At 46.1% G+C, this 63,871-nt stretch overlaps 1 protein-coding gene across 1 annotated transcript; it reads right to left on the bottom strand.

Annotated features, from left to right (window-relative positions):
* Positions 1-16,664: 16,664 nt before the first annotated feature.
* Positions 16,665-45,252, bottom strand: LAPTM5 (lysosomal protein transmembrane 5). Its single transcript, XM_006862195.1, has 8 exons — positions 45,143-45,252; positions 26,580-26,673; positions 25,860-25,936; positions 24,340-24,468; positions 22,409-22,531; positions 21,226-21,321; positions 18,777-18,869; positions 16,665-16,754 (listed from the first exon to the last, which is right to left on the bottom strand). Exons 1-8 carry the CDS (start codon positions 45,227-45,229, stop codon positions 16,665-16,667), a joined length of 789 nt encoding a protein of 262 aa, XP_006862257.1. The 5' UTR covers positions 45,230-45,252.
* Positions 45,253-63,871: the final 18,619 nt, after the last annotated feature.

Here is a 63,871-nt window from a genome sequence, read left to right as displayed (position 1 = left end):
CCCCCCGCCGCTGTTTCCTCTGTTTTCACACGGAACTTAAAGCCATCAGTGTTTCTTCCAAGAGAGGGCGCTTATGACAGACAGAGAGGCTTTTCCCCGGGCGCAGTGTGCCTCCGTGGTAAAAGGGCACACGACCCCTGTGCCTGACTCTTCCACAAGAGCCACTTAGTTGTTTCTCCCTTGATAAAAGGCACACGTGACGTAGGACAGCATGTCCCCTTCTTTGTCCTATACCTCCATCGTCAGGATTTTTGCCACATCCACACCCGCCTTTCCTGTCGTTTATGAAACCTTTCATTAACTCAGAACTAAATCACTGTTATTAAAAATGTACTGTGATTCTGCAGTAGAATTTCTTACTTTGCCTGTCTTGACACTGAAATAGTCCATAGCTGAGCACAATAGCCATTTAAAAAAGCAGGGAAGACAAACTTGTGAATTGTGGTTCTGATGATGTCTCTTTAGGCTAACCTGATCATTATTTTATGGATAGCTACAGGAAATATTTTTTATTAATTAAAAGTAACACTTCCAAACACTGTTTCTGTAATTTAAAATTTTGGTGAATATAAATTGGGTTTGATTTTCATCCTGAACATTGAAAAGTCCAATCAAGGAAGAACTTTGTGTTTTCTATTAAGTGTTAAGAAAACCACAATTCATTGATTCGCTTACTCTTATCACTAGTTGTGAGTTTTAGTGATAAATACACCTAAACCTCCTGAGAAAAGTATCTTCAAATGTCACATATGCAAAGTAGACTAGTAGAGTCGGTTTCAAAATAATTTTGTATTCAACATTTCTGGCTTTAAGTATTCAATGATGCAGATCTTAGAGTTTGTAAGAACAAAATTTGTTTAACAAAACAAAACTTGCTCTTTTTTTGTGACCTTTGTATATTTTTGAAATAAAGTCAAGAAAGCAGTTTTCTGCCAATTCAAAAAAAAACAAACACACAAAGCACTGTAATAGGATGTTGTTGCTAACTACCATTAGGTTAGCTCATGGTTACCTTAGACTCTACAGAAGGGAACATTGCCCGATCCTAGGTCACTTTGAAGATGACCAGCATAGCTGAGTCCATTGTGGCAACCTCTGGGCTGGTCTGTAGCACAGAGCCCCTCCCTCATCCTCACTGGTCCTCACCAAACAGGATTCTTCAGCAACTGATCCCTCCCGACAATGTGTCCAAAGCAAGAGAGCTGGGCCATGGTCTCTTGTGATCCAGGTAGTTTTCATTGGCTCATTTTCGGAAATCTGTTACAGTCTAGAAGCTCCACTGAACCTGTCCGCCTTGGATGACCCTGCTGGTATTTGAAATACAGCATCACAGCACACAGCCAGTACCACCAGCATCACCGCAACATGCCAGGCACCATCGTATCACAAACCCACCACTAGTGGTGGTTGCTAAGATATATACAACATAAAATTTGTCATTCGAACCAAGTTTCAGTGTGTGATTCAGTGACATTGATTGGATTCACCATGGTGTGTGACCATCGCCACCATCTATTGCCAAAACATATTTATCACCACAAAGAGGAACTCGATGCCCTGTAAGCAGTAACTCCCCGTTCACCACCACCTCCCCTCAGTCCTTGATAGCCAGGAATCTACTTTAGTCTCTTTGCACTTGCCTATCCCAAATAGGGACTCCTAGTGTGGTGCTGGAGGACAAGTACCGGATGGTTAACCACAAGGTCGGTAGTTCAAACCCACCAGCTGCTCCTTGGAAACCCTAAACAGGGTTGCTATGAGTCGGAACCAACTCAAGGGCACTTGACAGCAACAATAAAATCCTAGATTGTTCATGGATTATACAATATGTGTCCTTTTGTGTCTGGCTCCTTTCACTCTGCATGTTTTCCAGGTTCATCCAGTCCCTAATGTGTATCAGAACTTCATTTCTCTTTATGACTGAACACCGTTTCATCGTATGATGAATGTACCCCATTATTATTTGTCCATTCATCTGTTGTCTCCACCTTTTGCCTATTGTGGGCAATGCTGCTATGAATATCAGTGCACTTTGTTTTTTCTTTTTTAAACTTCTCCTCCTAAGAATTAACAGCCATGGAATCACTTGTCTGATGTGCAGTTTATGTATGTATTCCAATACACATTTCAATATATTTAAAACGAATTCATTGAGCTTTTCCATCCACACAGCACCAGAATGTATCTTGTGTTTGGCCACTAGCCTGAATGTCAGCCTCTAAGGAATTCTATCAAGGAGACTTTGGAGTCAGTGCTGGGTTTGAGTCCCTGTTCAAATGCACTGGCCAGCTATGGGGGCTGCCAGTAAATCTCTCCATTGCTCTGCTTTTCCATGTCACAGCTGTAAAGCTGGGGTCCTAATGCAGTGTCACAGGATGGTGGTGAGAATGAAATGCGATGAACATAGAACTTCTGCACAGAGTAAGCATGTGACATCCATGATGGTGATTTTCACAGTTTTCAGGATGGGACAGGCAAAAGTACAGTAACAAATAAGTTTCCAAATCACAATGGCTGAACACAAGGGTTTATTTCTGTCTCTTGCATGGTCCCTCCCCAAAGCTGCCTCCATCTTTCTATCCTTCCACCTCCAAGTCCTTTGTTTCCAGTCACATGGACAAGCCAGAGAGACCAAGTGTGGAAAGGTGCACTCCTTGTGTGGATTGTATGGGAAGGGGCACATCCTCAGAGAAGGAGTACAGATGCCCAGGGGAGCTAGGAAATAGAGGGCACGTGGGGATCTAGGGAACCCTGAGAGTCCACCACCTTCCCAAGTGAAAAGAGCTTCCCTTGGCCCAACACCACCTCTAGATCAAAATGCGAACTAACTGGGTGTTCAGACTCTTCACAGTCTGTCCTACCACCTTCCCCAATCCACTGCCAGTCTCTGTCTTTCTCTCTCTCTCCCACTGTTTCTCTCTCTCATTCACACACACATTCACACTTCAGTCACATCAAACCTCTCACCTCTGAACTTTGCATATCTGCTTGCACCTCCTGGATGACCTCCCCCTGTTGTGACCAACAGATACCTGTTCATCCTTCAAGAATCAATTCAGAGTGGTTAGCAGAGACAGAAGAGAGAGGAAGAGGGGAAGTCAGTGTTTGGGAAGCAGTGTCTGTTTATGGTGATGGGAAATTTGGGATCAATTATGGGTAATGGCTGCACACATGATTAAAGCAATTGATGTCAGTGAATTGTGTTCCTGAAAAAAAATGTTGAATTGGTAAACATTTTATATACCTTTTTTACAATTAAAAAAAAAAAGAATTTTGAAAACATCAACAACAAACAAATATTAAAAAAAGAAGAGAAAACCCATCTCAGAAGTCAGCGTCCACTACAGAATGGGTCATGTCCTCCTTGGTCTTCTCACAGTGGATTTTCTTTCCTTTGATGAAGCAGGTTTCATGGATTTTACTCAGAGGGTTCACTGACTCTCACCCCACAGACAATGAAGATCTCAAAGGCAGAGACTTTATCTATCCTTTGCACTAACGCATTATCAGAGTAGAGGTTGTCAGTTCCCATTGAGCTGGCTCCAACTCACGGTGACTTTGTGTCTTACAGAACAAAACATTGTCTAGTCCTATACCAACTTCATGATTTTGATATGTTTGAGTCCATTGCACTGTGAAAATCTATCTCACTAAGAGTTTCCTTCCTTTGCACTAAGTTTCTACATTGCCATGCATGATGTCTTTCTTCCATTTTTGGTCTTTCCCAGTGACTTGTCCAAAGTAAGTGAGTGGAAATCTCACCATCCTCACTGCTATGGAGCATTCTCATTGCAGTTCCTCTAAGACTGATTGGTTTGTTCACAGCCTGTTCATTATTTTTCACCAGCATCACATTTTGAAAGCATCAATTCTTCTATCTTCTCTTTTCATTGTCCAACTTTCACATGAGCATAGTAGCTCCATAGGATAAGCAATGGATGGTGCTTTGAGCTCACCATTTCATTCTTCAGTTTCAAACCCCTTGACCTACTCTGACCAACCGAGACTTTAAGCATTCAGGATTGTTATGGCTGCCAGTTAGAAGTATAAGGAGAGATCATGAAAACTTCCTCCAAATTGGGAGGTATATTTCTTTCTATAAATTAACACAAACCTAGCCACTTCACAAAGCAATCTGTGTTGGAAGAAGAACAGCCAGAATGCTCCTTGGCATGATGACCAGACTTCATCTCTCATATTTTGGACATATTGTCAGGAGGGACCAGTCACTGGAGAAGAATATCATGTTTGATAAGGTGGAGGGTTAAAGAAAAAGAGGAAGACCCCCAGTGAGATGGATTGGCCAAGTGGCAGCATCGATGCACTCAAGCATGGCAACAATTGTGAGGTTGGCCCTGGACCAGGCAGTATTTTGTTCTATTGTTCATAGGGTTGCTATGAGTCAGTACCAATTCCATGGCACCTAACAACAACAAGCCACTTGAAATAGCAAATATGTATTAACTCACTCTTTCTGTAGGTCAGAAATCTGGGCACAATTGAGCTGGATTCTGTGATCATGGTCTCTCAAGACTGAACTCAAGGTGTCATCTGGCCAGCCTTCCTTTCTGAACTCAGGATCCTCTTTCAAGCTCATGTAGTGATTGGCAGAATTCAATGTGAATATAATAATAAGGCCCCATTCTTTTCTTATCTACCAGCCAGGCGTACTGCCAACTCACAGAGTCTGACCACATTTCTTTGCCGTGGGATCTCCTTTCTAGACCCTCTCATGCTTAAAATCTTTTTTATTCCAAATCTTCCTTCTTCAGAAATAGCCAAGTCTGTTTGAAGGGCTCTCCTGATTAGGTCAGACTCGCCTGGAATCATCCTCCATCTGTAAAGTCAACCATACCATGAAACATAACCTCATCACGGGAATAGCTATCCTTTAGGACTCACAGACTCTATCCAGACACCATCACCATTAATAATAGCCACTGAGTCAATTCCACCTCATGGAGACCTCATGTGTGTCCGAGTAGAACTGTTTTCCACAGCGTTCTCAATGGCTAATTTTTTTTTTTTAAATAGACCATCAGACTTTCCTTCCAAGGGGTCTCTGAGTAGTTTCAAACCTTCAAACTTCTCATTAGTAGCCAAGCACAGCAACTGTTGTGCCACTCAGCTTCCTATCCATTCATAACAAGGGGGCAGAAGTCACTTACAGTTCTGTCTCCCACAGATGGTATGTACAGGTCTAGGGTGAAGGATGGTAGCAAAGAGCAAGGGATAGACTAAAAAATAGAGCACGTTCCAATTTGGGAAAGTTGCTTCAGGATCAGGAGCTTCCCAGACTACTAACAAGATAGCTCGACTCCAACCCATTGAGTGACTCTGGGAACCTGAGGAAGGTTCCATAGTCGAGGTTGTCTTCATCAAGACAGCTTGCACCAGGAAAATTTAGTCCTACCCTGCCCCGCCTCCCCACAAGAGTCCCCATGTAGTCTCCCCCCGGCAGAGGAGCTAAGATAACTGTCTGGCCTTTGTCCTTGTTCTTTCCCACCTGAGGAGTTTTGGAAAGCCTCCCATTCTTAAAGCCTGATGGTAGGAATGCAGCTCCACTGACGTACACAGTTTAGCGGTGTGGCCATCATGGTCAAGGCTGGTTATGGCTGTGTTGTGCGTTGTGAGTCCTCAAAGGTGGGATCATGGGTGTGCCTAGACTAGCAGTCAGCCTCCTCAGCCCCACTCTAACATGGGGACACATCTCCAGTCTTTACCTGGTGGCTTCCCTGCCTCACATGCCCTCCCTCGCATGTGGAGCTGAGGAAGCTGCGAGACAAGGGTCCTGTCAGACCAGCTGGGTCATGGGGGCTGTAGTGCAACAGCCCCAGATGGACACAGTTGATTCAGACAGGAGCCAATCCTCACTGTGGCTCCCTGGGGATGCTCCTTTTCGTGTCTGCTGCCCATTGCAAAGTTCTTGGTGGCCAGTTAGGGAAGCTTCCTCCTGCACTTGTGTGTGTGTGTGTGTGTGTGTGTGTGTGTGTGTGTGTGTGTGTGTGTGGTGGGAGGTGGGGAGAAGCTGGAATGTGAGTGTGGGCTCCTGGGACCCCATCTGGTGGCCACAGAGACACACAGGAGCTGCCTCTTACATCACCACAGACCCTCTGAAGCCGCTCAGAGCCCCAAGTTCAGCCCATGGTGGGAGTCCCCCTGACTTCCTCCACCCCCAAGAACTGGCTTTCTTAACACTTAGAGAAACTTCCTTGCAAGCTGGGGGCCATCCCAGGGTGCTGAGTGAATAGGAATCGCTGGCCTCCTTGAGAGTCAGGTGCTGACAACTATGAAGGTAGAAGTTGTATAACAAAATTCTGGCGGTAGTTAATGTTACAGTCCAGGAACAGGGGACCCTAGGATCATCAACGGAGAAGAGCAGGAGCAGAACTTGGGATCCTAACCAGAGAAGCAGTGACCCCAGAGATGGAGGCACAGGTGATGGCATGGAGAGATAGAGCAGCTGAGGACTCCAGACTCATGGAAAGAGAAAGGCTGTGTGCTGGCGGCCAGAAGACTTGCTTGTAGAATGTGCCCTTTGGTTGTTTAAACGATTATATGTTCCTGCATGTTTTTGTGTACGTTAAAAAAAAAAAAAAAGAGGAAATAGAATTAAATGCTGTTAACCGATGATGCTGGAAGGGATTGTAATCATTGCAGTGAAACAAAATACAATGGATTGAGTGCAAAACCGATGTTCTCCCATGTAAATTATCACTCAATTCACAATAAAAGCCTTAAAATATACATATATTTTAAAAATTGCTATTGCCAGTATTTTTACACGTGCATTGAATTTTTTCACGAACTTTTTTTGAAGCCTTTCAAAATTGATAAACGAAAAGAAAACTATGTGTTTGTATATGTATGTGCACCTGAATGAAGAGTAAAAAGAGTTTCATTTTACCTTTTTACATACAGAAAAAAATCAAAAGAAAGAAAACAATAAGGATAAAAATGTTCTTAAAAAAAAGAAGAAAGTCGGGTACTGAGACCCAGCAAAGAGGAGTGGCATGCCAAGGTCACAGGGTGGGGTCTGCTCACCACCGTTCAGGCCTCCATGGTGTGAGATGACCCACGTGGTTTATGACACCTCACACATGGTGTCTTGCTCTCAGGCCCTCAGAGGGGTCAGACTGGGACAGGACAAAAGACATGTGCTTTCTGTCATCTGAGGGCATGTCCATCGTCTTAGCTTCCAAGGCTGTTGACACAAAAATATCACAAGAGGGTGACTTTAATGAACAGAAATTTATTTTCTCACAGTTTATGAGGTTAGAGGCTTGAATTCAGAGCGTAAGTTCTAGCGCCCTCTTTCTATCCACCCTGGAGGAAGATCCTTCTGTCAGCTACTCTAGCCCCAGTGTCCCTTGAGTCCTTGGCATCTGTCTCTTGCCCGTTGTGCTCACTTCTCTCTGTGCCTATAGTTGTTTCTCGACGGCACTTAACAACAACAACAACATAGTTGTTTCTGGGTGGGTACCATGGAGATGATTCTAACTAGACAAATGTATCAGAAAGCATCCACACACAACCTCATAGGGTTTTCTGGGCTGTAAATGTTTTATGAGAGCTGATCACTGGATCTGTTTTCCCTTGGAGCCACTGGTGGGATTGAATCACCAACTTTTCAGTTAGCAGCCAAATGCTTGAGCATTGAGCCACCAGGGCTCCTTTTTTAGTTAATCTGCTCTTTTTTATATCTCAAAAGTCATTACATTTAAGACGCACACCCTACACTGATACGGTTTCATTAAAAAGTCCTATTCCATCCAGCTGATTCAGACTCATCTCAACCTTACAGTGACCTGATAGGACATAATAGAGCTGTCCCATAGGATTTCCAAGGCTATAAATTAACCCCAAGATCAGTGGTTCAAACCCACCAGCTGATCCTCAGGCAAAAGATGACATGTGAAATGAACAGGGTTGCTAAGAATAGGCATTCACTCAGTGGTGAAGAGTCTGGTTTGGGGCTATTTCTCAGTAGTTATATGTATGCGTGTGTGCGGTTTCTGTGGTTTTGTGTGTGTTGTGTGCTATGTGTGTAGTGTCTTGTGGTGTGTGTGTGTGTGTGTCCATGTTCTGGGAGTGGGCAAGATGTTTTGTGTCTGTGTGTGTGCATGTGTGTGCTGTGCCTGTTGTGTTGTGTTGTGTGTAGAGTCTTGTGTTGGGTACATGCCTTTGTGTGCAGTGTGTGGTTTTGTGTGTGCTGTGGCACACTACCACCATCACCACATGTGATTAAAGTGCTTGACTACTAACCAAATGATTGTTGATTGAAACACACCAGCTGCTCCATGGAAGAAAGATGTGGCAGTCATTGATAGATTACTCTGTCAGAATCATCTGGGTGTAACAGGTTTGGTGTTGTTTGGCTTTGGAGTCTTTATCCTGCCTCATGGACCTGATGATACCAGCTTCCTTTCCCTTATCATTTACCAGGTTTGTGAAAGACACTGGTGGTGATGGCTATGTGCCGTGGAGTTGTTCCCAACTCACCGCAACCCTGTATAGAGTTTTCGACGCTGTAAATCTTTATGGGAGCCGAAAGCCTCATGTTTCTCCCATGGAACCGCTGGTAGTTTCAAACTGCGGTTCGTGAGATTAGCAGCCCGACTCATAACCACTACGCTCCAGGGAAAGGCACTGCTGAGGCTTAATTTCCAGGCTTTCTTCCAGGCTGGAAAAGCAGTCATGTGACCAGTTCTGACTAATGAAACGTAAGTGAATGTCTGTGGAGGGAAAAATTTTTACTTCTGAGAAAACTTTGGTCTTCCTGCCTTAAAGACTGTTGTGGGAATTGTGGCAGCCATTCTATGAAAAGGGGGCAGAGATAAAGTGAGAGTAAGAGTTGTCAGTCTTGATTCTGTTAATCTGCTGAAGTAATACCAGCAACTGCATCATATATCTGAATTCTGGTTATATATATAGCAGGGGGGGAGGGGAGTCCCAATTGTCTAAGCCACTGAATTGATTTTTTTTGTATCTTATAACCAAACTCTACAAGGAAGACCAGTTCTGGTAGCATAGTGGTTACGAGTCGGGCTGCTAACCTCAAGATCAGCAGTTCAAAACTACCAGCTGTTTCACGAGAGAAAGATGAGGCTTTCTGCTCCCATAAAGATTTATAGCCTCGGAAACCCTGTACAGGGTCGCTATGAGTCAGAACCTACTCCACAGCACACTAACACCACCATCACCATAACCAAACTCTACAAGGAAGACCAGTTAATATCCCTTTTATTCAAATGTACTCACCAACCACTAAAGCCAGTGATGATGAAATTGAAGAATTCTACCAACTTCTTCAGTCTGAAATTGATCAAATATGCAATCAAGATGTATTGATTGTATTACTGGTGATTGGAATGCAAAGGTTGGAAACAAAGGAAGAATCAGTGCTTGGAAAATATGGTCTTGGTGATAGAAATTATGCTAGAGATCACATGATAGAATCTTGCAAAACGAACGGCTTCTTTATTGCAAATACTTTTTAAAAATAGCATAAAAGATGACTATACACATGAACCTCACCAGGTGGAATATGCAGATATCAAATTGATTACATCTGTGGAAAGAGGTGGTGTAAAAGCTCCATATTACCAGTCAAAACAAGGCCAAGGGCAGACTGTGAAACAGACAATCAGTTGGTCATATGCAAGTTCAGGTTGAAGCTGAAGAAAATGAAAACAAGTACAGGAGGAGTCCTGGTATGGCACTGTGGGTTAATGCACTGGACTGCATGGTTAGTCTGAATGGCAAGATGAGCAGTTCAAGCTTACCAGCCACTTCTTGGAAACCTTATACAGAGTCGCTATATGTCAGAACTGACTCGACAACACTTAACAACAATAAGAAAAGACAAAATTTGGCCTTAAACATATGCCACTTGGATTTAGAGACCGTCTCAAAACATATTTGACTCATTAGACACCAAACAACAGAAGAGGTGTGGGATGACATCAAGAACATCATACAGGAAGAAAGAAAAAGGTCATTAAGAAGACAAGAAAGAAGGAAAAGACCAAAATGGGTGTCAGAAGACACTCTGAAACGTGCTCTCCAACATAAAGATGATAACGCAAATGGAAGAAATGAGGAAGTAAAAGAGCTGAATAGAAAATTTCAGAGGGCAACACGAGAAGGCAAAGTCAAATACTATAATGAAATGTGCAAAGACCTGGAATTAGAAAACAAAAAGGAAAGAATACACCCAGCATTTCTCAAGCTGAGGGAACTGAAAAAAAAAATTCAAATCTCAACTTGAAACACTGAAGAATTCTATGGGCAAAATATTGAATGATTCAGAACACATCAAAAGAAGATGGAAGGAATACACAGAGCCACTGTACCACAAGGAAATGGTCGATGATCAAGAGCCAATGATACTGAATAGAAAGGCCAAGTTGCGTTGAAAGCATTGGCAAAGAACCAGGCTCCTGGAATAGATGGAATACAAATTAAAATCTTTCAACAAACTGATGAGGCACTGGAAGCACTCACTCATCTATGCCAAGAAATTTGGAAGATAACTACCTGGCCAACTGACTAAAAGAGATCCATATTTGTGCCCATTCCAAAGAGAGGTCACCCAACAGAATGCAGAAATCATCTAACAATATCATTAGTCTTGCATGCAAGTCAAACTTTGCTAAAGATAATACAAAAACAATTGCAACTGTACATTGACAGAGAACTGCCAGATGTTCAAGCCAGCTTTAGACGAGGATGTGGAACAAGGACTATCATTGCTGATGTCAGTTGGCTCTTGGCTGAGAGCAGGAAACACCAATAAGATCTTTGCTTGTGCTTTATTAATTACACAAAGGCTTTCGATTGTGTGGATCATGCCAAGCTATGGACAACATTGCAAACAATGAGATTCCAGAACACTTAATTGTGTTCATGAGCAACCTGTACATAGACCATAAGGCAGTTCAACATAACAAAGGAACACTGAATGGTTTAAAATTAGGGAAAATGTGCACCAAGTTCTTTCCCCATGTTTATTCAATCTGAATTCTGAGCACATAATCCGAGAAGCTGGATTATATGAAGAAAAATTCATATCAGGATTAGAGGAAGACTCAGTAACAACCTTCGATATGCAAATGATAAAACCTTGTTTGCTGAAAGTCAAGAGGACTTAAACTATTTACTAATAAAGATCAACGACCACAGCCTTCAGTACGGGTTGCACCTCAGTGTAAAGAAAACAAAAATCCTCACCACTGGACCAATAAACAGCATCAAGATAAATGGAGAAAAGATTGAAGTTGTCAAAGACTTCATTTTGCTTGGATCCACCTTCAACACTCATGGAAGCAGCAGCCAAGAAATCAAATACTGTATTACATTAGGCACATCTGCTGCACAAGACCTCTTTAAAGTGCTCAAGAGCAAAGATGTCAGGACCCAAGCCATGGCATTTTCAATAACCTCTTATGCATGTAACAGTTGGATAGTGAATAAGGAAGACTATAGAAGAATTGATGCATTTGAGTTATGGTGCTAGAGGAGAATATCAAAAGTGCCATGGACTGCCAAAAGAACAAACCAATCTGTGCTGGCAGAAGTACAGCCAGAATGCTTCTTGGAAGCCAGAATGACCAGGCTTCATCTCTCTACCTTAGACATATTATCAGGAGGAGCCAGTCCCTGGAGAAGGACATCATGTTTAGTAAAGTGGAGGGTGGGAGAAAAAGAGAAAGACCACCAAGGATATGGATTTTCACAGTGGCAGCAGCAATGGGCTCATTGTGAGGTTGGCACAGAGCCACGATTGTGAGGTTGGCGCAGAGCCAGGTAGTGTTTTGTTCAGTACCAACTAGATGGAGCAGCTGGTGAGTTTGAACCACCGACCTTGTAGTTCAAATGGCTTTGCAGTCTGGCGCATTAACCCACAGCGCCACACCAGGACCAGGCCACTTTAGGGATGAGCAAACTGAGTTTCAGAGGTGAAGCCACTCACCAAGGTCACATGGCCTGTAACTGGTGGAGCTGGGATTCAAACCTATACTGCCCCATTCTACTCCTCTCCAAATGCTTTCAAACCTCCATTCCTCTTCTGAGGCAGGTCCTTACAGCTAGTGTGTCTTCACCTCTTTCACTAGCTGACTCCTACTTCAGCTCAGGAATCACCTCCTCCAGGAAGTCTGCCCTGATCCTGCCACTTGGGATCAGCGATCCTCCCTGGGGATCCCCCATCTCAGGACTGGTCACACAATGCCCCAGTTGCTTTTGTGGTCCTCTTGCTAGACTAGGATCCCCATGAGGACAGGACAGACAGAGCCTTGTTTTTTTCCATGTCCCCAGCCACTCAGACTCAGGGCCTGGTACAGAGACGTTGTTGTGTATAGAGTTTCCAAGGCTGTAAATCTTTGTGGGATCAGAAAGCCTCATCTTTCTCCCACAGAGAAGCTGGTGGGCTCAAACCACCAACTTTGTGGTTCCCAGTCCAGTGCTTATCTTACAGTCCCAGCATGTTCCCTGGTACGGAGTTGTTGTTGTTGTTATTAAGTGCCACTGAGTCGGTTTCAACTCAGAGACCCTGTACAGAGTTTCTGAAGGAAACTTTGCAGGAGCAGAAAGCCTCATCTTTCTCCCGAGGAGCTGCTGGCGGCCTCGAACTGTGGACCTTGTGGTTCACAGTCCAGAGTTTATCATATAAAGTTACTGTGCTCCCGACACAGTGTAGGCCTCTGGAATATTCTGGAATAAACAAATGAACATATGAAGGAATGAGTATTCCATCAGAGGTCCAAAATCCAGGTCATATAAATAAATAACTAAAAGTTGAAAAACTTGGCGGGGCACTGGCAAATGGGCATACAGTGAAGGGTAGTCTATGTCAGAGCAGACCTGAGTTCAGGAAGGCACCTTTTACCTCTTCAGGAGACCACCATGAGGTATGTAGTGTCGATTTGTAGCTCTCAAAGCCAGAGATTAAAATTCATTAAGAAAAATCAGGAGGAAATGCTTGCTGGCCATCAGGGTTATCCTAGGGTGGAAGGGACACTCTTGGCAGGAGGAGCTATAGGACGAGATGACCTACATCAAGAGATTACACCAAAAAGGGCTGGAACCGGCAGCCTCTAAGGTCCTTTCTGTCTCAAGTCCTACTGCTTTGTGACCAAGTCCAGGGACCTGTAACTCCTCAGAGCTCCCTGCTGTCCCAAGACCTCCCCAATGCACCAACCCAAAGATGGTGACAGAAAAGTAAGATGAAGGTTTAGTGAAGTGGAGGGTCCCAGAGCAAGGGTGAGATTGGTCAGGAAGGACAGAGGCACGAGCTGAAGCTCAGGTCTGGCCTAGAGCCACTCGATGGCTGAGTGACCTCAGCAGTGCCTTCCCCTCCCAGACCTCAGGAATGACCACACAACCCTGAAGATGCTACACTGAAGGCGCATTCACTCACAGGGCTGGTCCTGGTGCCACCACAGGCCCCAGAAGGGTGAGGTTCTCAGTTCAGCCACTCCAGGTTTGATTTTACCTTCCCTTCCCTCCCAGCCAGCCCAGCCAGCCAGCGCCCCCAGCCCTGCCCTGAGCAACCCCCTTTTCCTGGGGCCAACTTCTTTCCGGCACCCAGCTCAAACAGGCCCCTCAGTGGGTCCCAATTGCCCGTCCCCTGTCAAAGGACCCCTGTCTGAGCCTCAAACGAGGCATTGATAGGGCTGGACAAGGCTGCCCAGCCGATCTCAGCCGCTTGGTTTGGCTGAGCCATGCGGACTTCCCCAAACCCAACTATTTCCTGCTCTTCGGCAGCCCCCTCCCAGCCCGCCTGGCCACAGGGCACAATCCCCCTACACATCCCAGCCTACTGCTGGGCCCCAGGCCAGGGGACGGGGGAGAAGAGAGGACTAGGTGTCTCATCAGTGTGCTCAGAGACTCCTTAGTCCCCTTTGGTGAGGATGAGATGACCCCCTCCTTCCATGGGCCTTACTACTAATCCTCACTTGGTGGGGGCTCTCTCAATGGGGTGGGGATGGGCTTCTTACATGCATCTTCACAAGACTCAAGGGCTCATCCAGCCTGGAGACCACGTGGAGTAGACAAAATAGGCATTTGATTTAATACTCAATCACTGCGTGACCTCAAGAAAGTAGCTTAATGTCTCTGGGCCTCACTTCACTCTGATGTAAATGCAGAAGAAGGAGCATCTCTTTCCATTTCTGTTACATTCAGGTTTAATCAACTGCTTGGGGATTCAATGAGGAGCAAATAAAATCTGTGAGGAAACCTGCCATTCCCAAAACACCAGAAGGTTGGCAACATTTCTCAAATCACTCCCCTTCTTCTCTTTCCCATGGGATGACTGCAGCAGTCTTCCGGCTCATCATTCTCCTGTCCAAAACCCTTCCCAGGCTCCCCTGCCCTAGGATAGAGTCCATGCACCTTGGCCTGGCATTCAAGGCCCTGCTAGGTATCTGCTGGTGCTGATGACAGAGCTCAGCACACACTACCCTCAACTGACTGCTGGCTGCACTCTCAAACAGGCCCCCAGCAGCTTATGGACCCCAGGAAAGAAGGTGAGAAGTGGAGAGAGAGATTACTGATAGCATTTGAGTCCTGGGTCCCACCATGCCTAAAGCCAAAAACCTCTGGACTTTTCATTCACCTGAGCAAAGAAACATCACAACCACCTCTTCACCCCACTCTTTATAAACTTGATTCTCTAAGGTTTCTGTTTCTTGCAACTATCCCCTTATCACCCCTCCTAACAGGAGTTAGCCAGGTGGGGGGCTTGCAGCCCAAACTTCCAATGTATGCAAAAGCCCTTTATGATCCAGCTGGAGACTGACCAACCTCTTCCCCACCTGCAGCCTCCCTGAGCTGCTCACCCAGCTCTGCCCTCCCGACTCTCTGGAGGCCTTATATACCCTCCTCCTTTGAGCTAGAACATTCTTCCGCACTTTTCTTACTGCTGCTGATTCGCATTTCAGACTTCACTTTGTGAAACCTCCTTCAGGAAGTCGTGGCTGGCCCCTCTCTTCTCTGGGCTCAGCCCCCAGACTTTCCATGCATGGGGTTAGGCATGGGCTATTATTCCTGTATCCCCTATCCTAGACCATGGTAACCAGAGGTGGGTCTGACCCATGCATGAGGTTACCCCAGTAGGCAAACTCCAGGTGAGATTTGGGAGGCAGTAGGTGAATGAATGGGAAGCATAGGATTCTGGTTCAGAAATGGAGTCAGATCGGGATGCTGACTGTCTGGATGTGTACATGTGTGTGTGTGTGTGTGCTTTGGGGTGATGGAAATAGAAGGCAACCCCCAACCCCACCCCTGCTACACCATATTACATGAACCACTCCAGCCAGAGAGAAGCTTGCTGCTGCTTTATTGAAAATTCTTCCCTGTCCCACACAAGAGGGCATTGGCAGGGAGCCCCTTGGCCAGCTCTCTTCCTCTGCATCTCTTGAACACCCCCGGAGCATCTGATTTCATGGTCCTCTCTCCACCTCTGGGTCAGCTCCCCCAGGAGTTCTGACCCATCAGAAAACAGGCAAGAGAGAGGAAGCTGGGGCGTAAACTTTCCTAATCCCACCGCCAAGCACAAGATCTCATGGCAGGGCCTGTGTCCACAAAGGGCTTGCCTGTTTTGACTGAACTAACCAGTAGATTTAGTCCAACAAACAGATTTGACTGATATCCAAGCACAATGTCGATTTGGTCACAGGTGTTACTGGGCAGAACTGATGTACCTATGACTGAATCAGTGTCACCGACGGCCTGATCAGTGAATTTGCTTGTGATTAATTTGCCTCTTTTCACAGAGCCACTGCCATTTGGCGCACTGAACAAAGGGTGACTCAACAGGCAATCGTTTTGTTAGTAATGGTGACAACTCTTTAGCAAAACAGTTGGTGTCTGAAGTAACTGTTTTATGATGGAAACAACTGTTATTTCCTGGAACTAGCTGTTGTATGTTACACTGGCAACTGTTTGACCAAATTTTCATTTGAATTGACAATTATTCAGTGACTCAGAAGTACTGAATTAAGTAGAAAGGGCCATCAGTTGTTGGACTCGATTGAGTAGCTTGGGAGTTCATTTGATTTTTCTAACAGAATTTTATCATTATTCTTAATAAATTGATGGTTAGATGAATTGGTCATTGTCTAAGTAAGCTAGTTGAAGAAATTGTTTCTGTGTATGTGTATGTATTTATATACACATATGTACTATACGTATATTTAATGGGAGAACAAGCTACAATTTCTCAACTCCATTGCTCTGTGTGAACTGACAACTATTTACAAAGTTCTGCAATGTCTCTATGATGGAATTACTTTGCTGAATTGACAAGTGTGATTCCGTTTCATCAACTGTTTGGCTAAATTGGTCAAGATGACAATTGTTTTACTAAGCTCACTGAGTTTAAAACGATCCATTGATTAAACAAGTGTCAGAGTTGGTCACAATAAGCCCAGTGTTGTTGGTCTGAATTTTGGAAAGACATTCAGCCAGAAGAGTTGACCTAATTGTGAGCATCTCACAGGCCAGCGGATGGAGCAGGCCAGCGAGGGGGACACAGCAGATTGTCCTAAAGTCAGCTGGGGGAGGGGGGGTCCACCCAGCCACAGGGGCCACCAAAGCAAAGAAGCAGATTATGATGCAGCTCTACCACCCCCAACACCAGGGCTGGGGTCCGGCGAGGATCACACTTCTGAGTAGGGGGGCGGTGCTAGGTCCCCCTCAGGAACCTTGGACGGCAAAGACAGGGCTTCCTCGTAGGATGGCAGGATCATCTGGGAGATACAGAGTGACAAGGACTAAGGATTAGCAAGAAAGACCCACATTTCAACCCCCCACCTCTGGAAAAATGAAGATATTAATGATGTTCGATAGCAAAGAGTGCAGGTAGTATAGTGGTTACAAATCAGGCTGCTAACCTCAGGGACGAGAGTTCAAAACTACCAGCTGTTCCGCAGGAGAAAGATGAGGCTTTCTGCTCCCGTAAAGATTTACAGCCTCAGAAACCCTATACAGGGTCACTGTGAGTCGGAACCGACTCCATGGCACATAACCACCACCAATAGCATAGTGGTTACGAGTCAGGCTGCTAGCCTCAAGGTCAACAGTTCAAAACTACCAGCTGTCTGCCAAAGATGAGGCTTTCCGCTCCCGTAGAGATTTACAACACCAGAAACCTTATACAGGTTCGCTGTGAGTCAGAATCAACTCCACAGCACACCACCACCACCCTCCAATATTAATGCACCAGACAGCAAAGCCACTTGAATTGCAAGTTTGGTGGTTCAAGTTCACTAGCTGCTCCTTGGAAACCCTAGACAGGTCTCTATGGGTCGGAACCAACTTGACGACACTTAACAACAACAACAATGTGCATTAGGAGTTCTGGTTGTGGGTTAATGTGCTGGACTGCAAAGTCGGTTTGAATCGCAAGGTTGGTGGTTCAAATTCACCAGCCACTCCTAGGAAGCCCTATGCATGGTCACTATGGATTGGAACTGACTCGATAGCACTTAACAACAACAACAACACTATGTATTAGGACTTCTGGTGTGGCGCTATAGGATAAGCACAGGACTGCAAGGTCGGTTTGAACCACAAGGTCAGTGGTTCAAGCTCACCAGTTGCTTCTCAGGAGCGCTATACTGGGTCGCTGTGAGTTGGAACCGACTCAACAGCACTTAATAACAATAACAATGTGTATTAGGCACATATTATGTGTCAGGCATTGCATGCATGAGATAAAGGGCAGTTAGTGTCCCAGAAGTGGACTTGCCTTTGCCTATCCAGTCTCAGCTGCCCCTGGCTTTGACAGTGCTTTATTTTCCTTGGAAAAACAAATGGTTAAAAAAAAAAAAAAAAAAAACAGTGACCTGGACAATGCTAGTCAAAGCGGAATCCCGTTTCAGTGCCGTAGTCATTGGTTTGAGGATGGGCATGTGATGCAAGCTAGCCCAAGCAGATATACTCCAGAAACTTTATTTTTCTGTTGGGGCTAAGAGGATGGGATGTCAGCCTAGTGGTTTGGGCAGCCATTTTGCAGTCATGAGGAAAGGGCTTTTTGAAAATGGAGTCAACACTGAGGAAAGTGGAGTCAAAAGATGGAGTGAATAAGATTGTGCCCTAGTGTTTGAAATTGGCCAGACCCAAAGCCAGACCTACAGTGGACTTTTCATCTCCATAAACGAATAAATTCTCATTTTGCTAAAGTGTGTTTCTGTCACTTACAACAGAAGTCTTGGCTAATACAATCCCCATTTTGCAGATGAGGGATGTCAGTCACTAGTTATTTAAACCAACTGCACTTTTCCTCATCGCTTCTCCCCAGTCTTCTAAGCAGATCTCAACCTCTGTGCCAGAAAGAGCTCTCTCCCCTTTCCCAGCTAACTTGTACTGGTTGTCTATCTAAGACATGACCAAAGATGTGTCGCCTTCTCCAGGAAGCCTTTCTGACAGCACAAATGAGGCCAGGAACATCCTGCCCCCATAGCTCCTGTGGTGCATGAGGCCTGTGTGTCTGGCTCATCCAGCATAGTGATGGCGTCTTCATTTCCTCTGTACCCCAGGCTCGACACAAGCTGACAACTAATCAGAGGCAGGACATGCCGAATTAATTAATTAATTAATTAGTTAATTAATTAATAACATCCTAGACTCATGGAACAAAAAAGAAATCTCCACATTTCTTCTGGACCTACCCACATCCTACAAGTAGAGAAATGGAGGCCCGTAGGGGAGGGACTTTACACAGATCCCACAATCAGTGCGTGACAGAGCTGAAGGCTGACCAGGCTCACCTTTGGGAGCATCTTGAGGCTGCTCCTCTCCTCGGCCATGTTCATGTACTTTATGAATCTGTAACACCTCCACACACACTGGAACATGTACACCTAGAAAAAGGTCCACGTCAGGCTGTGCTTTGCTAACCCTCCTTCCCACCACCCTTGTAGACCTGGGGCAGACACTGGGCACTTCCTGAAGGGGCACAGTTCACCCAGAAGGCAGCATCTCCTACAGTTCAGATCCCCAATTGTGGTTGGGGGAAGGAGCTCCCCTGACAGTAGCAAGCATTCCATTGTCTATAGGCTATCGGTTTCTTGTTGGCATGGAATCCGAGCCAGAGTAGGACTGTGCACCATAGGGTTTTCAGTGGCTGTGATCTTATGGAAGTAGATTGCCAGACCTTTCTTCCTGGTACTATTGGGTGAATTTGAACTGCCCACTCTTTGGTTAGTAGCTGCACACAAACCATTTGTACCACCCAGGGACCTGCTCTCAGGGCCGGGTGTGCTTTTTAGGGCTCTCCCCCGTCCTCTAGTCTCTCTGGCAAGAGTCCAGCACTAGGGACTCACTATCTTCTGAGATGACCCTGCCCATCTTGAGATAGAGCTGATGGCAGGAAAGATTTTCTTCACAATTGCAGATTACAAAACAATGGATCTCACATGAGCCCTTCTTTATAAATGAAGAAGAATTATATGAGGGGGCTTCAAAAATTTCAGGAAAATTCTATTATCTTTTAATTCCATTTTTTAAGCCCCACCATATATTTAGATGCATGTATCTGTCCAAATAAGATTCATTTTCCCTTTTTTTTTTTCAGTAGTTGGTATGCAAATTGGGACAATGACCTGTTTGTCTAGAAGAAACACGCTGATTAGATTTTTCAAGGTGGGGTGTCCACTCCCAAAGGATATGTTCAAAGAATAAGAAATAGCCCCCAAAGTGGATAGGGAGAGCGTGTCTTGTCACTTGGAAGGTTCCATGATGGGGACTTAGCTATGTGTGAGAGGGCAGACATACTATGCCTAGAGAAGATGAATGACAAGGGAATGAATGACAAGGAAATTGAGTAGAAGAAAGAGGGACCAGTGGGGCAGAAAGAATATCCCCTCCCAAGGAGGATAACTACGTAGAAGAGGGCTGGAGAGATGGAGTTGTACACTGAGCCTTGGGAACTTATTCCCCAGTAGAATGTGGCACGTAAACAACTCATTGTTCTCCCCATGAAGCCTTAAGAAAGCTCTTATTGCACAATCACTAATGTGTTTGTGCTAGGCTAATTCTCTGAGAAGGATTTAAAAGGAGCCCTGGTGGCACAAGACAGTCAAGCATGCAGCTGCTAACTGAAAGGCCAGTGGTTCTAACCCACCCATTGTCTCCATGAGAGAAAGGCCTGTCGATCGGTTCCCTTAAATATGACAGCCTAGAAAAACTTATGGGTTAATTCTACTCTGTCATATGAGATTGTTATGAATTGGAATCGACTCTAATGACACTGAACAACATTAACAAAAAGTAGTGTTTCCAGGTAGACACTGGGTGTGAGTAGAGCAGGCTCAGGGTTATCAGCACAGAGAGATAAGACTAGAAGGAAGTTCAACCAAACACCAGCAGTGATGACCCCTGATGACTGTGAATGAGGGGCCACTGCCTTCTTACTGTTTGCCTTTGACTTCTAAATACGATGTTCCCATGTTATTTTCATAAGCGGAAGTGAATGGTTTTTAAGGCTCTTCCGTCTGTAGAGTTGATATTAGCTTCCAGGGTTTTCAGGCCACGGGCCCTGGTCTGGCCTCTGGAATCCCACAGAATTGCCCTAAATCCTCTTCCTCCTGAGAGTCCTTTAGATCTTCAGAGACAACAACCATGTCCCCTCTTCTCCAGGTTCAATAGCTTTAGTTTCCTTGACTTCCTCAAAGGGCATCACTTCCGTGCATCGTCACCCTCCAGGCTGTGCTGCAAGAGCACTCCCAGTCAGTCTAAAAACTGACCCGAAACTGAACTCCAACCTCTGAGCCTGACCATTCTCCCTTCTTCTCATCACCAAACCTCTATAAATAGGACTTCAGATTCCATCTACATTTTGGTACCTGGGTCACATTAACCTATGACTTGGACAAAACGAGACTTTCTATGCCCATTTTACAGATGAAACACAAGACCTAGAGAGAAGTGGCTTACTGAGAAATAAGAACACATCTAGTGAGGGTTGAGTTGAAATTCAAACCCACGTCTGTCTAATTCTAACTGAAGACACAGAGCAGATTTTTCTGTCTCTGGGTCAGGGTTAACCATTAAGTCCCCGATACCTGAACATGGGCAGTCTTGGGCCATCCACTTTCTCTCGATGGATATTCCAGAGGATCCCATGTGGGGTCCATGGAGCAGGTGTAGGGAGGACTGGAGGAAGGACATACTCCCCCGCCCTCTAACAGTATGGCATGCATGGCCAAGGCCACTCACCTTTAGAATGAGAACAGTGATGAAGGCGACAGAGAAGATGATCATTATCTTGATGAACTGGCTATGATCCAAGCCCTCCTGGCTGGGGAGGTAATTCTGCAACAGATTTGGGGACTATATTAATGACCCCAGCCATACTTCTAGGATTAATGAGCCATCTCAGCACCCTCAGGAGCATGGTGTGGCACATTCGTTACCTAGATCAGTAGCCACAACATGTGTTGGAAGTAGGTTGCTAGCCTTCACCCCATTTGACAGGTAAGAAAACCAGATGAAGCAGATGTGTTGATCCCCCATCCAGGTGCCCATGACCAGATTGGTGGCTATCAACTGCCAGTGCACCACACTTACACCCTTCTCTACAGGATAGCCCTGGTTGATGGGAGCCACCTAATCCTGGCCTGCCAGGCGCCCCCTCTGTTGAGTAATCTAAAGCATATGATTCAGCCCCCTTGCTCTAGCTGGGACCATCTCTGCAGCAGTGTTCAAATATGTCCACACCTTCTTTAACACTCCTCCCTTCAAACTGTGGACTTTACCTGCCCTCCCCTTGAGTGTGGGCTGAACTCAGTGACTCACTTCTAATGAATAGAAGGGGCAGAGGTGAGTGAGGAACTCCTAAGACTTGCTCATAGGACAGGTAAGAAACTGCAGTTGCCTCCTCACTGGCCCTCCCCTTTGGATCACTCATTCATGGGAGGCAGCTGCTATATGGTGAGGATGCTCAAGCATCTTATGAGTGGTCCACATGGTGAGGAACTGAGACAGAAAGCCAACAACCTTGGGACCTGATCCTTCACCTGCTCAAGTCTTCAGGTGGTGATTCGAGCGCAGCCTCAGGAGAAACCCTAGAGCAGAGTTTGGGAGTGGTTGTGACACAGAATGAAAGGCTAAGACTATTTCTGTGTTGGCCTTCATCCTCTAGTGCTCCCTCTGGGATCAGGGAGGACTGCTGCTGAGGCCACATCTGTGCCTATCTTCCCCCTTTCTCTAACCTGCTTCTCTCACCCCATTACAGATGTCTTCCTGAAAGCTGTCCCCCAATAAATCACTCAAAAGAGAATTCTCCTCCCAGGCTTCACTACTAGGGAAGCTGACCTAAAAGACTGAGGCACAGAGAGGCAAAGTAACTTGCTCTAGGTCACACAGCAGTGAGCAGGAGCAGAGCTCTGCCCAGACTCACCATGTGGTTCATGGACTTGAAGTTGAGATAGGTGGGTACTTCCATGTAGGAGCTGCAGAGGGTCATGATGCTCAGACAGAAGTCTAGAAGCTGCAGAGTCATCAGTGGGACCTTAGAGGAGCCCTTGGGAGGACAAAAACAAGGAGGAAGAAGAAAGGCCAGCAATTAGACCCCACCAAGGAGCTCTGGTAGTGTAGTGGTTACGAATCGGGTTGCGAACCGCAAGGTCAGCAGTTCGAAACTACCAGCCGTTCCGTGGGAGAAAGATGAGGTTTTCTGCTCCCGTAAAAATTTACAGAGTCGCTATGAGTCAGAACCGACTCCATGGCACATAACAACAAAAACAACAATGAGCTCTGGTAGCATAGTGGTAACAAATCGGGCTACGAACCTCAAGGTCAGCGGTTCAAAACTACCAGCTGTTCCACAAGAAAAAGATGAGGCTTTCTGCTCCCGTAAAAATTTACAGCCTTGGAAACCCTGTACAGGGTTGCTATGAGTCGGAACTGACTCCACGGCACATCACCACCACCAAAGAGCTCTGTTACTGCAGGGCACATAGTAGCTCCTCAGCTAGATGGCATATCATCTATTCTCCAGTTCAGCCCTCCACGGAGCAGAGAGAAATGGAGGCCCAGAGAGGTGTTCACACCAGGTGGATTACCCAGGAAGGCAAGGTAAACACAGAGATGTGGGGGAAAGTCATGTGAAGTAGTTCACTACAGAATAGTAAGCACACACAAGTAAGCCTACGCTTACAGTGCTTCCTAGATACTCTATCCCTGCCAGGGCTTATGAATTTATTGGAAGGCACTCTGGGATTGGCAGAGAGGCAGGTGCTATCTATATCTAGAAGCAGAATCTTTGATGTAGTGAAAAAAACGCAAAACTGTTCACACAGATTAGTAAGTAAGCACACATAGGCCTGTGCTTACCTTGCATATTGGGTAATCCAACACTGGCTCCTGGCCCACAAATTTCCCCCTATGTAGCCCCTCAGCGTCCTCAATGACAATAGTCAGGGGAAGTGTTCGAAGGAACCATCAGGGACCACCATCATGGGTGCTCATGGCTGCCTTTAATCATCTTTCCTTCCTTCCTTCAGCTTGGTTACAGAGGAGTGCCAAACAGGCGCTAGGCATGGGGTGGGTATGAGCTCTCCTATAGCGTCAGACCACACCCAGAAAGAGGGTCTTTATGGTGTCCTTGCTGTTGGTGTCATTGGGTGTTGTTGGGTTGATTTCAACGTATACTAACCCCATGAGACAAAACAGGTTTTTTCCCCATAGAGTTTCCTAGGCTGTCATCTTTTGGGGAATAGATTGCCAGGTGTTTCTCCTACAGAGCCACTGGGTTGGTCTTAGTTAACAGCCCAGAGCTTAACCATGTGCCACCACCTTGGTGGCACAGTGCATAAGTGCTGGGCTGCAAGACAACTGCTTGAACCCACCAGCTGCACTCTGGGAAAAAAAAAGTAGCAGTCGGCTTCCAAACTGTTGTTGTTGTTGTTAGTGTCATCGAATTGGTTCTGACCCATAGCGACCCTATATAGGGTTTCCGAGGAGTGGCTGGTGAACTTGAACCACCGACCTTGCAGTTCAAACCAACTTTGCAGTCTAGCGCATTAACCTGCAGCGCCACACCAAAACTAGCTTCCAAGATTATAGCATTGGAAGTCCCATAGGATGGTTCTACTCTGTCCTATACCAGCACGTTTGACCACATGCAAAGTCTTCACTATATATTTTCTTCATTTAATCTGCACACGGTCACATTGAGGAGATGCGATTACAGACAGATTTGACAAATGAAGAAACTTGGAGTGATTGGGAGAGGCTCAGGGAGGGGCCAAGGGCTGAGCCCAGACCATATGCTGGGGCCCCCTCCCACCTCCCTAGGCTCTGCAGGCCGGGGCAGGGCTGGGGACTTACGGCCCGACTCCTCGAGGCAAACTTGAGGTAGGCAGGCAGCTCGATGTAGGAGCTCAGCAGGGTGAGTAGGCACAGGAGGAAATCCATGACTTGCAGGGACAGGAAGGGCAGGAGGTACTTCTCTCGATTCTGAAAGGCAAATCCAGTGTCCCTTGAACACTGCTTCCATGCGCCCCTGGCCCTCAGTTCTCTCCCTTCCCCCAGATAATGTGGCCCTCTCTCAAATCAGCTCAGGTCACCCACATGGATCCACATGGCTTCCCTTCACTGTCACTTTGGGCCAGGGAGAGACCCAGACTAGGCCCTGAGTTCCAGGAGTCATGGTGTTGCAGGAGGCAAGTGCGGAAGGGACACTCGCTTCAGAGACTCAAGGAGAGAGGCTTGACTCAATTCTCTCACAAGAACCCTTCAAGGAAGGGCTTTGTGTCCATTTCTCAGATGACAAGGGACCAGAGAGGGCTTTCTGGAGGTGGAGACACTGAGTCAGGGTCTGGAAAGGTAATGAGGAAAAAGCAGGAGGAGAGAGGATGGCAAAGGCCAGATTGGGAGAGAACATCATGTGTGGTGGCTGGACTTCCTGGGCGTCAGCCACTCCTCATGATGATCAGTGAGGTAAGAGGCTATAAAGCATGGGCCCTCATGGACCCTGTGAATGCTGCCATCAGTGGGGACACAGGCACACTCAGGTGGTTTCTCTAAAGCACTCAGGGAGCAGCTCAAACAACCCAGACTGAATCTCAGATGTTTGGGGTCCTGATTAAGACAACCAGATCCATTTCTCTAGCCGGTGCTTTTGTGTGGTTGTACAAAGCATCCTGCATAATGGGAAATCTTGGGGTTTCAAGAGAGGGTGGGAGTGAATGGTGAGGTCCTAGGGCCCCACTCTGCCAGAGTCAGATTCTCTGCCCACCCCCACATGGCCTCCTGCCTCTCTGAGGGCCTAGAGTCAGGAGCTTCCTACTTTGCAGGATGCTGAGTCATAGCCTAGCTCAGCGATGTCACCAGCTTCCCCTCCAGACAAGCAGCATTGGGTTGTCTCTGCTTCTCTGAGACCCATGGGCTCCCTGAGAACTTTCCAGAGCATGGTTCTGGGTGCAGCACATACTGCTGGATGGAATGGAACCAGAGCATGCCCACACCAGACTGTTTCAGCATCCACACACCCATCCCAAATTCCAGAGCGTGCCACCCTTTCCCCTACCCCTCACTGACCCCTCCTCCTTGTTCTATCAAATGTCCTTACCAACCTAGCAGTTTCGAAGGACGTGGGTTGCCAACTAGTTCTTACTAAAGTGTCAGTGGTGCAACTTCCAAGGTGCAGGGCCCTCCCTGGGACCCGTACTTCAGCAGAGAGCCAAGGCCCCAGTCCAAGCAATTAGTGGTTCTCCCCAGGGAAGTGCAGCTGGGCTTCCCAAAAGGCCCATCTCCCACCCAATGGGCATGAATGGGAGGGGCAGCACCCCTTCCTCCCAGCCCCCAGCTCCTGGCTCCACCTCCTCTTCCCCCACCTAGGCCCTCACCTTCACCACTCCTACCAGCAGACCCAGGCTGATGACAAAGAGCATGGTGATGAGCAGGAAGCTGGAGAGCAGGTCGGCTGAAAGACAAGAGAGAACACCCCCCACACACACTGTGTTCGAAGGACCACACTTTGTGTAGGGATAGAACAATGAACAAGAGCCTTGCTCCCCCCACCTCCTCAGGGACTTAGTCTCAGTCTTGAGAACATTTCAGGTCACATAGAAAATACCTCAGGGAATATAGCAGAGGATATGGGGTGGGGAGGGGAGACCGGGCTCAGGGAAGGTGGTCTGCTAGCCAAGTGACAAAGATTCTGTCCATAAGGACCCTGAGACAGGGAGGAGTGTGGTGTGGTAGGTGAGTGAGGGGAGGATGCAGGGAGCCGGCTCTGTGAGAAATGTTGACTTTACTTTCACATGAAGCCATTTGTCAGGGAAGTCCTATTGTCAGCCTTAATAGCTGTATGGGATTGCAAAAGGCCACCCCATCTGTTCTCAGGACCTTGACACTTGGGTGGGGACGGGTAGAATACCCCTATTTTGCAGATGGACAACCTGAGGTTTTGAAAAGAGAAGGGACTTGCCTGAGGTCATCCAGCTAAGTGGCAAAGCCTCAAACTGTAGCCTGTTGCCCTGGGCTGGGACTCTCCCCATCCTTCCCAGCCCTCCTCCCAGTCACCCCTCGTCCCCAACCCCCAGCCCATCCTCCACTGGACCCACCAATCCTGAGGTAGCCAGTCTTCGAGAGCTTGCAGGAGGCCTTGCCATGAGCCACCTCCACTGAGTACTCGATGAGCAACAAGACACTCATGATCTGAAGGGCAGAACAGAGCACTGGTCAGCAAGGCCTGAGCAGTTCCACCCCTACAACCCCCACCCTGATGGTGTGCTGTCAGGGGCATGTCCAGGGGGAGATGGAATGCCAGGTCAGTGTGGCCTTTATAGATGGCAGTTCAAGCTCATATCCTGGTTCTTCCCCTCCTTGGCTGTGTGGCCTTGGATAAATTGCTTGACATCTCTGTGCCACATTTTCCCCATCTATCAAACCCATTTCCATCAAGTTGATTCCTACTCATGGCACCTCTATGGGACAGTGTAGAACTGCCCCATAGATTTTTCTCAGGTTGTCATTGTTATAGAAGCCAACTGCCACATCTTAGGTTCGAACCTCTGACATTTTCAGTTAACAGCCAAGCGCTTAAATGCTGTATTGCCAGGGTTCATGTTCCCCATCTGTAAAATGGGGATGAAACTACTAGATCACAAAGCCATTGTGAGGATAAAATGAAAATATCCCAGAGAACACCTAGAACTTTCTGGGTCCTCATAAACCACAACTATTATTGGCTGGGGCCCTTCGTTGCACCCCCTTTGTAATGACAGGCCCTGGGCATCAGTATCTGAGCATCATAGAGCTTTGAGTTCTTGAAATGATCAAATATGGAACTGAAATCCCTGCTTCCAGGACCCAGACCTGGCATAGCATCTGTCCCCTGAGTCCCTGCCTCCTGGATTGCCTGCCAACCCCTCAGGTTCCTCACCTGCACAATGGGAATCATAATAATGCCTATAGGACTTCTGGTGTGGTGCTGTGGATCAGCACTGGACTGCGAACCGTAAGGTCGGCAGTTCAAACCCACCAGCTGCTCCTCAGAAACCCTATACAGGGTCGCTGTGAGTCAGCATCTACTCGACAGCACTTAATAGCCACAATAATAACAACAACAACATAGGGTTTAATGGAGCCAGATGGGATAATTCACTTAGAGTACCTGGCAGATAGCAAGTGCTCAACACCTACTGACAATTATGATTACTGTTATTCCCCTACTGGGCTCTAGGCTCTAGGTGGGCAGGGCTAACGTCTGTCTTGTTCACTGTTCTAGCTGTTGGGTTGTTGACTGAACATATGAATGAATGAATGAATGAATGAATGAATGAATGAACACTTGACTGGATGAATAATATCTCCTCAGAGACACTTGCTAAGAATGATGGAGGAGGGACCAAGTTGGTGGGCCTGAGTGTCAGGGATAACCCTAGTTATTCTTGACGTGTATTTGTAAGCCCAGTTTGAAAGTGACCTCAGATGTCACCTTTCCATTCCCTCTACCATCCATTGCAGTTATCTCCATCAGTAGCCCCATAAGTGCCAAGCAACTTCTGTGTAAATATTTCCATGAGAAATTCACCACCTTCTTTTACCATGATCTCCATCCTTCCCACACTATGCACACACACTACATACACACACACATACTCCTGGCACTATCTGCCCACAGCGAGAACAGAAAGACTATCTCTCCTTGCAATGGGCATCCTATCTCTATTAACATAGCCTAAGTCCTGGTGTGATACTGTAGGATAAGCACTGGACTGCTAATTGTAAGGTTGGTAGTTCAAACCCACTGGCCACTCCTTGGAAACCCTGAACAGGGTCACTATGAGTGGAAACTGATCGGACAGCATTTAACAACAAGTTTACATTGCTTCCCAGGTGGCCCTGACCTGGTAATTCAAGCTCAGCAAAGATGGAATAGACACCTGCCATCTGTCTCCCCCTTGATGCCTGTGTGGTTTTTTGCCCTCAGATACAAGTCTCAACTTGTTTCCCTGCTCTGCTACCTTCTGTTCGTGGTTGCAGGGAGGTAGTGGGGGGCAGGGAAGCAACACAGAAGAGTGATGAAGAGTCAAGCTTTGGGGTGAGACAGAGATGGATTTGATCCCAAGTAGAGCTCCATATTCACTATGGGACCTTGGACAAGTCACTTCACCTCTCTGAGCCTTCATTTTCTCATCTGGAAAACATCAATCGCTGGATGTAGGAGGAATAAATGGCTTCATGTTTGTAAAACCCTTAGTTCTGGGCTGATCGGGTGGTACTCAGACAGGACTTGTGTGAAGTGGCCGAGATGTATCAGAAGCAGGGGGCCAGAGATTGACAGCCCTGCCTGCTCTGGCTGGCCCCTCCACCTGGTGCAGGGTGAACCCAAGAGGCTTGTTTCCCCAGGAAGGGTGAGAGCAGTCCAAGGCAGAAGGCAGTGTGGTGGGGCTGGGGCTAAGCCTAAGAGAAAAGCTGTAAGTGAGAACCCAGCGCCTCTCCTCGTGTTTTCACCTTTATGAGAGAGAAAGGAAGGCAGATGACAGCTCAGTCCAGGGGAAAAATGGGTGTTATGTGAAATGATGAGTTCGTACATCTCCAAGCCCATCCTTGGAGATGTATGAACAAAGCACAGATGAGACAGGGTGGTCAGACAGGGCACGTGAGCATCTATCTGCCCATTATGACAGGAGAGACTTACACAGATCCAAGTTTCCAAGTTAGTATGAGATTTAGATTGAAGTTCAAAATTAGACAATCCCAACCTCTGTTCCATGCATTTGTTTTTTAAGCTCAGAGAAGTTAGGCAGTTTACCTGAGGACACACAGCGAGTTGGATGTTGTTGTTGTTAAGTACTATGGAGTCGGTTCCAGTGAGTTGGATACAGAATGGAAATTAGGGACTAGGATTCCCAGAATGATTCTAGTGCCCCCCAATACTCTGCTCCCCCAAACCACCTCAGAGCTCATGCTAGTCCCAACCCCAGAGGGCTCAGATGTTTTGATCATGCACCCATGTCAGTAAAAGCTTTTGAACACACCCTTCTATATATTTTTATTTTTAAATGACATGCTGTTGTCTTTGTTAACCATGAGCATCAGAAAACACTAGAAATGAATAAAATAATGTGATTTAGAACCATTTAGAAATTCTAGTATTGTTTTGGAGTCCTGGTGTGGTGCTGTGGGTTAATGGGCTGGACTGCAATTTGAGCTTGCAGGTTAGTTTGAACTGCAAGGTCAGCGGTTCAAGCTCAGCAGCTGCTCCTCGAAAACCCTATACAGGGTCACTATGGGCCGGAACCAACTCAATGGCATTTAACAACAACAAGAAGTATTGTTTTAAGGAACCCTGGTGATGCAATGGTTAAAGAGCTCAGCTGCTAACGGAAGAGTCAGCAGTTAGAACCCACCAGCCACTCTTCAGGAGAAGAGGGTTAGAGACCTCCTATAAAGATTGCAGCCTAGGAAACGCAAGGAGGCAGGTCTACTCTATCCTATAGACAGGGGTGGAGTACCCGATACTTACCAACTTGTGCTTACTTCCTAATCTGTAATGAAGAAATGCACATGGATTTTTACCACATCTCTGGTGAAAAAGCATGTGAAACTGTTCACTACACATTAGTAAACAAAGACAAGTAAGTCAGTGCTTGTCTGTAAAGCCAGGTTTCAAATCCCGGCCAGTGGGTCCATTCCCCTGACCCCACCACTGCCTGCTCTTCCCCCATCCCCATCCTCACGTCAGCGATTCTGGGGGTCCAGAAGGGGCACCCATCCCCTCTCATTTCCCACAGCAGAAGCCTGCATGTGTACAAGAAGTAGCAGCAGGTACCTGGAGCTATTTTGTAAAAACCACACATGTTAAAAAATAAAACAAACAAACAAAACACACTCACCCTTCACTCATCTCATCTTCTCAACAACCCTGGCAATGGTACAGGGTGGGGAATGATTCTGTCCCCATTTGCCAGATAAGAATGCTGAGGCTGTGAGACAGCAGGGACCTGCCCAAGGCCACAGAGTTGGACAACCTCAAAACCTGGCCTCTGCCTGACCTCCAGCTTTCAGATAGAGACATGAGTCCCTGACCCAGGAGAAAGAAAGGAAACTCAACTCCCAGGGCCCAAGAGGATCCCTAGAAGATGGGATGGAGAGGGACTGACAGGTATTATTGAACACCTATTGTATGCCTTGAAATCCCCTAAGACCCTACAAGAGATGCAATATTAGAAAGCAAAGCTCAAAAAGGACTCAAGCGCCCTGTGTCACAAAGTCAGTAAGTGGCCCCGCTGGGATTTGAACTCTGTTGAGTTCAGGATTCAAGACTCCACCCAGGAGTGCACCAACTCTGGGACCAACTCCTGACCTCACCAAGCCCTTGTCCACCCTCCCTAGGCAGCCAAGCCCAGATACTTAGCACTCAGAGAAGTAACCAGGGCATGGACCCTGCCTCACTGCTCTGTGACACTGACCTTAGTCTCCCCTCCAGTCAGTGAGGAAGTCACCCCCATCTGCACTCAGGAACAGGAAGGGTAAAGGAGCAGAACCTGCAAACTGCACTGCTTCACAGCCAGGCTGCCCATCCTGCCATTCTGCCTTCGTTAGGAAGCTCTGCATGGTCTACCCCCACCCCCACCCCAGTCCCTGGCCAAGGGCTGTTGATAGTTGCCGGAAATACCTAGCTTACCAGACAGCATGTACTGGAAAATGTACAGAAACCCCAAGAGTCTAGAGTCCCCAGGTTCTGGGCCCTCACCTTCCCCCCTTCCCTCAGTTCTACAAGGTCACAGCTCTGACGCCTTCCTCAGTCCCCAGGGCCTTGCTGGGGCCTGACCTCAGGGCCCACACCCTCCTGGAGCAGGCACAGGACTTCTCTGCTCACTTGGGGCCCAGCCACCATGCATGCCCTCACTCACCCGGCCCCCATTCTATTTATATTTATTAGATGCTAATATCATGTTTGTTAGGTGGAGAGTCAGAGAAAAAGAGGAAGACCCCAGCGAGATGGATTGACCAAGTGACAGCATTGATGGACTCAAGCATTGCAGGAGTAGTGAGGTTGGCCCAGGATCGGGCAGTGTTTTGTTCCATTGTGCATAGGGTCACTATGGGTCGGTACCAACTCAATGACACCTAACAATAACAACAATCCTTTGTTGGCAACCTGGTGAGGCACTACAGGATCAGCACAGGACTGCTAACTGTTCAGACCCACCATCCACTCCTTGGAAACCCTATTCAGGTTTGCTATGAGTTAGAAGCTACCGGATGGCACTTAACAACAACAATGGCAATAATTGTGCCTATGGTGGAGTATAGTGGAGATGATGCTGGTCTGGTGGGGATGGTAATGGTACCCATGCTGCTGAGAGCTGGAGACTGGCTGTTGTAATGTTGCTGGAATTGACAGTGGTGTTGGTGGTAACGGTGATAAATGTGTGTCGTTGTTAAGTGCCGCCAAGTCAGTCTGACCCATAGTGACCCTGTGTAGGGTCTCCAAGGAAGTAAATCTTTTCAGGAGCAGAAAGCTTCATCCTCCTCCTACAAAGTGAATGGTGGGCTCACACCACGGACCTTGTGGCTCGCAGTCCAGTGTTTATACTACAGAGCCACGAGGCTGCCAAGTGTATGCTGAGGGAGGTGAAGCTGCAGATGGCACTGAGGTGGCAGGGGTGGTAGTGATGGTGATAGGAGCAGCAGGAATGTTGGGAGGTGATGATCACATGGTGAAGATACTGGTGATGGTGCTGATCACACAGGTAGGGCGGTGACAGTGATGTTGATGATGCCGATGGAGAGGTGACAGTGACCATTATCATCATCATCATCATAGCCTGTTCTGGGGTTCCAAAGCCTCTCCAGGAATGTGTGCCCTCTCTCTTGGTCCTCCTTGGGGCTCAGGACCCACCTCTCAGAGGCAGCAGAGATACACCTCCAAGGTTTTCAAAGAAGGACATTTACAGAGGAAGGCCACTACCCTGAGGGAGCACGTGTTCTGTGACAGCCAGCACCTGGGCACTTCAGGATCTAGGAACTTCACGGGGCACTCATCACAAATCTGCGAGGCCAAAACTGCTCCTCCCCACTTGGCAGATGACTATCTGTATGTGACTTAGTAGAGGTTGCACAAAGAATCAGGCTAGTCAAGCCCCACAAGAGAATGCAGTTTGCAAAGTGGGTCCCAAGTACCACACCCCTTCCTGCCATCACCCCTCCCCTTTCAGAGCAGCTCTGCCTTGACCTGTGTCCTCCCACCCTGGTGGCTTTCATACTGATGTCATTTCTGTGATTGGCACCCCTCCCCCAATCTCAGTGCCCAGACCCCTGAGAATGTCTGAGAGGAGGATGGAAGAAGAGAACCAGATGTGTCAGAATCATGAGGAAGTTTCCCTCCCCCAATACCCTCCATACTTCCTGTCACAGCTTATCACGGGGCAGCTGGGAGGAGGCTGCTCCCCCCAGAGTACTATCTTCCCAGCCACCTCCCCAGTGCTAAAATTAAACCCCAGAAGGCCGAACAATGCTGAAGACTTAAAGGCGTCTGATCATTAAATGTGTCCCTACAGACCCATCTCATTAGTGTCCCAAGAATGCCCCTCCTTGTTTTCCCAAAGACCTTGCTCACTTTGAAGTAACAGATGGTAGATGTTTAGCCTAAAAGTTACTTTTTCCCCAAGACCCGTATCGCTAGGATTTCCTGTATGCCATGTGACTTGTGTCTCTGCGTTACTGTGCAGCCTTCAAAGGACCAGCTGTGTGCTCCTTTTGTCCCGGGATTGTACATGGCACATAAGCCAATGTAACACCTCACAGCAGAGGCACAACCCTCTCTAGACCTGACTGCCCGCTTGCTAAGGTCGCTTTCTCTCTCATTTTCAATAACAAGTTCATCTCATTAATTGCCAAAGTCTCGTCGTTTTTAACAGCAGCCAGTGTTAATACCATCGTAACCCCCACATGTCTGGGCTAGTCTCAGAAGACTGCCTTTCTCATTCTTCCTGCCCCTAGTGAGGTTCCCTCCTCACTCAGCTGGACTCTGGAGTTCACAGACCTCAGGTCGAATCCCGGCAGTCACTTATCACTGCTCAGTGCCTTAGTTTCCTTAGTTTCTGTAGAAAAATGATAATAGTCCACCCACCTGGTAGACGGTTATGAGGAGTAAATGAGCTGATTCAGAAAGACTGAGTGGCCAGCAGAAGTACTTGTGTGTAGCATTGGAACACCGTGGTCCTGGCTGCTCTTTTCATACCAGCCCCAGTCTAAAAACACCCCAATGTCTTTCATCAGTGAAATGGACAAATGCATTGTGGTACATTTCTAAATGGAATCTACACAGCAAGAAGAGAAAGAATTTCTGCTACACCCAACACATAAAAGAAGTTCACGGACTTAGAATGAGAGAAAGGGGTCAGGCACAGAAAAGCACAAGTTCTGTGATCCCATGGCTCTGAAGTTCTAGAACTGGCAAGGCTCATGCATGCTGATAGCAATCAGCTGGGGGCGGGGTGGTGACAAGAAGGGGAAGGAGGCCCAGGGACCTCTGGAGAGTGGGCCTGCTCTGTGCATTTCTAAGTGTACTTTCATATATAGCCATGCCTTGTTTTATTGCACTTGCCTTGTGCTTCCCAGATATTGCATTCTTTTTACAAATTGGAGGTTTCTGGGAACATTGCATCCAACAAATCGACCAGTACCATTTTTTCAACACTGTGTGCTCACTTTGTGTCTCAGTATCACACTTTGGCGATTCTCACAATATTTTACACTTTTTCATCATGCTCTTGCACACTTAATAGACTACAGTCTAGTGTGTACACATAATTTTTTATGCACTGGGAAACCAAAATGTGTGAGACTTGCTTTATTGTGATACTCAATTTAGTGTGGTGATCTGGAATGGAACCCACAGTATCTCCCAGGTATCCTTGTAGGCAAATTACATTTCAATCAAAGGTCCATGACACATACCAAAATCAGACCAAATAAATATTGTCTGGCACCTCCTATGCATAAGCCCTGGACAAAACTCCAGACCAGAGGGCACCCAGGGACCCCGCAGATGGAACCCAGAGTTGAGGCTCAAAGAAAGCCTCTTAGAGGCCTTATCCCACACCTGACTTGACAAGTGCTCCAGGCAGAAGACACAGCAGGAGCAAAGGCAAGAGTGGATGAGACACATTCAGGCAATTGCAAGCAATCTGTCTTAGTGAATGTGATAGGGGGCCATCTAGAGTCCTTGGGTGACATAAACAATTAAGCACTCAACCACTAACTAAAAGGTTGGCAGTTCAAGTCTACCCAGAGGTACTTCAGAAGAAAAAGCTTGGAAATCTACTTCCGGAGAAACCCTGTGCAGCATTGTGCTCCACACATGAAGTCGCATAGTTGGAATTGACTCAACTGGTTTTTTATGTGCCTGACGCTAAACCAAAACCCAACCTAACCCACTGCCACTGAGTTTATTCCTCCTCAGAGCTGAGGCTGTAAATCTTTACACCGGAGCAGCCTTATCTGTCCCCTGTTCTGAGCAGGTGGGTTTGAACCTCCGACTTTGAAGTTAGCTGACTAATGCCTAGGCCACTGTGCCACCAGGGGCCATGTGGGAGCCGTGGGGGATGGGGAGGTGGGATATGAGATGCTGGGGATGAACATAAGGATGCTCTGGTTTTACAGGGATGGTGACTTTTGAACTATGCATCAAAAAGAGTTGGCTTTCGGGGTGGGAGAGAATGGGAGAGAAGCAGAAAGGCCCTGGGGTGGAAGGGGACTCTCACCAGATGCCCAAGATCATAGAGATGAGGGTGCAGAGAGCAATCTCGCAGTTTACCCCTGCATAGTGCTGGGGGAGCCTGACTCAGATCAAGTGTCTGGCAAGCCCCTCTCCATCCTCAGAGATCTTTCCTCCCCTGCTTGTGCCCAGCGAGTCCCACCACACAGGAATTCCTCACCTAGGGGTTGGGAGTTCTTCAAATCTCCCTTTATGTGCAAACATTTGGGAGCTCCCAGTCAGCCTCCTGGGTCAGAACCCTTATCACCCTCCACTTCCTCACCATCTAGGGAAGCCCCTTCCACCCCACCCCTTCAAACTGTTCTCATTAGCCAATGTTGTTGTTGATAAGTGCCATCGAGTTGGTTCCGACCCATAGCGACCCTGTACAGGGTTTCCGAGGCTGTCAATCTTTATGGGAGCAGAACGCCTCATCTTTCTCCCGCGGAGCAGCTAGTAGTTTCGAACAGCTGATCTTGCGGTTTGCAGCCCGATTCCTAACCACTTCCCTCAGAGGGAATTATCCTCAGAGCAAAAGCCCACCATGTTGTTAAGTGCCGTTGAATCGGTTCCAACCCATAGCAACATTGTATATAGTTTACAAGGAGCAACTGGGGAATTTGAACCACCAACCTGGCAGTTCAAAACCCCATTGCATCCAGCACATTAACCCACAGCTCCGCACTAGGACTCCACCATAGTCATCATATTTGTGAAATACCAGGCCTTCCTGGGAACACCCCCAGGCACCCTCCCTCATTGGCTCTGTGAGGCAGCTTCTATTATCATTCCCATTCATCTCCCATTTTGAGATGAGACTTTACATAGGGTACCCAGGTGGACTCTGCATTTCTAAGAACAAGGCTCCTTGCTTTTACAGGAGATTCCCACCCCATCACTGCTGAGAAGCCTGTCCATCCACGACATGGAGGAACCCGGCCTGAAAACAAGACCCTGGGCTCTTGTCCATCTGGTTGGACAAGAGAATCTCTCAGCCTCTCTGAGCCTTAGTTTCCTCTTCTATAAAGTGGAGCTTCCAATGGCAGCTGTTGCTTGCAAGGTGCTCACTATGTCGAAGATCTGTCTCTCATCCACATCCCAGAGTGTGTTTTATTTAATGACACTGCAGGTAAGGATTATTGACCACCATCTGTCAGCTGAGGAAACTGAGGCTGGAGGAGGCATGCCATGCACCGAGCCTGCAGCAGGGTAGAGGTCTGGAAGGACATGCAGCCAGGTCCCTCTCTTTGTAGCTTCTAGGTCTGCTTTCGGTCTCAGTCATAGTTCTACACACACCACCCCAGCCCCACGCAGAGAAAGGTCCCCTGGGAGATCAACACCAGACTCAGAGCACACTCCCGGTTCTGAGCTGCTGCTCAGGGCTCAAAATAAAGCCTCACTTCTAGACAGCTCAAGGCCAGCAAGGAGAAGGACAGGCCTCGGCCAGGCTCTGTCCTCCAGCTATGTCCTTCAGAGATGCTAACCAAGGTGACTCCTAATGACAAAGACCACCACCCACTACCCATCCCCAGAAGACCCTTTCCTCTGATGTTGGGCCTATGTGGAGAGAGGACAAGGCCCACCTGGGGGCTGACCTGTGTCGCCCCTCCCACCCCCCGATACAGGTAACTGGCCAGCCCTGTACACCAAGAAGAGTCTATCTTTGTCCCCAGAAGACTGTGCATGTCATGCCCACCCCATCCCCTCATTGATCCAGTGGGGCCTGCTGCCACCTCAGGGGCTGTGGGGGTCTTCTATGCTTTATAAGCTGGAGGGTGGGTGCACACCCAAAGTTGAGGAACACAACTCTGTTCTGACCAGGGTCCCTCAGACATGGTGTTGGGGCAGGGTCCTACCCCCACTGGCCTGGCATCTCTACCAGGAGGGGCACAGGGTGGCAGTGGCAGAGAACAAGGCCCCTCTCATCAGGCATGAAGGTGGCAGATTCTAACAGACTTGCCCCAAGGGGCTTTGCTCACATGGCAGTTGGGGTCTATTTTTAGGTTCCAAACAGATGAACCTTTGAATGGTGTGGCCTCCTGGGCACCACTGGCCAGCCAGTCCCCCATTCCTCCAGGTCATATAGACTCCTGAACTCAGAATAGCCACTGTAAGACAGCAACCACGGGCTCGATTTAAGAGATGAGGAAACTGAGCCCCAGCAAGTTCACACAGCCAAGTCTGTCATCTACCCAGTCATAACTGACAGCCTCCACAGCAGAGCAGAGAGAGGAGTCCCGGAAATTCTTAGAATTCTTAGGGCAAGCTCTTGGTGGGCCAGGTGAGGGATTTATTTGTTCATTCTGCATCCTTGTGTGCTGTGGGCAAAGGCAGCCTGCAGTGGGCCCCTGTCTCACCTCTCTGCGTGACCTGCAGCTGTCAGAGGTCCTCCCTAGGCCTCTCTTTGCTCATCTGTAAAGTGAGAGGATTGGGCCAAGCAGAGGCCCTCCAACATCATTTTAGTGTGTAGCCTGAATGAATCAAAGGCCTCAGCCCAGTCTCACTCACCCCTGATGATCTCTCTCTCCAACCTCCACCTCACCTCACCTCGTGTCTCCCCACAAAAATTAGAAAACCAAAGCACACTGTTTCTATCAAGTTGATTCTGACCCATGTTGAACCTATAAGACAGAAGAAAGCTACCCCATAGCATTTCCAAGGCTCTGGTAGAGTAGTGGTTATGAATCGGGCTGTGAACCACAAGGTCAGCAGTTCGAAACTACCAGCCGCTCCGCGGGAGAAAGATGAGGCTTTCTGCTCCCGTAAAGATTTACAGCCTCAGAAACCCTGTACAGGGTCGCTATGGGTCGGAACCGACTCAACAGCATTTAACAACAACAACAACAACAAGTTGTTTTCAGAGGCAGACTGCCACGCCTTTCCCCAGAGGACAGGCTGGTAGGTTCAACCTTTTCTCTAGCAGCTGAATGCTTAACCCCTACACCACGAGGACTCCTTACCCTTCATCCACCCTCCCTAAGCCCCAACTTCAGGAACCTTCAGCATTTATTTCCACCGCTCACATGCTCTTTGCCACCTCCAAGCCATTGCTCATGTTGTACCCTCTGCCTAGCATGGCCTTTCTCCCCAGCTAAGTCCAGTGAAGTCCTAGCCATCCTTAGGACTGAACCTCCACAGGAAAGCCGTTCCTGATTCCTCCCCACCCAGGCTGGGCTGAGGCCCCTTATCTGCACCCTATACAGCCAGAACTGCCATCTATCCAAGTCCTTAGCACAGTTTTTCCTCGCAGCCTCCTTCCTGGATGTCAGGATACGACAACTCTGTGTCTATCTCTGGTGTCGCTGCTTCTCCAGTTAGGGTCCCACATTCCACTCATGCTCATTTCTCTTGATGGTCCTAGTGTCCTCTGTTCCTGGAATGTTGAATTAATTATTCTCCCCTTTATGTTATAAAATTTCTACTTTCACAGCTGTGACAATCGCAATTTATCATGATAACAATTACTCACTACTGATTCAAATGAATCCTATCCCCAGGCTCAGGGTAGGACCCATAAAAGCATGTCTGACATCCCCGTGACTCAATTTTTGGAATATAGGGGGCACAACACTCGTGAGATACACGCACCATGGAATGGTCAGCCATTCGAGATCTAAAGAACAGCATTTACCGGAGGACAGATTTCAGCAGGGCTGGAAAAGAAAGAGAAATGGAAACAGGAAACATAAGGAGGAAGTGGGATAGGTTACTGAGGAGACTGCAGCCATTGAGATGGAATTAAGTGTCTGATTTGTTGAATGTAAACCTGATGATCTACTAGTGAACCTTCTACTCAATTCACAATAAAGTTGTTGTTTTTTTTAAACAAAAGCATATGTCTGAGAACATAGCTGCACTCGGGCAATAGAGATTTCTTTAAATAACGAAGTTTGCTATCACCTCTGTGGAGTCCTGGTGTGGCACTGTGGGCTAATGCGTCAGGCTGCAAAGTCATTTGAACTGCAAGGTCGGTGGTTCAAGCTCACCAGTTGCTCCTTGGAAACCCTATACAGGATCGCTATAGGTCAGAATCGACTCGACGGCACTTAACAACAACAACAACAATCACCTCTTTACACAGGGTTGATGGGGACGGGCAACCTAAAATGGGGTGAAGGGAACCTATAAAGGCACAAAGTGGCTGGTTCGTAAGTTTTCAAGAGGAAGTTTAGTTTCAGAGTGTGTGGGGGGAGCGGGGGCGGTGGGGGGGGGCGGGTTGTAGAATCCCCACTGGATAGTTTTCATCTTGTCTAGATGGGTCTGATGAAAGGAGATGGGGTTAAGATTCATTTGAATCAGTAGTGAGTAATTGTTATCATGACTAATTGTGATTGTCACAACTCTAAAGATAGATGTTTTGTAACATAAAGGGAAGAGTAGTTCATTCAACATTCCAGGATGAGAGGACCCTAGGACCATCAAGAGAGGTGAGCATGAGTGGAATGTGGGACCCTAACTAGAGAAGCAGCGACACCAGAGATAGAGGAAGAGATGAGGACATGGAGAGAAAGAACAGCTGAGGACTCTAGACTCATAGAAAGAGAAAGACTGTGTGTTGGCAGACAGGAGGCTGGCTTCCAGAATATGCCCTTTGGTTGTTTAGACAATTATATATATATTTCTTGATAAAAGAAACAACCTATGATGGTTTTGGGGAGAGGAGGAAATGATTCATGTGCTAGAGGGTAGACACGCATTGACATGGGTGACAGGGCAGGCAATAGACAACCGGAGGAAGGTTGGAAGAAAAAGATGTGGGTGGCAGCACAGAGAGGGATGCAGTGGTTAAAGGGAATAGAGGTAAATGCTGTTTAACTGTTGGTGCAATGAGGGGATTGCCACCATGTAATGAAGCAAGTATATGATCTGTTGAATGTAAAACTGACAATCTGCTCTGTTAACCTTCATTCGATTCACAACAAAAAGTTTAAAAATAATAATAATAATAAAGGGTGCTTAATATTATTCTCCCAACTTAAAAAGAATGCACATGAGCAACAAGAGGAAGTAGTATTGGATTATAACCCAAAGCATAAAACAAATGGTCATGACTCTGTGCTGATTGGATGTTGAATAAATAAATAAATCTCCTATGCAGAAGAATTACGAATAATTTATGTAGTTCTGTAGTCCTCAAGGAGGTGGAGCCGAATGCCCCTCTGGCTAAGTGTCGACTCTGCTCTGCATAGCAGCTTTGTTACAAAGAATACAATATGGGAAGTGGGGAACCTGACAATGCAACCTTAGCCAGATGGTCAAGGCCGCTTCCACACTAATGAGTTATGTTGACAGTATGTACCCTGGATGTGAGGTATTGAGAAGGACACTGAATCTCTGTGGTCTTCCTCCCCAAGGCCCCATTAGCCTAATCTAATCATGAGAAAACCATCAGACAAATCCCAACAGAGGGGCATTCTACAAAATGCCTGGCCAATCCTCCTCAATGTTAGCTAACAAGAAAAGCTTGAGAATCTGTCACAAACAAGAAGAGTCCAAAGACACGTGATAACTACATGCATTGTGTTTCCTGGATGGGATCCTAGACCAGAAAATGGACATCTGGAAAACGAAGGAAAGGTGGTACAAACAGCACTTAATGAAAGGTTGAAGGTTCAAGTCCATCCAGAGGCACCTTGGAAGAAAAGCCTGATAATCTCCTTCTGAAAAATCAGCCAATGAAACCCCTATAGAGTGCCATTCTACTATACGCACATAGGGTCCCCATAAATCAGAATCAACTCCACAGTAATTGGTTCAGAAGAAAGACCTAGCAATCTCCTTCCAAAGAATCAACCAATCAAAACCGTACGGGTCACAACATTCTAATTTACAACCAATGGTGGTGATGGCAGGTAGCATTTCATTCCATAGTGCATATTGTCACCATGAGTTAGGGACCTACTCAAGAGCAGGTAACAAGTAAATATGACTTTAGTTAATAATAAAGGATCAGGACCGGTTCATTCATTGTGATGGGTGAAAGTTACTAGCAATAGGGGAATTGACAAGTGGGCTATATTGGGACTCTTTATACTTAAAACTCCACAAGTTTTCTGAGATCTAAAGCTGTTCTAAAATTTAAAGTGTATTTAAAAGAAGTCATATATGCACATTGTACCAAATACAAAAAAAAAAAAAAACAAAACAGAAAAGTAGACGAGGAAGGGAAAAAATGAGAGCTGTAAAGCCAGAGAAAACCACAGTTAGCATCTGCCACATTTCCTCCCCTCTTGTTGTGATGTAGTTTCTTTCTGTGTTGTTGATATCATAGCAGCTATATAAGTTTTTGATCCAGACAATGAATTTCTAGTGGTGGAGTTCCAGGCATCTTGGGGAGGAGAGGTGAGGGTGGATAGGCAAGCCAGGACTAAAGAAGTCAACTTAAGAAAGTTCTTTCCTATGTGACACATAGAGTCCTCTACACCAACCCAGAGGGAGTCTGAGGAAGCTGCAGCTTCTTCACCGGACACATGAGAATCTTCCCATGGTAACACCCCCAAAGCTTCATAAAGCGGAGCACCGTCTCAGGACACCCAGAAGCCCGATTTAGAGCTCCCCAGAGGAGACAAGTCCGCAAATAGCTCATAATGTGTAGGGTGGTCGCCCATGGCTGGCTCCAGATGACACAACAGCCTGAGTAATCGACGCATCTAGAGAGCAGCTTCTTTTTTCCACCCAGATGTTTAAGGGCCTGTCAGCACACCTGCCACCCAAAGCCTGTGCCCCAGGAAAGTCCCAGCCCTTTCCGGGAAGGAACAGAGACCTCTCACCAAGGGGACAGGAAGAGGGTCTCCTCCTGGGATCATTGGAGGGCTCCAGCCTAGAGCTGAGGGCCTGGACCAGTGGAGCAGCGTCCACGTTTCTCTTCTGTTCTCACACTTTCTCCTGTTCTAAAGCATTCCATGGCTTCCCGTGGCTCACATTATAGGTATAGGGGTGGATTACCCAATCAGCAAGGGAAGCTCAGGTTTACTTGTGCTTACTTACAAATATACCTAACACACCACATTGTCCCTCAGAGGTCCCGGAGACATGGTGTGGGATGGCCCAGTGTCCTGGAGCTCCCTCAGGGTCACGCTCGCCTTGAGGTGATAAGAACTTGGAGTGATAAACTTGTGGAGAGGGGCAAGGGCCTTGGAGCTCTTCCTGACAGCAGAACACACAGCCACCAGCGTGACTCAGACATGTCTGACGCACACAGAGCCCACAGTGAGGGGAGCAGTGGGGGACCGGCACTCCCAGGAAGGCACAGCGAGGACTCTCACACTTTACTGAACCCCCACCCAAACTCACGTCACACGCATTTCTAGTGAAAAGGCTGGCTGCCTGCTCCCTTTATCAGATACTGAACTCAGCATACAAACACACATGAAACACACCACAACCACACACAGCATACATCTCACATGCATTACATATCCCACAGCAGGCCACATACAGCATACACATATCATATGTGCACACACTACATAAACACCCTCACATATATCACATGGGAGGCATCAAACACACAGATATACAACATGATACACATCACGGCTTATATACATACATGATGCATGCATGACCTACATATCACATGTGCACACCCCACATGATTCATACTCATATCACACATGTACACACTATATAACTCCTCACATAAATCACATAGCAGGCATGAGACACACAGATGTGCAATGCATGGTACACGTTACATCTTACATGCATATATGATACCCGCATGACATACATATCACACATGCCCATGCCACACGCATCATATACACATGTACACAAACTCCTCACATACATCACACGGCAGGCATTAAACACACACACAGGATATTCATGTACAAAAAGATACACACGTTCACAACACAAACACACCTGCCACACACATTACACACACCACACGCATACCACAGGCATGCACACCCTAGCTCTTCTCTCCCTGGTTCCTCCTGACTCCATGGTCTCAGGCTGCGAGGCACCTGCAGACAGAGCAGAGGTAGAAGAAACTCACAGCAAAGTAGTGGGCCCCGGCTGCTGGTTCATCTCACCCCTGTCATGTTTCGAGGTTGCAAAGGGAAAGGCCTTGCACGCAGGCCAGGGTAAGGCCAGGCTTACTGAGAGGTTCACAGTGATTCCCCAGTCTCTGGTGAGCATGAGTCTCCTCTCCCCAAAATTCTAGTGTTTGTCTACCCCAGACCTCCAACACCAACTCAGTCACACATCAGGGACCCCAAGCAGCAGAGCTTCTGCATCACTCAGTCCCCAGTTAACAAATAGAGGCCCTCCTCTGTGCCCTGACTGAGTACTGAGTATGTGCCAGAAACTCCACCCCTAACTTCCTAAATGCTCTTGGGTAGTGGTCACTCTCCCCAGGACACACGAGAGACAGGGCTGCAAAGAGGGGCAGTGACTACCCAGAGTCAACACAGCTCATGGGAGCAGAGCCCAGAGTCAAACCCAGGCCTGTTCCTAGCTCCAAATAACAGCAGCACCAGCTAAGCACTGACTATGCACCAGTCACTGTCCCTGATATAAACACCCTTGACCCTCACAACAACACTATGAGGTAGATATTATAATACTTCTCATCCCCACATATTAAAGGAGGAAACGGAAGCATTGCTCTTTGGAGAGCTGCTCTCTCGCCTTAGCCTGCTCTCCCTGCCTGCCCCAGGCAGCAGATGCAGCCAGGACTAAGCCGTTGACAACAGCTGACTGCAGCTTGCTGAGTTAGGCTGGTTTTGAGGAAGTTCTTCCAGACTAGTGAGAGAACCGTTAACCATAGGCCTTGAATCACCTGAGGAGGAAGGGGTCTGGATCTAGGGGTGAGGTGGGAGGAAGAGTTGAATTAGACAGAACCGAGACCCCCAACTTTAACCACCTTAAAAGAAAGGAGCCTGCAGCCCGAAGGGCAGGAGACTGGCCAGAGCTACAGTGGAAACAAAGCCTCACACCATCAGCCCCCAAAGAGGAACTGCCTGTCCCTCAGTGTTGCCCACAGCTGCTGTGGACAGTTACTCACGGCCACAAGGCCTCAGTGTTTCTGAGGTGGGCAGAAGCCCGAAATCAATAGGAACCAGCTGTAAGCCTAAAGGGCTCCGGGCCCCTCTCCCTGCGTGAACCACTCCCACTTCTCGTCCCCACAAATGTTCAGGAGGTCCAGGTCCTATGGGGAGCACAGGAGCTGTACCAGGGACCTGACCCCCACCCCCACGCTGGAATAGCCTCAGGCCCACAGTTCTCTATAGTCTGGGTTCCCAAACACTGCCACACCCGCTATTTCGTTTGCTTCCAGACACACTTGTGGCTGTACTTTTGCTCCATTTTACAGAGGCCGAATCTGAACTCCAGAATGAATGATGTAGTAAGAACTCGCAGTAAGAATTCAGGATGAGGGCCTCTCCCTCCACTGCTCTGCACCAGGGACAACTGCAGAGCTGCCTTCCCCACCCCCACTTGCAGAGAGGAAACTGAGGCCCAGAGTAGGGAAGGGATTTGCCCAGGATCCCACAGAAAGGTGGTGAACAGTAGTCCTCACATTTGAGGGGGGCTCAGTAAGTCCGAGATTATGATACTCTTCCACACACACCACACCCTCACACACAAATACACAATCACACACTCACAGACATTCACACAATCACAAACACACACAGTTATTCACTCACACACTCAGTTACACACACAAATATACAGACACACACTCACAGAGGTAAACACACAAATACACAGTCACACACACACATAATCGCAAACACACACAGCTATTCACTCAGTCACAGAGTTACACACACATTTACACACATGCATTCACAGAGATAGAGTTACACAGACACACACTCACATACAATCAAACACACACAGAGTCATACACACACACATAAACACACGGTTTCCCTGAGCCTGCCAGACACTCACCACATGGTATATGGCCAGGGCGGTGGTGGCTATCCGGACATTGAAGCAGCAGCAGGTCTGGCGGATGGCAGCTGTTCGGGGGGCCATGGCTTCGATGTCCCCTCCTCTGAGGCGCTGAAGAGGAAGGAGCTGGGTACCTGGAGTAGGGATAGAAAAGGGGAAGCAACCAGCTGTCCTCCTCACTTCCTTCCTGTCCCTTAGATAGGCAGGGGCAAGGTCGTCACAACTGGGGCGGGGCAGATGGAAGGACGATGGGGGAAGGCCCACAGCCTGCCACAGAGAACCACTGACTAGGTCTCCACCACCCCAAGGGGGGCTTGTCATGGAGGGCAGACCCTTACAACAGAGGTCCTGCCCTTCTGCCACCCTGCTCACTGAATGCTCGCCACCAACCTTGGAAGCAGGGGCCGGGGTCAAACCCATTTCCAGATGAAGAGGCAGAGTAACCTACACTCACCCGGAATCATACAGCAATGGTGCTGGTGGTAAGATTCAAACCCATATCTGGCTGGCTGCAAGAACTGTCATTGTCCTATAAGTATTCCCTACATGCCAAGACTCATTCTAAGCACATTCCTGGATTAACTCCTTTTTGAGGGAGATATTATTCTTATCCCCATTTTACAGAGGAAGAAATTGAGGTAGATAGTGAGAAAATGACTCATCCAGGGTTATATAACTCATCTGAGGAGGAATGCGAATTTGAATACAAGCTGACTGTTCCACAGCCATCCACCCATTGGAGTGGTGGTCCAAGCTCTACAGCTAGCTGCAGAGAAAATCATGTTCTCCCTGAGCTCAGAGGGAAGAGGGGCGGAGGGTTCCCAACCAGGACAGAACACTGTGGGTCAAACTATGCACCGGCCCCAGGCGATGTTCTTCCTGTGAGTCATTAAATCCTCACAGCAATCTGGGAGACCTTCAGTCAAACCCGCGGTGTGGGTTTGACACTTGCACAATGAAAGATTTTCCCCCTCACTCTGGGGGATGTTATAATAAATTAACCATGAATTGTTGTTGTTGTTGTTGTTGTTGTTGTTATTGGACAGTAGAGTCAGTTCCGACTCATATAGCAACCTTGTACAGGGTTTCCGAGGAATACAGGGTCACTGTGAGTCATACATAACCTGCTCCGTGGAACATGACAATACTAAGAAAGTTAGGAATCCCTGGGTGGCACAAATGATTAATGTGCCCAACTGCTAACAGAAACGTTGAAAGTTCGAATCCACACAAAGTACCTCAAAAGAAAGTTCTAGTGATTTGCATCTGAAAAACTGAAGCCCTATAGAGCACAGTTCTGTTCTGACACACATGGGTCTACCAGGAGTTGGTGATAACTCAATAACAAGTGCTTTCTTCAATAAGCTTGTCACACTCAGATGATAAATTATCCATGTTGGAATAAAAGAAGAGATGATGAAGCACTTGCAAGCTTCCTGTTAGGAGTCCTGCTTTGTGCAGAAACGGCCATTGCTTGCGATGTAAAGTTTCTAATGGTAATCAAGTGGGGGCTTCCTTCCATAAGCCCCACCCTTATATGAGATGTTGGAGTTAGTGTTGGACACTAGTCCAGACCATTATTACTGCCCCAGGAGAGGTTATAAAAGGTCTTCACAGGAGTTGTTCCATAGGGCCCATAAAATGTGACTGATTAACTGAAGCAAACCCTTTTTTATTTGCCAGTGAGACTGAGGGAGCCCTGTAAACTGGGGCTTTCAGGGTAGGAGCTAGAAGCTGCCATGGGACTGTGAACCCTACGCTGAACCACTGCATGACACCACCCTTCTTTGACATCAGATAGCAGCAAGACCTGTGAAGAAAAAGAAACAAGGCTTGAAAATCAAGTAGGCATTTTCCATCATCAGGGAAGTCTCCCAGAAGAGGTGACCGTTGCAGAAAACCTGAATGAATGTCCCCTTCAACTTGCTCAGAAGTGGGACTATCTGGTGGTGGGTGGGCCAGCAAGGTCAAAGGTCCTGAGGAGGGCGTGGGCTTGGCAGGGGCAGCAAAGGCAGACTGGCTGGATATGAACATAGCAGGGTCCTGAGGCTGGTTTGATTGGGATCCTACTAAGAAGCCATTTAAGAATGCATCCCTACAATAAAGGGGAGTCATTAGTAACATTATATATTTGGCAAAACCAGAACGGTCTGGAGCCATTTCCCAAAGAGAGAGAAGCACCCCACTGATGCTATGTGAGCACATTTTATGTGGTTTGTATGGATGAACATTTTTCATTTTTATAGTGATCAATGTTTTTTAATGCACATTATAAAAATATACATAACGAGCCCATGAATTCTGTGATGTTCCATTTCTGAGAATACTCTACAGTCTCATTCTAAAGCAGATGCACTTACATAAAAAAGCAAGAAGGCAATGTAAAGAAAAGCATTCAGAAAGCCAGGGCCAAGAAGGCGTGTGCATGAGGCCAAAAGCGCAGACAGAGTGTGGGCGCGGCTGCCCACGGAGAGGCTGCGTGGCTTTGGAAGAAGCGCTTGCTGTCTCTGAGCTGTTATTCACACTCCCTTAAGAGCAGAAGCTCTACTGGTAGGGGTGCGGTACGGATGAAATGAGGTCATGAGTGACACATTGCTTGCTTCCTCCCTTCCCAGCCTGTTTTATTATCTAGTGGTGCTACAACAGAAATACCACAAATGGGTGGCTTTAACACACAGATATGTGTCTTCTCACAGTTTACAAAAAAAAAAAAAAAAACTGCCATTGAGTCTAATCCAATTCATAGCGACCCTGTATGGGGTTTCCATGGAGCACTTGGTGGGTTTGAAGCACCCAACTTGCTGTTCAAACTGACTTTGCAGTCCAGTATTTATCCTTCACCTAACTCATAGCAACCCTACGAGGCTGTAAATCTTTATAGGAATAGAGTGCCTCATCTGTCTCACCCAGAGCAGCTGATGGGTTTGAACCGCCGTCCTCGAAGTTAGGAGTCAGGGCTTTTCTCACAGTTTGTTTTGTTGTTGTTGTTAAGTGCCATCAAGTCAGTTCTGACTCACAGTGGTGACCCAGTATAGGTTTCTGAGACGCAGCTTGTGAATTTAAACCATTAACCTTGTGGTTAGCATTCCAGTGCTTATCTTACAGTGCCACACCAGATTGTTGTTGTTGTTAAGTGCCATCTATTCAGTTCTGACTCATAGTAACCCTGAACAGGGTTTCCAAGGCTGTAAATCTTTACGGGAGCAGAAAGCCTCATCTTTCTCCGGTGGAGCAGCTGGTAGTTTTGAACTGCTGACTTTGCAGTTCACAGCCTGATTCGTAACCACTATGCTACCAGAGCTCCTTGACACACCAGATTAGGTGGCTAAGAATTCTGAATTCAGGGCTTTGTGTCTGTGTCAGCTCTGGGGGAAGGCCCTTGTCTGTCTTCAACTTCTGTGCCGTGGTTCCTTGGTGAGCTGTACCTCTCTTTTTTCATCTGGACTTCTTTGCTTCTGGGACTCATCTGTTCCTTATATATCTCTCTCAAAAGTGATTGGGTTAACTTGTCTAGACAGGTCTGGTGAAAAGAGATGGGGATAAGATTCATATGATTCAATAGTGAATAATTGTTATCACGACTAATTGTAACTGTGACAACTGTAAAGGTAGAAGTTTTGTAACAAAAACGAGGGAGTAGTTAATCTTACAGGAGCTCTGGTAGCATTGTGGTTACGAATCGGGCTGTGAACCACAAGGTCAGCAGTTCGAAACTACCTGCTGCTCCGCGGGAGAAAGATGATGCTTTCTGCTCCCGTAAAGATTTACAGCCTTGGAAACCCTGTTTAGGGTCGCTATGGGTCGGAATCGACTTGATGGCACTTAACAACAAGTTAATCTTACAGTCTAGAAACAGAGGCCTTTAGGACCATCAAGGAAGAAGAACACAAGTGGAATGTTGGACCTTATCCAGAGAAGTAGTGACACCAGATATGGAGGCTGAAATGGGGACATGGAAAAAGGAAGCAGCTGAAACTCATGGAAAGAGAGGGACTGGGTGCTGGAGGCTAGGAGGCAGGCTTGCAGAATGTGCCCTTTGGTTGTTTAAATGATTGTATATTCCTAAGTGTTTTTGTGTACATCCCCCCACAAAAAAAAGAAAAAAGAAAGAAAAACACAAAGGGAATGGAAGCAAATACTGTTGAATGATTATGTATGGAGGAGATTGTAATCGTTGCAGTGAAACAATGGTGTAAAGCTGATGCTCTCCCATGGAAACTATCACTCAGTTCATAATAAAAACTTCTTTTAAAAAAAAGTGATTGGGTTAAGATCACTGATATGACCTTGCTAATAACAAAAACTGATTCCCAGATTGGATTACATCCACAAGGGGTTAGGTTTCCAGCACATATTGGGGCAGGGGGGCACAATTCAATTCAAAACACCACCCCACATGGTTTCCCTGCCCCAGCCACACTCACACTGCTGGGAAGAGGCAGAGCTGGCCTTTGAACCTCTATCTACTTGATGCTGAGAAGTGAGTGACAAATTCAAGAGAGGTCAGTGACTGCCTTCATGGTCAAGTGGTGCCTCCAGACACCACCTTCCTCCCAGAGGCACTGAAGTTCTGATGGAGTTATTCATTCGCTTCTGGCTCACTGGCTCCAACACAGTGCTGGCCCCTGTTGGAATGGAAGTCTGCACATCTTTGTTTCCACTCCTGTCAAACCTTGGTTCTATCTTAAAGCTCAGGACCTTTGGCTAAGATCCCTATAGTAGGCACAACAAAAGATGTCCCTGGAACTTGTGAATGACAAAAAGGACTGTACAAATGTTTTTAAATCAAGAATACTGAAATGGCAAGATCAGGTTCACCCAGATGAACCTACTAAAATCACAAGACATCTTATAAGTGGAAAAGGTTGGCAGGAAGAAAGAGCCAGAGAAAGACTGGAAGATGCTGGTTTTGAAGATGGAAGAAGAAGCCGTGAGCCAGGAAATGCAGGCAGCAACTGTTGTTGTTGTTAAGTGCCATCGAGTTGATTCTGACTCATAGCAACCCTGTATAAGGTTTCCAAGGAGTGGCTGGTGAGCTTGAATTGCCAGCCTTGTGGTTCAAATCGACCTTTCGGTCCAGTTCTTTATCCCACAGCACCACACCAGGACTAAAAAGGCCTGGGAACACAACACATTCTTCCCAGAATCACCAATAAGGAATGCGGTCCTATCGACAACCTCGACTTTAACTCAGTAAAATTCATTTATATGTCTGATCTCCAGAACTGTAAGATAATAAATTTGTGCGATTCTAAGCTATTAAGTTTGTAGTAATCTGTTACAGCATACATAGAAAACTAGCACAGCCACTTGAAGGAGCCCACATGGGTACCCAGGTCCCTCTGACCCTGGAGCCACACCTGGAAGACCACAGTTCTTCCCCTGCCCAGAAAAACGTAGCCCCTGACTTCCTCATTGTGTGATCTTTGGCAAGTCATGGCAAGTCATGAACTTCTTTGAGCTTCTGTTTTCTCCTGCAGAAAGTAATGGAGGATAGGAGCCCTGGTGGTAGGTACAATGGATGAGTCCCCAGCTGCTAGCCTAAAGGTGTGTGAATCAAATTCACCAGATGCTTCCCAGGAGAAGAAAAAACCTGGCAATCCACTTCCATAAAAACCCTCTGAGTTGGAACTGACTCCATAGCCCACAACAACACAGTGAGGCTAAGTATCTATCTTAATGTTTGTGAGGATTAAATCAGAAAACCAATGCAGGTGGAAACCGCATACACTCTCTTCTCCTAGCCTTCCATTTTCCATTATTGGTATGTTGTTAGATGCCATCAAATCTGTTCCGACTCATAGTGACACTCTGTACAACCAAACGGAATACTAGTTCATCCTGCATCATTCTCACCATCACTGCTGTGTTTGCAGCCATTGCTGCAACTACTGTATCAATCCATCTCATTGAGGGTCTTTCTCTTTTTCACTGATCCTGTAGTTTATCAAGCATGATGTCCTTCTCCAAGGACTAGTCCATCTTAATAGCATGTCCAGACTACATGCAGCCAAGTCTTACCATTCTCACAGTCCATGGTACTTTCAATATTCTTTGCAGTACAATCATTCCAATGTAGCAATTCTTTTCTGGTCTTTCGTCTTTATTATCTAGCGTTCACATGCATATGAGATGATTGAAAGTACCATGGCTTGAGTCAAAAGCACCTTAAAGGATCTTTTGCAGCAAATTTGCTACTTCAATACATAGATTTCTTGACTGTTGCTTCTATGAGCATTGTGGATCCAAGTAAGATGAAATCCTTGATGACTTCAGTCTTTTTTCCATTTATCATGATGTTGTTTATTGATCCAGTTTTGAAATTTTTCTTTACATTGAGGCATCATTCATACTGAAGTCTGTATTTGTTTTGTGTTTTTTTTTTTTTTTTAAATCTTCATCAATAAGTATTTCAAATCCTCTTCAAGTTCAGCAAGCAAAGTTGTGTCATCTACGTATTGTAGGCTTATAATGAGCCTTGCTCCAATCTGATGGCATGGTTCTTCTTCATCTACTCCAGCATCTCAGATTATTTGCTCAGCATACAGATTGAATAAATATGGTAAAAGAATGCAATCCCGCGGCACACATTTTCTGACCTAACCACAAGTATCCCCTTGTTCTATCCAATGATTGTCTCTCTTTTTATGTACAGGTTCCACATGAGCACAATTAAGTGTTCTGAAATTCCCATTCTTCACAATGTTATCCACAGTGTGTTATGATCCACACAGTTGAATGCTTTTGCAGAGTCAATAAAAACACAGGTAAACATCTTTCTGCTAGTCTCGGCTTTCAGTCAAGATCCGTCTGACCTCAGCAATGATATCTCTTTTTCCATGTCCTCTTCTAAAACTGACTTGAATTTCTGGCATTTCCCTGTCAGTGTACTGCTACAACCATTTTTAAATTATCTTCAACAAACTTTTACTTGCTTGTGATAATAATGATATTGGTTGCATGCTGTTGGATGACTTTTTTTTGGAATGGGCACAAATATGGATCTCTTCCAGTCAGTTGGTCAGGGAGCTGTCTTTCTAATTTCTTGACATAGATGAGTGAGTGCTTCCAGTATTACGTCCAGTTTTTGAAACATCTCAGTTGTAGTCCATGAGTTCCTGGATCCTTGCTCTTTGTCAATGCCAACAGTGCAGCTTGAACTTCTTCATTTAATGCCACCAGGTCTTGCCTGCCCATATGCTTGCTACCTCTTGAAATGGTTGAATGTTGACCAATTATTTTTGGATTTGTGTGCTCCTTCCATCCTTTTGTTTGTTTGTTTTTGTTTTGGGTGTTTCCTGTCCCATTCAATATTTTACCCTTAGAATCTCCTTCAATATTTCAACTCAAGACCTGAGTTTTTTCTTCAGTTCTTTCAGCTTGAGCAATACTGTGTCTTCTTCCCTTGTGGTTTTCTAACTCCAGGTCTTTGCATATTTCATTATAATGACATAATGAAACTTTATTATTTATTTCATATATAAACTTTATTACATATTTCATTATAATGAAACTTTAGCTTGTCTTCTTGGGCCACCCTTTGAAATCGTCTGCTCTGCTCTTTTATTTTCTCATTTCTTCCCTTCACTTTTAAAACTACTCTAAATTCAAGAGCAACTTTCAGAGTCTCTTCTGACATCCAATTTGGTCTTTTCTATTTTTCCTGTTTTGTTTTTTTTAATGACCCGTTGCTCCCTTCATGGATGTGGGCCTTAATGTCATCCCACAACATGTCTGGTCTTTGGTCATTAGTGTTCAATGCATCAAATCCATTCTTGAGATGGTCTCTAAATTAAGATGGGGCCTACTCAGTGCTTTACTTTGGTTCTCATGGACTTGCTTTAATTTTCTCCAGCTTCAACCTGAACTTGCATATGAACTATAGATGGCATGTCTCACCATCAACCCCTGGCCTTGTTTTAACTGATGATATTGAGCTTCTTCATCATCTATATTCATAAATGTAGTTGATTTGATTCTAATGCATTCCATCTGGCAAGGTCCATGTGCATTGTCACTGTTTATATTGTTGAAAAGAGGTATTTCCAATTAATAGGTTCTTGATCTTGAAAAATTCTATTATGTGGTCACCATCACCATATCTATCATCAAGGCCTTATTTTCCAGCTACAGACCCTTCCTCAGAAACCCTGGTGATTCAGTGCATTAAACTTTGTGCTGACAATAGCAAGGCCATTGGTTTAAACCCACTAGCCATTCTTTGGGAGAAATATGAAACTGTCTGTTCCTATAAAAATTTCTGTCTCAGAAATCCTAAGAAATAGTTTTACTCTGTTCTATACTGGACTCAGAGTATAGCAATGTAGGATAAGCACCAGACTGTGAACGATAAGGTCAGCAGTTCAAACCTACCAGTTGCTCCTTAGAAACCCTCTACAGGGTCTGTATGAATTGAAACTGACTTGAAAGCATGTAACAACAAAAACAGAGTATGTACTACCACTCATCTGTCAGTTTGTTGTATAGTACTGGCTTTTGTGTTACTGTTAGGTTGGAAGCTATGCCACCAGTATTTTAAATACCAACAGGGTCATCCAGAGTGGACAGGGTTCAGCAGAGCTTCAGACTAAGACATATTAGGAAGAAGCAGAGACAGAGTACTTCTGGATGTTTAGCCACTGAAAATCACTGAACAGCACCAGAACATTGTGCCAGAAGACGAAAATGTTAAAAACAACACCAGAGCATTGACAGATATAGTGCTGGAAGATGAGCCCCTCAGGGTGGAAGTCACTCAAAATACGATTGGGGAAAAGCTGCCTCCTCAAAGTAAAGTTAGCCTTAATGGCATGAATGGAGTTAAGCTTTTGAGATCTTCATTTGCTGATGTGGCACAATACAAAATGAGAAGAAACAGCTGCAAACATCCATTAATAATCTGAATGTGGAATATACGGAGTATGAATCTAGGGAAATTGGAAGCTGTCAGAAATTAAATAGAACGCATAAAGTTTGAAATCCTAGGCATTAGTGAGCTGACATGGACTGATATTGGCCATTTTGAATCAGACTATCATATGATTTACTATGCTGGAAACAGCAAATTGGAAAAGAACATTTCAGAATCTATCTTTTGTTTTGTTTCCCTAGCATCATAGGAGTTTTATTTGGATATGAATTTCTAACTCAAATACAAATATGCCAAGACACTACATACAAAAATATCCACAGGAACTATTTTTCATCTTTTTTTTTTTTTTTTTAATTGTTAACAAACATTTCCTACATAATCAGGATCTATCTTGAAGTACAATTCTGCCTGTGATGGGATAATATAAACATTCCTACAAGGAAAACCATGGAGTCCTGGTGTGGTGCTGTGGGCTAATGTGTCAGACTGCAAAGTCATTTGAACTGCAAGGCTGGTGGTTCAAGCTCACCAGCTGCTCCTTGGAAACTCTATACAGGGTCACTGTGGGTCAGAATTGACTCAATGGCACTTAACAACAACAATAACAAGGAAGAGCAGTTAATACCACCAGTATACAAAATTATGCACTGAAGACTAAAGCCAATGATGAGGAAATTAAAGAGTTCTAGGAGCTCTGGTAGCGTAGTGGTTACGAATCGGGCTGCGAACCTTAAGGTCAGCGGTTCGAAACTACCAGCCGCTCCGTGGGAGAAAGATGAGGCTTTCTACTCCCGTAAAGATTTACACCCTCGGAAACCCTGTACAGGGTCGCTATGGGTCGGAACCGACTCGATGGCATTTAACAACAACCACCTCTTCAGTCAGAATTTAATCAAACATGCAATCAAGATGCATTTGGAATTATTGATGATCAGAATGCAAAAGCTGGAAACAAAAAAGAGGAACCATAGTTGAAAAACATGGCAGTAGTTACAGAATGATGCTGGAGATCACATGACAGGAGTTTGCAAGAAAAATGACTTATTCATTGCAAATACCTTTTTCCAACAACATAAAAGGTGAGCATACACCTGTGTCTCACCAGATGGAATACACAGGAATCAAATGACTATATCTGTGGGAAGAGATGATTGAGAAACTCAATATCATCAGCCAAAACAATGCCAAGGGAACAGATCATCAATGGCTCATATGCAAGTTCAAGGTGAAACTGAAAAAATTAAAATAACTCCACAAAAGTCAATATATGACCTTGAGTATATCTCACCTGAATTTAGAGACCATCTCAATAACATATTTGATGCATTAGACACTAGAAGCCAAAGATCAAAAGAGTTGTGAGATGACATCAAGAACATCATGCATGAAGAAAGCAAAAGGTCATTAAAGAAAAGATCGAAGCAGATGTCAGAAAAGACTCTGAAGTTTGTTCTTGAGCATAGAGATGCTAAAATAACTGGAAGAAATGAGGAAGTAAAAGAGCTGAACAAAATTTTCAAAAGGCAGCTCCAGAAGACCAAGTCCAATATGATAATGAAATATGCAAAGTCATGGGGTTAGAAAACCAAAAGGGAAGAAGATTCTCAGCATTTCTCAAGCTAAAAAAAGTGAAGAAAAAATTCAAACCTTGACTTGAAATAGTGAAGGATTCTATGGGCAAAGTATTGAATGATGAAGGAAGCATCAAAAGATCATAAAAGGAATACATAGTCATTGTACCAAAAAAATTAGTCGATGTCCAATCATCTCAAGAAAGAGTCCAAGCTGCACTGACGGCATTGGTGGAAAACAAGGCTCCAGGAATTGATGGAATACAAATGGAAATCATTCAATAAACTGATGCAGCACGGAAGACACTCTCTCGTCTGTGCTAAGAAATTTGGAAAACAGCTATCTGGACAATCAATGGGAAGATATCTATCCATATCTGTACCCATTACAAAGAAAAGTGACCCAAAGGAATGCATAAATCATCCAACAATATCCAACAATATTACATGCAAGTATTTGCTAAAGATATTTTTTAAATGATTGCAACAGTACATCAACAGAGAGCTGCCAAAAATTCAAGCTGGCTTAGGAGGCGGTCATGGACCTTAAGTGGAATCCTGAGCCCTATCCAGAACCTTCTAAGGTGGAATGTTCCCACTGGAAAGGACAAGTAGACCAGCCTGGAATAACTAGAGGACCAGAAGATACTTCTTGAAAGAAAGACCAGTAGGAAAAATCCAAAACAAAAATGGCAGTTTGATTGGCTACTATAAGAACAAGCAAGTTGTTCATGGGGGAGCCATGAAGGCAAGCAATCAAGTCCCTTCAGGACAAACCCCCCTCCAAGACTGAAACTCAAAGGGAACACATGAGCAGGTATGTAAGCTTTCTGGCAACTACATTGGTCTACTGGTGAGTCGAAGAGGGGGAACGGCAGCAATGAAGATATAGGCTGAATATGATCATGTTCCATAAATTCCCGTCGACCTAGAGATGAGCAAGAAGAGGAAGGGCTGGTAGGTCTGAAGTACGGTAAGACCTGGGGACTCTTGAGCCCATGAACAAGGACATAGCCTCAGAGGGCAAGAGGTAAGAGTGAAGTGTCCAGCTGATATGAAGTGGGGGGAGACGCACAAGAACACCCAAAGTTGTAGATAGTACCCCTTCAACATAGCTTCCATGGCTTGATGATCAGAACTCAACTAGAGGAAGATAAAAAAAAATTTTGATAAAGGGAACAACTATAAACTGCTACCATTTGATTAACTTGGCTGCAAACCTCAAAGTTAGCAGTTTGAAACTACCAGCTGTTCTGCTCCCATAAAGATTTACAGCCTCAGAAACCCTGTACAGGGTCGCTGAGTCGGAACTGACTCCATGGCACATAACCACCACCACCACCATACTTATGGATGTCTTGGTGTGGTGCTGTGGGATAATGCACTGAACTGCAAAGTCATTTGAACCACAAGGTCAGTGGTTCAAGCTCACCAGATGCTCCTTGGAAACCCTATACAGGGTTGCTATGAGTTAGAACCAACTCAACGGCACTTAACAACAACAACAACAGCAATATTTATGGATATAGTAGCTCAAAATACCAACTGAGAGGGAAGGAATCTTCACATCAAGTATCAATCCTATCCCCTCTGTATACAAGGTTGATAGGAACTGGCAACTTAGACATTGGCTATCTAAAATGGGAAGTGGGGGGCTATAAAGGCACTAAGTGACTGGCTTACAAGTTTTCAAGAGGAATTTAGTTTCAGAGTGGGGGGCGGGGGAGGGGGGGGAAAGTAGAATCCCCACTGAATAGTTTTCATCTTGTCTAGACAGGTCTGGTGAAAGGAGATGGGGTAAGACTTTTATGATTCAATAATGAGTAATTGTTATGATGACTAACTGCAAATGTCACAACTCCAAGGTACAAATTTTGTAACACAAAGGGGGAGTAGTTAATCTTACAGTCCAGGAATATAAGACCCTATGGTCATCAAGGGAGAAGAGCACCAGCAGAATGTGGGACCCTATCCAGCGAAGCAGCGACACCAGAGATGGAGGCAGAGATGAGGACATGGAGAGAGAGAGCAGCTGAGGACTCTAGACTCATGGAAAGAGAAAATCTGTGTGCTGGTGGCCAGGAGGCAGGCTAGCAGAATGTGCCCTTTGATTGTTTAAATGATTATATAGTCCTGAGTATTTTTGTGTACATCCTCCCCCCCCCCCAAAAAAAAACTGTTGAATGATGATACACGGTGGGAATTGTAATCATTGCAATGAAATGATGAGTGTAAAACCGATGTTCTCCAATGCAAACTACCCCTCAATTCACAATAAAAACTTTAAAATTTTAAAAAAAGAAGAGGTCATGGAATGAGGGAGGATTGCTGATATCAGATGGATCTTGATTGAAAGCAGAGAATATCAGAAAGATGTTTACTTGTGCTTTATTGACTATAGAAAGGCAGTTGCCTGTTGTGGGTAATAACAAATTATGAATAATACTGTGAAGAGTGGGTATTCCAAAATACTAAATTGTGCTCATAAGGAGCCTGTATATAGACCAAGAGGCAGTCGTTCAGACAGAACAAGGGGATATTGATGTAAATTAGTATGATATAATCTAGGAAAGGTGTGTACCTGTGTAATATCATACTTACTTAATCTGTATGCTGGGCAAATAATCAAAGAAGCTGGATTGTATGAAGAAGAACATAGCATCAGGATTGGAGGAAGACTTCTTAACAACCTGTAATATGCAGATGACACAACCTTGCTTGCTGAAAGTGAAGAGCATTTGAAAGGCCAAAGCCTTCAGTATGAATTGCACCTCAATGTAAAAAAAACTTAAATAATCACAACTAGACCAATAAATAACGTCATGATAAATGGAGGAAAGACTGAAGTTGTCAAAGACTTGAATTTGCTTGGAACCATAATCAATGCCTTTAAAGTGTTGAAGAGCAAAGATGTCAGCTTGAAGACTAAGGTGCACCTGACCCAAGCCATGGTATTTTCAATAACCTCATATGGACTCGAAAGCTGGACAGTGAATAAGGAAGATCATAGAAGAATTGATGCCTTTGAATTGTGGTGTTGGAAGAGAATACTAAAAGTGCCATGGACTGCCAAAAGAACCAATGGATCTGTTTTGGAAGAAGTGCAACCAGAGTGCTCCTTGGAGGCCAAGATGGCTAAACTTCGTCTCTCATACTTTGGACATATTGTCAGGAGGGAACAGTCGCTGGAGAAGAATGTCAAGATGGAGGGTCAGAGAGGAAGAGGAAGACCCCCAACGAGATGGATCAGCCAGGTGGTATCATTGATGGCGTCAAGTGTGGCAGCGGTAGTGAGGTTGGCCCAGGATCGGACATTGTTTCATTCTGCTGTGCATGGGGTCGCTATGAGTCGGTTCTGACTCGATGGCACCTGACGACAACAGCAACATAACCAATGCCCACGGAAGCAACAGTCAAGAAATCAAATTGCATTAGGCAAATCTGCTGCAAAAGATTTCTTTAAAATGTTCAAGAGCAAAGATGCCAGTTTGACGACTAAGGTTCCCCTGACCCAGCCATGGTCATTTCAGTTGCCTCATATGCATATGGATTATTGGTGTTGGTGAAGACTATTGAAAGTATCATGGACTTCTAGAAGAACAAACAAATCTGTCTTGGAAGAAATATGGTCAGAATGGTCCTTAGAAGCCAAGATGGTGAGTCTTTCTCTCTCATACTTTGTACATTTTATCAGGAGGGTCCAGTCCTTGGGGAAGGGCATCATTCTTGGTAAAGTGGAGGGTTAGCAAAAATGAGGAAGACACACAACAAGATGGAATGGCACAGTGGCAACACAATGGGCTCAAACATAACAACAATTGTGAGGATGGCACAGGACCAGGAAGTGTTCCATTCTGTTGTGCGTAGAGTCGCTATGAGACAGAACTGACTTGATGGCACCTAACAATAACAACAACATAGGGTCATTATAAGTCACCATCAACTCAGTAGCAGGGGATTTGGGGTTGAATCCTTTTTCTTTGTTTCCTACTTTCACATCCCAATCACCAGTAACTATCAAGGCATCTTGACGCATGCTTGATTAGTTGCAGACTGCAGAAGTTAGCAAAAACTTAAATTTTTTTTCATTTGTAAATTTGAGTAATAGTCATATTAACTAGTTTTCCTTGTAGACATGAGGATATTATCCTATCACTGACAGTGTGTTGTACTTGGATGGATCTTGAAATGTTCTTTTTGGTAATGGATGCGATGCTGTTCCTCTTCAGTTTGTCATTCCAGGCATATTAGATCATATGTTTGTCCAATTCAGAATGACCAACACCAGTCCATTTCAGCTTATTAATGCCTAGGATGCCAATTTTTATGAGTTCCATGTCTTTTTTGACTACTTCCAATTTTCCTAGATTCATATTTCATATATTCCATGTTCCAATTATTAATAGATGTTTGCAGCCATTTCTTCTCATTTGAAGTCGTGCACCATCAGCAAACGAAGGTCCCAAAAGTTTTACTCCATCCACATCATTTAACTGAATTCGACTTGAGGAGGCAGGTCCTCCCTAGTCATATTTTCAGTGCCTTCCAACCTGAGGTGCTCATCTTCCAGGACTGTATCTGACAATATTCCACTGCTATTCGTAAGGTTTTCCGTGGCTAACCCTTCAAAAGTGGATACCTCTCCTTCTTATCTTAGTCTGGAAGCACTGTTAAAGCCTGTCCACCATGGGTGACTCTGCTTGGTCTTTGAAATAATGGTGGCATAGCTTCTAGCATCATAGTAACACATAAGCCATCATAGTACAACAAAGTGACAGATGAGTGGTGGGCCTTTTTTCCATTATATATGATAAGTTAAGAGCTTCTCCAGACAACCATTTATATGCTTTTTGTTAACTGACGAAACTTTGAAACATTCAGGTCCTCTGATCTCATCAAGATAAGCAAGAGGAACTGTGCTCTATCCCATGAGAGCTGCAGCAAGGCGGGTACCAGTTTACTTCTAAAACGGTGCTTATAAATGTGATTTCTGATGAAGGAGGCTTAAAGAACCCTTCCTGACTTCGGGGACGATTCCTATAGCCTGGAAAGTCATATTTTATCCTGATAAAGTCTGTAATTCTGGTTGGTTGTCTTACTTAATCATTGGCCACAGTGGTATACTAATATTTAAATAGGCATCTCTAGTTCCTCAAAGGCAGAATGACTTATGAGTTTTCTTTGTTAAGCCTTGGAACTTCCCTCTTCACCCACATGCCTAGAGGTAAAAATAAGACCCATGACTCTGCCAGATTTTCTATTCAAACCAGGAGTTTCAGAGTCTATATTGTTTCAATGAACACAGGTAACGTGCATAAGAGGCCTAACTCTTAGTAAGAACTCAACAATGGGAGCTATTTTGATCATTAGCATTGCTATTCTTGTTTCTGCCGTTGGACCCTTTCCTGGCTGGTACTCAGCTGAGCCTCCTCCAGCCTCAGTCCAAGAGGAAGGAAGCAGAGAGGTGTGGATGTGCACCTGGTTGATCAGAGAGGGCAGAAACCTGCCACAGGTCACACAGCTGGTCAGCAGCCGACCCAACTGGGGTTCTGTCTGCTGATAGTAGCCCCAGGCCCTTTCCAGCCACTGCCTCTCACCAGTTAACATCAGCTTCCTGCCAGACCACTGGCCTAGAATTCCCTCATGGCGCTCTTACCACTTCCCTCTTGCCTTTGGAGCACAGACCTGAAGGGTTGAGGTCAGCGGCCTGAAAAAATAGATGATGCCAGGTGGGACTTCCTCCCCTTCACCCGCTCCCCTCCCCCTGCCCCAGGCACATTCATCAGAAGCCAGGGCCTGCCAATGTGACCACAGATGTAGAAGCTGGGCCCAACACTCTAGGGTCCCTCGCCCACGCTCTGATCCTGGGCCAGGGGTGGAGGCTTCAACCTGTGAAAGGGAGCTAGGTCTTGACCTCAGAGCATCAGCCTGACAAGAGTGGCCCACAGGCACACACAGCCAGGTAAACAGGGACCCCAGTGTATCAAAGAGGCTGCCATGGTGATGGGCTGACTGCTAGGAGGAGTGCTGCACAGAAAGAAATAGCACTACCAGTGCCCTCTGGCTGGACATCAACTCTGGGCACTCCTCAAGGGCCAACCTTTTGGCCGTGGGTGCTGCCAATGCTCACCTTGGGGAGCCGAGCACTGCCCAGAACTACAGCAGCCAGCAACAATCTGCACCCAGGCACAGCTTCTCTCTGAGGCTGTAAACTGGCAAACACCATGATGGGCCCAGGTGCCATGGGGACAGAGGCCAATCCCTGTTTAGTGTCTATCTCTGAGGGCCCTCTCTTCCTCCCAGCTATGTACCCCACCCTTGGAAAGAACCTCAAAGATCACTACCCCTGAGAGTTGGAGGCTAAAGTCACGCATACCTGCCATTAATGTCACAGTGAGGATTACCTCATTGGGGCATTTCCCAAAATTAGGGGATTTTGAGTCAATCAAATTCAAAACACAAACAATAAACAACAAAAATGATAGTGCCTGCTAGGAACCATATCTGGGGCCCGGCTTTGGAAGAAGTTAAAAGACTGCCATTTATGGTTTTGGCCATTCACTACGCCATTCACTAAGGAACGTCTAGGAAAATCACTAGTATCCTAATTAAAAAGGGACCAACTCCATAAGCACATGTTTTAGCCCTATGTTCTAACTCCCTTCCTGCCAGGAATGCAGATGTGATGCCCAGAGGAGCAGCAGCCATCTTTGGAGCATGAGGACAAATTGGAAACCCTACACAGGATTGTTATGGGTCAGAACTGACCCAACAGCACTTAACAACAAAAACAACAACAGCAAGGATATTGCAGGTGAGGGGTCAGAAAGAGCCCATGTTCCTGTTGGCATCTGGAGTTTTAGTACCTGCCCTGAGCCCCTTTCCTCTGAACATCTTGTACCGTGACCTCGCTCATCCCTGCAAAGAGGCCTGTTTAAGGGTAAATAAGGCAGACAAGGTCCCTGCTCTCATGGCACATGTGCTCTAGTGGGGGAGAGAGTAAACACGAGCACACAGAAACAGGGTCATTCCAGCCAGGGATCATTCCCAATCATCTTGCTCTGCAGCCTGCCCTAGCCTGTCCTCTGGTCTTGACTGAAGCATAGATGTGCTGTGGGGCTTTGGGGGATCACTTCCCCACTCTAGCCTCTGCTTTCCTATCTGTAACACCAAGAGGAGTCCTAATCAATGCTCTCTGAGGCCCACTCCTCTCGGCCAAGCCCCAGGGCCAAGCAGGTTCCTGTGGGCAGCTGCACCAAGTGCCTGGGTCCCCTCCAACCTGACCAGGCAGTCCTTGCCCTCAAATTCCCCAGCACTGAGTAAACAGGTGGGTGACTCTGGTCAGCAGGCTTCGCCTCCTGACTGCAGCCCTTTCAGGGTCACCAATAAATCATGAGCAGCTGCTAAAAGATTTGTTCCTTGCCAGCTGTGGGCTGAAGAGCTTGATTGTGACCAAGGCCTCTCCTTGCCAGCACTGGGCATGAGTAGGTCTCTGAGTAGGAAGGGAAGCTGGGCCACAAGGGGCCAGGCTGTACTCTGTCCTGGGGCCACTGTCCCTACTCTGGATGCCCCAGCTGCTGCTAGCCCCCTGCCCAGGTTAGCCACTGAGTCTCAGCCCCTACATGGTACACACACACACACACACACACACACACATATCTGGGTCTACCTGCACTCACTGTGTCTCAGACTAACCCCTTCTGTTCCGTTCTCTTCCAGGGAGACAGTGTGGATGCCCTCATCTGGCAGAGGACTGCATCATTCATTCATCCAGTGTTTACTGAGTGTGCCAGGCACTGTGTTAGGCTCTGAGGACAGAGCAGTGAACAAGACAAAGACCCTGCCTGCAAGGGGCTACATTTGAACAGCAGGTTCGCTGGATGCCAACCCTCGTCATAGAAGTCAGGGTCAGTATTCACTGCTGCTTTAGTCACAATAGCAAATCAATGGAAACAGCAGAAGTGTCCATCAACGGATGGATGGACAAGCAAATTATGATGCAAACCTACAAGGGAATACTATGCAACCACAAAGAACAAGGACAAGTCCAAACAATATATAACATGGATGGAATTGGAGGGAACAGTGCGAAGTGAAATAAAGCAAGCATATAAGGACAAATACTTATATGATCTCTCTTGTATAAGAAGACAAGAATGGATACATATATATATATAGCACACCACCACCACTATAAATTGTTGTTGTTGTCAGGTGCCATCGAGTCAGAACCGACTCATAGCGACCCCATGCACAGCAGAATGAAACAATGTCCGATCCTGG

Source organism: Chrysochloris asiatica, unplaced genomic scaffold (genome assembly GCF_000296735.1).
Source record: "Chrysochloris asiatica unplaced genomic scaffold, ChrAsi1.0 scaffold00047, whole genome shotgun sequence".
Lineage (NCBI taxonomy): Eukaryota > Metazoa > Chordata > Mammalia > Afrosoricida > Chrysochloridae > Chrysochloris > Chrysochloris asiatica.
This window is presented reverse-complemented; position numbering and strand designations above follow the sequence as displayed.

Coding starts and splice junctions, on each gene's coding strand:
- LAPTM5 (XM_006862195.1), bottom strand. CDS start 45,229: ATGGCCCCCCGAACAGCTGCCATCCGCCAGACCTGCTGCTGCTTCAAT. Junction 26,674..45,142: donor CCCTGGCCATATACCATGTG/GTGAGTGTCTGG, acceptor TCTGCCCTTCAG/ATCATGAGTGTCTTGTTGCT. Junction 21,322..22,408: donor TCAAGTCCATGAACCACATG/GTGAGTCTGGGC, acceptor AATCTGTTGCAG/AATTACCTCCCCAGCCAGGA.